Source organism: Camellia sinensis, chromosome 9, assembly GCF_055761805.1.
Source record: "Camellia sinensis isolate YWXY chromosome 9, ASM5576180v1, whole genome shotgun sequence".
Classification (NCBI taxonomy): domain Eukaryota; kingdom Viridiplantae; phylum Streptophyta; class Magnoliopsida; order Ericales; family Theaceae; genus Camellia; species Camellia sinensis.
Window position 1 is genome coordinate 153541564 of NC_138969.1, and position 72089 is coordinate 153613652.

General features: G+C 37.4%; 2 protein-coding genes across 3 annotated transcripts; both read left to right on the plus strand.

The window, feature by feature from the left end:
• Positions 1 to 32569: 32569 nt before the first annotated feature.
• FES1 (Zinc finger C-x8-C-x5-C-x3-H type family protein) lies at positions 32570 to 50055 on the plus strand. 2 transcript variants are annotated; one of them, XM_028218983.2, is made up of 6 exons: positions 32570 to 32984; positions 47169 to 47558; positions 47638 to 47692; positions 47827 to 48062; positions 48147 to 49696; positions 49798 to 50055. In XM_028218983.2, the coding sequence occupies exons 1-6, from the start codon at positions 32648 to 32650 to the stop codon at positions 49825 to 49827; spliced, it is 2598 nt and encodes an 865-aa protein (XP_028074784.2). In that variant the 5' UTR covers positions 32570 to 32647; the 3' UTR covers positions 49828 to 50055. The 2 variants fall into 2 exon arrangements, with proteins under 2 accessions (XP_028074784.2, XP_028074785.2); XM_028218984.2 differs by having other exon boundaries at positions 47836 to 48062.
• Positions 50056 to 61183: 11128 nt separating this feature from the next.
• On the plus strand, positions 61184 to 62878 carry LOC145799832 (protein FAR1-RELATED SEQUENCE 5-like). The gene is made up of 3 exons (XM_082889462.1): positions 61184 to 61246; positions 61788 to 62797; positions 62875 to 62878. Exons 1-3 carry the CDS (start codon positions 61184 to 61186, stop codon positions 62876 to 62878), a joined length of 1077 nt encoding a protein of 358 aa, XP_082745588.1.
• Positions 62879 to 72089: the final 9211 nt, after the last annotated feature.

The following is a 72089-nucleotide window of genomic DNA, read 5'->3' on the forward strand; positions in this document are numbered from 1 at the left end:
TTTCGGGACTGGTATGACCTAGACCGAGGTGTGACACATCTAGGCCGAGGTGTGGCACAGCTAGGCCAAGTGTTGTCCTTCCTAGCCGAGATCATTGAGACCCTACTTGCTGAAGCTTTGTCCTAGCCGAGATCATTACCTGCCGAAGTGCCCATGTCACCTTACTTGTTGCTTACATTTTGTCATGCTCTTGTCTTATCAATCTATCACCTTTTTGAAGAGATCCAATCAGTCGTTGCCACGTGTCCCAGCAGAGGGTTAAGTCAGCCGGAAGAGTTAGAAATATGTCATTTTGTGTCATACCTTTTGCGTTGTAGAGAGAGAGGCTCTAGGAAGAGGAGAGGAAGTTGGAGTGAGAGAGCTAGATCCGAAGCTTGATCTTTAGAGTTTGAGTCGTTTAATCCGTGTTTTGAGGTTAGAATCTTGATTTACTCTTGTTATTCTTTATGTTGATCTGATTGCATTGCATGATCTAGCATGATTCATGAGCCATGCATTGATTTAAAGTTGTTTTAGAAAGAGAAAATGGTGTTCTTGTGTTCTTGAAGAAAAAAACCATGTTTTGATCCGAAAGTTTGTATCAAGATCCATGTTTTTGTGTTTGTTTTCTTAAGATCTTCAAGTATGGGTACCAAGGTCCATGTTTTTGAACTCATAGCATGAAATCCCAGATTTTGTAATAACAAGTTATGATTTTAGCATTCATGTTCTTTATGTTCTTCATGTTCATGTTCTTCGTGTGCTTTAAGGAAAAAAACCCAGATTTCCAGACTTCACCTTTCCCTAGGTGTGGTCACCGAGACCACTCTTGCCTAGATCTCACACTTAGTCCAAGTATCGTATCTCACCTTGGCCTACCTTGCATGATCACCTGCACCATTAGTCTATCTTGCATGAACACCTCGGTAGACAACCATTTGCCGAAGCCTTGGTAATCACACCTCGGCTAAGAGGTGTGGGACCTCGGCAAAGACCTGGTTGGTACCCAGCATGTTTTTCCGAGATGAAAAACAGTGTTTTAACTTCCAGCATGCTTTGCTTTGACTTGACCTAGTCTTGAAGGAAATGCCGGGATCATTTGTATTCATGTGAGGCTTGTCTTGAGAGTGCATTTCATATCCATCTTTGGGCATTCTTTCTTGTCTCTTTGAAGTGCATTCAGTAGACTTTGCCATGTGTTTGTAAGACTTGGACCCTTGCTTTAACCCCGACGTCCGAAGAGCTATGTGAGTGGTATTTTTAATAAAGCTATGTTATAAAGTTTTGATAAAGCTTTGCTTTGTTTTAGAAAAGTATTTGATCAAGCATGAATGATTATCCCTAGTTTTTGTATTAAGTATTATATTTGTTTTGATGACATTCTGGGAAAGTCCTTAGTGCCAGGGGACTATAATGCAATTGCACCCTTGTTTTGAAAGTCCTTAGTGCCAAAGGACTATAATGCAACAACACCTTTGTTTTGAAAGTCCTTAGTGTCAGGGGACTATAATGCAACTGCACCCTTGTTTTGCCACTGACGGTTTTCCGCGTGGGTTTGTTTGTCCGGAATGTCATCCTTTGGTATTATGTAGATGTTATTAACATCCAAGAAGCTTTGAAAGATTTGATAGATGAACTTGATTCATCCCTTTGATTTGTAAAGTTATGATATGTATTGTTTTGGAGAAGATCTCGGATATCATTCATTTAAACCTTTATTACTTATACCATTCACTGAGTATCCAAGCTCACCATCTCCTTATATATATGTAGGTGTTGAGCAAGAAGGCGGTGACACCTAGATGTGTTTTGCATGATGTTCGGATTCATACTTTTGCTAGCATCTTGAAGATTATGCTTCTCAGCTTTGTATTTCACCTCTTTTGTTTATGTCGGCTTGAGAAGCCTTTTGATCAAGATGTATTATGTATTTATTTTATTTGTATTTAAGTTGTAAAACCATGTTAAGATGTATGTCATTTCATTTGATCTATGCACGGCTCTTATGGACTACTTAGATTTAAATTTATTGCTTCCGCACATGCAAGTCCCATATTATACTCTGATTGTGTGTGAATCTTTGTAAGTTGGCCTTTGGTAATCTCGGATTATTGGCCATCACGGTACCATTCTACTAGGGGCGGAATGGGGTCGTGACAGAAATCCTAGTTCGTTAAGACTTCTTACTGTGAATTGTAAATGAAGTGTTAGAATGTTATAACAAGGATGTTCTCTATCTATCGTATATGATTATTGTGTAACCTTTTATGTAAGCTTTGAGGCATGTATTGTGAACATCTATTATGCGAGAGAGAACCTTATTCATTCTATCTAACTTGTTTGATTCCTGTAATTATAATTTGGAAGTGGATGTTTATAAGAAATTTGGTAATGTATCCGAGTAATAAAATTCGAGGCATGACATATCCGTTACATTAGGGATTACAGGCTACATTATACCAAATACCCAGCGGTACTAGAAGAGTATAGTGATGCTAGTTGGATATCTGATATAAAAGATTCCAAATCCACTAGTGGTTATGTGTTTACCCTCGGAGGGGTAGCCGTGCCTTGGAAATCTTCCAAGCAAATGTGTATATCGAGATCAACGATGGAATCTGAGTTTATTGCTTTAGTTAAAACAACTGAAGAAGCTGAATGGCTTTACCAATTCGTTGAAGATATTCCACGTTGGTCGAAACTTGTGCGTGCTATCTGTATTCATTATGATAGCCAATCGGCAATTGGTTAGGCACAGAGTAATATATATAATGGAAATTCTAAACATATCCGTCATAGACATAATTTCATATGACAACTACTCTCTAATAGAGTTGTCTCTCTTGACTATGTAAAGTCTAAGGACAACATTGTAGATTCGTTAACGAAAGGGTTTACTCGAGAGTTAGTAGAAATGTCGTCAACAGGAATGAGGTTAAGGTCTTTAGTTAATGTTACCAGAATGAAAAACCCAACCTAGTTGACTGAAGATCCTAAGATCTAGGTTCAAAGAAGCAACCTAATTACGTGTAACGAGTGAGTCACTAAAGAGGTAAAATTCTCTAGCCTATTTCTTTATACAGTGATATTCTATAGGTATAACAACCCTGACCTGTGATTAGCCTATAATCTATGATTAAAGATGTTTAACAAGTAATAAGAAGAAACCCTAAGTTAATTTCATGTTCCTTATGTTATTTGTGTTTATATCTGTCTGCTGTAGGAATATCTGTTGGTAATTTTGTTTAAATTTGTGAATTAAAGGCATTATCGACATCTGAACACGAATTTAACTACGTCAATGTGTTAATTTGAATTTTTAGAATTTTATGGTAACTTTAATTAAAATGCGATTCCGATATCAAATGATTAGAATAAAATAATGTCAATTGATTAGTCATAAGAGAAGCTTAATTTAGCTCCACTAATCAAGTCTATATAAGGTCAATGTTGCATCAAGAACATTTTATATACACTCTAAACTTCATTCATTGAGCCAAAACGTGAAAGAGAGAGAGAGAGAGAGAGAGAGAGAGAGAGAGAGAGAGAGAGAAAGGAAGAATTGAATTCAAGCTTGAAGATTGTAGAAGGTTAGAAGAAATTGGAGGATTTGGCTTGGAAACTCAAACAATTAGCCAACTAAAACTCAGTTGAGAGAAGCTAAGGTAAGAATCCAACCCTTTAGTTATGTAATTGAGTTGACTAGTGTTAAAATTCAAGTGAATTGGGAGATGAATCACAAGAATTAAGTTAGGATTGAAGAATTAAAACTCAAGGCATACTTGCATGCATATTTCATGGCATTTTGAAGTTGTTTTCCAAAGAATCTCCTCAAGCATGCCAATGTTCTAACTTGGTTTTGGGAATTCATCACATTCTACATCATTTTATCTCAATTGATCATGTTTTGGAAAAAAAGAACTCATATCCATTCATGCATGTTGTCTATATTGAATTTCAAGCTTGGTTTTGGATAAATGACCATGCTTTTGGGCTTAATTTTGCGAAATGGTTTTCAAATCATGATATCTTATGAGTTTTTACATATTTTCTTGAGTTTTGGCCCAAATGATCAAGATTGAAGCTTTGAAAATTGGTTTTGAACTTGGAACTGAAATCTAGAAATTCCATAATTTGGTCGCATCGCTTGAGCGACCAGAGCTTTGCCCAAGCGTAAAATTTTAGCTCCTAGTATTTTTGCAGAGATTGATGGCTGGCTCGAGCGATTGAAAGACCACTCGAGCGTAAAATGAGAGCTCTCAGAAGTTTTGCATACCAAAGGATCCATTCGAGCGACAAAAATTACGTTCGAGCGAACTGCCCTATTTTTTGAAATTTTGCAAATATTTTCTAAGTAGAGTTTGGCATCTTCATTACATCCTAGGCATTCCTAAGCCTTAATTAAGATATAATAATGAGGACAAGGATTAGAAACACATCGAGATAGAAAGAAACGAGTTAAGTGTTTTTCGAGCATGTATTTCAATGTGTAGCCATTATATGTTTGTGTAGGTCATGTGGCATTATCTGTCCAATCTGTCTAAGCTATCTGTGCTGCGTCTGGAGCTATATGTAAGTAATAACTTTGTAAAGCTATGTTTAACTTTAATGATTTTTCGAATGATATGAAATGATTTGTTTTTGAAACGCTATTTTATGTATGGATGAATGATTGTTCAGACATCTGAAATGTATTCGTGGTATCTTTAGTATCATGTGATTTCTGTTATCTACTCTGTATAGTTCTCATGTAATCATGAGCCAACTGTACGTCCAATGTGATCATGGGTCAACTGCTTATGGATCCTTATGAACGTCTCTTTTGCACATGAATCAACTGTACGTCCTATATATTTATGGGTCAACTGTTTTGTTAGCACTAATGGATGTACCACGTATGATTATCTTTGAACTTTGAATACGAATATGATTATGAATCTATTTTTGACTTGAATATTGATTTCTGAATTTGTTATGGATATCATTCATTAAAACCTTTACTTTGTTATTATTCACTAGGCTCCAGCTCACTGTATTGTTTATGTATGTAGGTGATCAGGTGCATGACCAGGCTCAGTGATGATTACCTGGAGATCTGTTCTATCAGCCAACCACTGTGCCTCCCAAGGAGGTTCTTGTTTTGAGAAATGGTCAAGTTTTGTAAACCATGTTTAAGGCTTTTACCCCTTTTGTTAAAATCTAATCAAGTTTTTATACTCTCTGTATTTTGGGCTAAGACTTGTTTTGGCTTGTCTGTGACGGTGGTGACGTAAGACTGATGTATGTATATATGTCGTCACAAATATGTCTATAAAGTTTTAAATTATTTGTCTCATATATATCTGCATAGCTCTATGGATGTTATATATATTGTTATTTGCTTCCGCTAGCCCCTTGTGTTAATATGTTTCAGAGGCCTTTGGTAATCCTAGGATTACTGGCCAATTACGATGCTAAACCTATAGGGGTGGGTTTAGGTCATGACAGTGGAGGTGGAAGGTTAATGTAACAACCACCTCCTTAATTAACTGTTAATTCTGTGGTTTGCCTGGATTATGTGTTTATGTGTGTGTTAATTATGTGCCATATATTATTTGAATTGTATTATAGTGAACATATGTTTATGAAATGGAACTGAACTTGTGTGAATCAGTAAACCATAAGGTTAAACTTAAATAGTTGAATAGGAAATTGGAGCCTAATTCACATTAGTATGGTGTAGCTTAGTGTAATTACATGAGATTTGGGATGATGTACGTAAAAATATCATGTGATGTAAATTAAGTTGAGATGAATTAGTAGTCTAAATCTAATTTAGGGACAATAGGAAACTAGAGACATAAGTAAGAGAAGAGGGGCATATGTTGAGTCAAACACTTGAGAGAGAGAGAGAGAGAGAGAAAGAGAGAGAGAGAGGGTTCTAAAGAACTCAAGAAGAGGAAAAAGAATGAAGGAGATCTGCATAAGTCATCTATCTAAGGTAGGGTTTCTCTCATAATTTCTTAGATTTGAGTCATTTACACTCCTATCCTCTTGAATTTAAGCTTAATTAAGAAAGAAATCATGCATAAGTGTGAGTTTGGTGATATAAGGTTATGTTAAGAATTCATATGAACATAAAGAGAAGAATGGTAAGAATTAGCTCTAAACATCAACATATGTGGCATAATTTCACGAAATTGTTGTTCATACCCAAAACTTCTTGCATGATTCTTCAACTTTGGGGACTGTTAGGTAGGCCTTTGGTAATCTCGGATTACTAGCCAGTCACTTTTCTAATTCCTTTGGGGCAGGGGTTCGGTCGTGACAGATAAGTTAATGCTTTTAATGACCTGAGTGATGTGAATAATCAACTGTGGTATAGTGAAATATCTTATATAGGTCACCTATTTGAGTGCGAAGTGGGGCCGCTTTTTTAAGAATTAGGAAGGCCGAATTCTTTAAAAACACTCATTGAACCAGGCTAATGTTGCAAGGCCAAACCGAACACACCAGTGAGAACAAGAACAATGGTTAGACTAATTCTTGTGTGAGGTCTATTGATACAGTTTACACAAACGGTAGAACAATTCAAGACATCATGTTCACTGACCAGCCAATAAATTCGACAGGCTTTCACTACGAAAGGTTCAAGGCCAACAGTTACCTTTTCTGATGCAGGGTTAGTCTGTGTGCTCTCTCTCTGAGTCTTTATTGTTAAACGTTGTCATTTTTATTTATTTGGTCAATTTTTATTCATGTGGGGGATTGTTAGAAAAATGATTTTATGGTAACTTTAATGTAAAATTAAATTAGGTCACAACCACTGGTTGATGTGGAATTAAATGAGCTTAGATTCTTTGTAACAAGATCTTTACACCACATAAAGAATGACCAAAAACAATTGAGAATCGAATGAGAAATTGTCTCATAAAGTTAGGCTCATGAATGAGGTATTGGGAATGGTGTATTACCACATATCCCACATTGATGAGTATTAAATCTCAAATTTTTAATAAGGGCATGAGCCCTTTAAGGCATCCAAATTTTCGAAGAAAGGGAGTTATGGATGCTTCAATGATGGGCTTGGCCCAAAACTATGGTCCAAGTTGGTTATGCAAAAATTGCCACACGCATGCGCCTCTCGGCTTCCCAAATCGGGCCAGGTCTGGGTCCGTGATCCGTGAGTCGTGGATCTTAGATCTTAGGACTTGGGACTTGGGCTTGAGGCTTGCTGAAATGGGTTAGGTTTGGGTAGGGCCGGATTGGTGGCCCATCAACCTAATTGTTTTTGGACTAGATCTGTTTGGTGGCTGCAGATATACACACGTGTATATAGAGTGTGTAACTTACACGTTTATTTTCCATCAATTTTGCTGCATTAGTTAGGCGGTTTTGCTGAAATTGAATTTTGTATTTGTTACTGGAAGACTCCTCCTTTCTCTGCCTTTGTGTATAAAAAGAGACATTCCTCTTTGTTTGTCACATGGAATTTTTTGCTCTCAAATTATATAGTTAGTTTGCTTCTATAATATTCTTCTTTTGTGAGATAGTGCTGCCATTGTCAGTTCGTCGGAGATAAACAGAAGGTGCTTCTGACTTAACGGGTTTTAACCGTCGTATCTTAGGAGACAGATGCCGGCATAACTCCAACACCCACGATGAGGCGGGAAATCTGTTTTATTGAGAGTATGGTATCACACAGGCTTCGATTTACTTCATTTTCTTATTCAATATTTATTCTGTTATATATTTCCGATCATTAAGTTGTAATCTCTGGTATGATTTAGTCCCATGATATCTTGTTCTATAATTTGAATTTAATTAAATATGAATCTGTTTATTTTTATTGAAATACGCATTTTGTACAAAAAAAAATCACTCATTGGAAATCAAAATGACCTTGATTAGAAATTTGAGTCCATAACTTCTCTTATGATTAGGAGTTCATTGCATTGGGCACTGTAAGTGTTGGCAAAATGGTTTGAAAACCATTAATAAGTGAATGAGAAATTGACTCCAAAGTGCACCATTTGAGTATGGTTTTAAGACAAAATTTATTTAATTTTAAATTAAATTTATTGTTATTTATTTGGGTCAAAATTGAACCAGATTCAATTCAAAATTCAAATATGTTTGAAAGAATAGTCATTTCTATTCTTTGCACCTATTCCATGGAAGAGTTGTTTCTTTATAAAAAAAAGATGTGTCTTTTCATTGAAAAGTTACCATGACTTTTTGAAGAGCCACCATTTCACCTATATAAATAGACCCCCATTGCATTTATTAAAAAAAAAAAAATTCATCTTGTGTTTCTTTCCTTCAACACTCTGTCTTTTCTGTAAGAGAATTTTGCACAGTAAGATTCACCAAATTTTCCGTGGTAGTCTGCTTCTACAAGGTTCGATTGTTGTATCCTGGGAGACGAACATCCAATAAAAACTTGTGAGCACCGTAGCGAGGGACGAATTTGTCTTAAGGAAATTGTGTCCAACACAAGTCTTGATCAAATTATTTTTTGTTTCCAGATTTTTACAATCTGTTTTTCTACTTCTCTATAAGTAGTTTTGGTTCTTGGTATATGGTTTGGTTTGATTTAACCCAAATATATTTTTTTAATATAATTTGGTAATATATTTGGTGTAATTATTGCATGTTCCAGCTATACACATAACAATTATTCCAACAATCTTAAGACAAATTTGCTAAAATATATATCAATATATATATTTATTTGTTCCTATGGCAATTATGAGTAAGTTGCAAATCCATGTTGGAATGGTAATTTATTAGTTCTATTTGTACGGAAAAATTCTTCTAGTGTTCGATACAGAGTTTGGTACTGAATTACCTATTTTGTTTAGGAAAATGGATTCAGATTACTGTTTGTTATTAGATCTTTTCATATTAGTTCTCTGGGTGTTTTTTGTTTAATTGTGGATAAATTAATTAGAATAATATAACAAATTTTATATGCATGTTAGTTTGATTCTAATTTGAATCATTATTGTTTTTTCGAATATTTGAAATGATTAGTAATTTGTGATCATTGAATGCTATGAATACTGTGTTTAAATTTTATCATCATTCTCGTAAGACTGCAACAATGTTTTTAATTGCTTTATCATATCATTCACTGGTTTTCACACAATGACACTTGGTGTTTGTCATGATGATGATGATGTAGTATGAAGAACATCTATCCTAACGACAGTAACTGACTTTATTTTTGAAATGTTGCATTGTGACTTGCATGATGAGTAAGGACATTACTTTGTTGTTAATGGGTTTAAATTTGTACATTTTTAACATATTTTCTTTCAAGATTTTGACTTTGTCAAATCTTTTTATTTACTCAATATGTAAAATTGATGCGTATTTAGAGTTAATTTTGTACGAATAATAGTTAATTTTGTTTCCCCCATAACCATGACTCTAAAAGATTAGATATAACTTCCCATCCATATTGTGAATGTGTAAGAGTATGATTATGTCAATTTCATCGTGGGTTTGTTATCATCTTTCAAATTTTTAGATGATTATTTTTGCTTCTTTGCAATGGTTGTGATGATTTTGTATAAAATCAAATCCGTTATAAGAACATTTTTGCCTTTGCATGGTATAAAATATTTAGTTTTGTTTCCAGATTTTACAATTTGTTTTTTCAGTGCTATGTATGGGATTTAATTAGAGTTTATTTAAAAGTTTGTGAACTTTTAATTAAATTGTGGTGGTGTTTGTGACATCCATACTACTACCAATGGATCTCTTTTGAAGTTTTATATATGTAATTTGATTATGGTGGTAATACTCTTGCAGTATCAAAACAATCATTAACAGCAGAGAAATTTAAATATGATTATTGAAATAATGGTGCCATTCCATTTAATTGGAAGTAGATTGAATAATCTTTTGTGTTGATTATATTTTGTTAATAATCAAGTTAAAAGTTATTTTTAAAGTAATTTTGAGTATTGTGACATAAATTGTCATCAATTATTATAACACCTTTGAAGTGAAGTTGGTTTATATGTTTTAGTGAATATTCAATTATGTCAGGGTTACATAGATATTTGTTGCACTAAGCATTAATCATAAAAGAAAGAGTAAATATGTTACTCATGTGGGAGTTTATCTCTTGAATTTGAAGAGAAAATTTAATTTTCTTTTGTTACAAATATTTTTGAATAAATAATGTATGAATTTATCAAAAATGAGTTATTATTGTGACAGTGACACTTATTCGTAAATGAGTCATGTTGTTTGTGCTAATTTTTGTATTACCACAAATGTGAAGGAGAAAAGCATAGTTGTTTGCTAATCTTATTTTAAGTTACCTACAAAAACTCAAATGAGTTGCAAAAATTTATACAATCAAATGAAGTTTTTGAATTGTTTGATTCTTAGGTAAAATCTTTATGAGGATATGATTTTGTCAAAACATTAATTCTGACTTGTGTAATTATAATTATTCTAGATTTTTCTATTTCATAAATTTGATTTGGAATTTTATGATTCAAGCACACCATAGTCAATATATGATGGATGTTATATACTGATTTATATCAGAATTGTAGAGGTGTATTGATATTTTCGTATGGTAATATCTTAATAAGAAAATTAATTTTTCTTAGGGTATTTAAAATGTGAAGGTGTTTGGAGGATTTTACCAAAGTAACAAGTTCGATAATAAGTCCACAAAGAATCTCAATTCTCTCTTTAGGACAAAGTTGGAGTATAAGCAAATATGATTTCATTAACTCCAAAGGAACACCTTTATGTTTATTATTTAAATTTGAAAATGGGAGTGACATAGAGTAACGGTAAGGCTCGATGTAATCAAAGACTTAATACCGTGGAACATTTGCTTTTAGTTATGAATATTGTCTAAGGATAATATAGTGGATCTACTAACTACTCGATGATATATATCTGAGAAGGTCAAACGTAAAATAGTGACTGCTAAACTAAAGGTTTGACTAGAGAGCAAATGAGAGAAAGTTCATTGAGGGAAATATGATTAGAGCCTATTAAATTCGAGTCACCATAATGGCAACCCAACCTAGTTGAATGGAGATCCCAAGATATAGGTTCAAAGGGACAACCGAATTATGAATGACTCACAAGTGATATCTGCAACATGTGTCGTATGTAGGGGGCTTAGGGAAAGCTATGCTTTTAATAATAACTTATATCTTGAAAAACCTAGAGGGGTATCTTTCAAGACGAGTATTTAAGAGATTTGAAATAAGGATCACCTATATAAGTGTAAAAGGACCGCTTCTATGAGAATTAATAAGACTAAATTCTCTAAAGCACTCATGAAACACCAAGACATGCCCAAGGCCAAAACGGGCACAATCGTGAGAACTAAGCTATGTCTGGAGATATTCTGTATGAATTCTTTTGTCTTTACTTGTAAATCAAAACATAAAATATGCAGCGGATAAAATAATCAGATCATACCTTTCGATGATAGAACCTCGTGGATAAATCACGTGCTTCAGAAAACTGATAAACCAACCCAGCAGTGGAGTGATATCACAGATTGAATATCACCCACACAAATCACAGTGCAAAAGACTTGATCGTTGTTTTTTGTGGGAGAGAGTCAGTATATGGGTAGAAACAGACCATACGTTGTTTCTCACTTGATTACCTATAACCATATATCAGATATATAATATATTATTATATCTATCCATATCAGTTAAAACTGATAACATCTGTATCTTGAGTGGTTATCCTAAATAGTTTTGAATTCAAATTCAAAACCTATTTGGATAAGGATCAAATTCAAATTTAAATGGTCATGCCACATGGGCGCCCATTACTAACATCTCCCACTCGCACATGAGTTGGCATGACACTGCCACATCTCTATCTCAATCTCCCAAAAAATAAACAATCTCATACTAGCCAATGCACCGTGCGACCGCTGAGAACACCTGCAAGTGGGAGCTCTATGCTAGAAACTCAATATGAGTCAGCATAGAGACATCAACCCAAAAAGAACAGAAATAGTGTCTCATGTACCCAGACCCATCTAGCTACATCAGTCCAAAAACATCTCTAATCCCTCAAAGAGCATGTTTGACTCTTCTAGGTCCCGCATTATATTCACACCCAATCAGCATCCTATAAAGAGCGATGTGAGTTGTCGACAGTGAATATAGAGCAGAGATGTAGAACTAGATGATCTTCCCTTCACCCTCATATCATTCAATTTGAAATTGACCGCTTTCTCAGTAATGTCCCTTAAAGCCGAATCATACATGACCGCAGGCAGCATACCAAAGTAGCTGAACATCAACTCCTCATCTTATGACATAGTCAAAAGTCACAAAAGGCACAAAGTGAAGTCATTTAGGGGAAAATGACTTTTAGGACTCACACGGTGAAGAAGAAGGGATCCATTCTTTCACCTCGCTAACGGGTCGATTAGCACATGCAGTATGAATGCATGTTATAGTGGAGTTACTCTTCCAAAGAGTGATGTTAAACTCACACACCATACAGATCTTAGTCTAGTCGCTCTTAAGCGCACGAGTCGCTTCCTAGCGTCTAACTCGAATTCTCTATTTGCTCGCCTCTCAGGCATCAAATGAGATCTCGCATCTGGCTATCCATAACAGACATATCATGGAAAAGTGGGTACTCTCATATCCATGGTCGGTCTCTAACAAGACCTCATCTTGGCTTCAACCAAGGCGACATAGCTAGTGGATAACTTTAGCTTCTAGTCTCATCCTTACTCGCTACCTAGCGCTAAGGGCGATTGCTCGTGTGAGTGAGCCAATCTTGCCTGCTAACATCAATTTAATTATTTTGTGTATGCTAATTCACAAACCATTACTAAAAGTAGTAAACATAAATGTGTGATAGAAACAAGTATGAATACTAATGGCATAAATATCCCCAAAAATGAGTTCAACTGAATACACATAAAAAATATCACCACCTACGTAGTCCTAAAGCCCTAACATGAGTAAGATAAACATCTCTAGCAATGGGCTTAGTCAAAGGGTCCGCAACCATGCGACTCGTAGGGATGTGCTCTAGGATCACTTCTTTCTGCGCCAAAATATCTCTGATAAAGTTAAACCTTACATCAATGTGTTTGGTTCTGCCATGGTATTTAGGATCCTTAGCGTAAGCGAGTGCAGCCATGCTGTCACAATGGATAGTCACAGGGTCTGAAGTGTGTGTGACAACATCCAACTGCTGAAGGAATCTCCTCAACCACACGACTTCCTGAACGGCAGATGAACAAGCCACAAACTCAGCCTCCATAGTCGATAAGGCGATACAGGATTGCTTCTTACTGCTCCAAGAAATAGCACCATCGCTAAGCATGAAAGCATATGCTGAAGTAGACTTACGCTCATCTAGGTCTCCTCCCCAGTCAGCATCACAATAGCCAACTAGATGTAGATCTGAACTCTGGTAGCAAAGTGTGTAATCTGCAGTTCCTTTAAGATATCGTAATATCCTCTTAACTGCTTTCCAATGAGCTGGTCCTGGGTTGGATTGGTAACGACTCACCAATCCGACTGCATAACAAATGTCAGGACGTGTACACATCATAGCATACATCAAGCTTCCAACAGCATTTGCATAGGGAACACGGGCCATCTTTTCATTTTCTTCTTGAGTCTTAGGACCCATATCAAGGCTTAGGCTCTCGCCTTTTGCAACAGGAGTGTCAATGGGTTTGCAGCTTTGCATCTGGAACCGCTCTAGAATAGTCTTAATGTAAGTCTCTTGAGACAAACCAAGAAGTCTCCTAGAGCGATCCCTAAGGATCTTAACACCGAGCACATAGCTCGCTTCACCCATGTCCTTCATTTCAAATGTAGAGAACACCCACATTTTAGTGGCGACAATCATCTCCTTGTCATTTCCAGCCAATAATATGTCATCTACATATAATGACAATATCAGAAAAATGTCCTTCGACCGCGTAACGTACACACAGTGATCTTCATCAATCATCGTAAACCCATTTGAAACAATGGCTCGATGAAATCTCAGATTCCACTGTCTGGATGATTGCTTTAAGCCATAAATAGATCGTTGAAGCTTGCAAACTTTGCGCTCCTGACCTACTGCCACAAAGCCTTCTGGTTGATCCATATAGATCTCTTCATCCAATTCTCCATTGAGAAATGCAGTTTTAACGTCCATCTGATATAGCTCTAAGTCCAACTGAGCTACTATGGCCAAGATTAGGCGAATAGAGGCAAACCTTACAACTGGTGAAAAAGTTTCCTCATAGTCCACACCCTCTCGTTGGGTGTAACCTTTCGCCACTAGGCGAGCCTTATACCTTTCTATGGAACCATCCGCCTTGCGCTTGATTTTGAGAACCCATTTGTTCCCAATAGTCTTGCGCCCTAGCGGCAAATCAACCAAGTCCCAAACATGATTTTTCTTCATAGACTCTATTTCTTCTTCCATTGCAGTACTCCATTCTTTACTAGCAGGGGATGAGAGAGCCTCTTTGAGTTAGGCTCCATCTCATCACTCGGAGCAATCATGAATGCTTCCCCTTCAATCTCAAAACGACGACGGGGTATAACTTCACGTTTGCTTCTACGTAGTTGAGAATCCTCATCCATTGGATCTAATCCATGGGTAGGTAGATCGCTCCCACTGTCCCTAGGAGCTTGAGGAATTATTTCCTCATTCTCTACTAAGCTACTAGATGCGCCTTCAAGTAGATCCTCCATCTCGTAGAATTCTACTTCTCTAGTTACCTCACCTCTGCTAGGGAAATCCTCCTCTAGGAAATCCACATCTCGCGACTCAATTTCAGTCACACTTCCATCCGGATGCTCCCCAACAAACACATAGCCCTTAGAATGCTCACTATAGCGAATGAAGATACACTTCTTTCCTCTAGGGCCCAACTTCCCAAACTTATGAGAAGCGTTGTGTATGTCAGCTGCCGAACCCCAAGGCCGCAAATTGCCCAAATCAGGCTTTTTGCCAATCCACATCTCATATGGGGTGGAAGGAACTGATTTGGAGGGCACACGGTTAAGGACGTAGGCAGCAGTCAACAAAGCATCTCCCTAATAAGAAATTGGAAGATTAGCTTGCGCTATCATTGATCTAACCATGTCAAGCAATGTGCGATTCCTTCTCTCCGCTACACCATTTTGTTGCGGAGTCCTAGGAATTGTCAATTGCCTGATAACTCCTTTTTCCTCACAGAGCACTTTAAATTGCTCAGATAGATACTCACGTCCTCGGTCAGTCCTTAGAGCTTTAATGCTCTTGTCTAATTGATTCTCAACCTCATTAACATACCGTCTAAAGCAATCCAATGCTTCTGACTTGTGAGAAATCAGATAGACATGACCAAAACGTGTGCAATCATCTATAAATGTGATGAAATAAGGGGCTCCATGCCTTGCCCTCACATTCATTGGTCCACATATATCAGAATGAATAAGTTGCAATGGGATAGATGCTCTTATGGCTTTCCCAAATGGTTTTCTTGTTGCCTTTCCAGCAAGACAGTGCTCACAAGTAGGCAAAGTGACTCTAGCGAGTGGGCCTAAAAGACCTTTACTAGCCAATCTAGTGATCCTGTCTTGCCCTATGTGGCCTAATCTAGCATGCCATCTCATAGAATTATTATCACAAAAAGATGCAATATTAGAAATAGAGCCATTGGCATTTTTATTAATACTAGAATCATCCACATCCAAAACTAAAAAACCATCTGAAAGATAACCAAAACCATAAAAAATTGTTCCCAAATAAATGCTAACACCATTATTCTCAAAACAAAAACTAAAACCAAGGCTCATCATGCTAATAACTGAAACTAAGTTTCGCCGAATATCCGGAGCATAAAGAACATCATGAAGATACAAGGTGCGCCCTCGTCGCATTTCCAGCTTGAATGTGCCAATACCAAGCACCTCCACACTGGACTCGTTCCCCATGTAAACTTTTCTGCTCCCAGCAGGTACTCGGCGATACTCAACGAACCCTACTCTGTCCCTCGCGATGTGGTCTGTTGCTCCGGAGTCTACAACCCAAAAATGAGGAGAATGAGCAATTAATGCTTGACTAGACACAAAGCATTGAATGCGAGAAATTAAGTAAGGGAGTACCTTCTTCTGCTCAGGGCAATCCCGAGCGAAGTGTCCTTCTTTGTTACAGTTAAAGCATGTCATCTTAGCCTTTGCCTTCTTACCACCTCTCTTGCCCCTACGCTTGAAATTTCTAGCGCCATTGGGCTTAAGCGCAGCCGCTGCTTGCTTCTTAGGGGCACCTTTTGTTTTTCCACGTTTGAACTGAGAAGTCCTACGTGAGCTTGACTCAACCACCATAGCAGAACCATCAGACTTAGCCGCCTCAAGGCGCTCAGCCTCTAGCTCCAAATGACGCGATATGTCTTCGAATGTTTTCATACTCTCATTATGCATCATGTTCTGCTTCATCTGCTCCCAAGAATTTGGCAGAGAGCGTATCACAGCCTGTACTTGCTGCTCTTGAGTCAAATTATGCCCAGCAGCCGCAAGCTCACGTATCATGGCTGACATGACTCTCAAATGCTGCTTTATCGAGTGATGCACCCTTTTCTGATATGAGTCAAACTTCATAGTCAGCCCATGTAGCTTTGCCAAAGAGGTAATACCAAACTTTTGCTTGAGAGCTTCCCACATCTCAAATGCAGTCGGGCAATGCTCAAACTCACTAATCAAGTCGTTATGCATGCTGCTCAACATAGTAAAGCGCGCACACCGATCTTTGTTACGCCAAGTCTGAAAGGCTTCAAGATCATGACGATGTTGAGCTGTATTGCCCTGCTCTGGCTCAACCATCACTTGTTCAAGTGTGGTCAACACTTCTTGCTCATTGAGGAGGTATTGGATCTTACGGCGCCATATATCATAATTGTCGCCATCCAATTTCTCTCCCTTAGTTAAGTCTGCCACCACTGTCTTAGCAGCCATTTCTACATACATAGTAAATAAATGCGCAGGGGATATTAATGATAGCAACACAAAACAAAATATTTTGCAGCAAAAAAGAATCTAAATTAAATAATGATAATTTTACACATGTCTCAAGATCGAAAATTTGCTATGCTCGTAATCATCTCTTGCGCCTCTAGTGATAATTATCAAAATTTAATTTCATTCCATGCGCAAAAAACAATCAAACAATCTCCCACTATTTATGGCATATACAAAGCATGATAAATTCCATACAATAGCATCTCAATATAAATTTACAAACAACTCATGCTATATTTATTTAATGATGGAATTCAAATAAATAAATAAATAAATAATCATGCTTCTTTAATTGCAACATATTAAAAACCCAAAAAATATGTTGTATTCAATATTCAGATTATGCCATAATTAAAGTGTACATCATTTTTGAAATTTTCTGAAATTTTTTGAAATTTTCTGGAATTTTAAATAACTAATAAACACACATAAAATTAGAAATAAAAATCCAGAAACTGATAAACAGAAACAATATTCAGATTATGCCATAATAAAAATGTACATCATTCTGAAATATTCTGGAATTTTAAATGACTAATAAATACACATAAAATTAGAAATAAAAAATTCAAAAACTGATAAAATGAGACAATATTACCAGTAAATAATAAAACCTTTCAGAAGTCTACAATAAACATTTCAACCCCAGAAAATTATTTATGCAATACCAGAAGCAGTTTAAAGCATAAAACATGAATTATTAACACAGAAAAAATAATTTATATTTTCTGAAAATTTTCAAAATTTTACAGAATGTAAAAAAATTAATTCTGAGTCTAACAGTACAAGCCACGCATAAAACAAATATGTAATGAATTAATTATGACCATTTAACGCGATTCAGAATTAAAAACAAAACAAACAGTGCCTAATACACCAGCAGCCAAGCCAGTCGAGCCGGCGGAGGAAAACGGCGCGGCTCAGCACGCGGCTCGGCGGGCGGCCCAGATCGCGGCTCGGCTCGCGGCTCAGCCCGCGGCTCAGAGCACGGCGCGTGTGCGTGGCGCGAACGGCGCGTGCAGGCGCGTCGGTAGAGCAGCTGGCGCGTGGCAGCGCGTGGCTGCGCGTGGACACGGCTCACGGCGTCAGGTGGCGCGTGCAGACCACGCGCCGCCTTCCAGGGTGTTTTCTGGTCCGATTTTTGTACTGTCGGACTCCTTTTTTCAAAATAAAACTATTTATTGTATGAAAAAAGACATTAATGAACATAAAAAAAAATATTTATGCTCCTAAAAAAATTTTTTCCTTCCTCTACAAATATTCATGTGTATAATATATACATATACATATAAAAGTATACACATGATTAAAGGAAACACGAAAATATCCATTAACATGCTCTGATACCAATGTAAATCAAAACATAAAATATGCAGTGGATAAAATAATCAGATCATACCTTTCGATGATAGAACCTCGTGGATAAATCACGTGCTTCAGAAAACTGATAAACCAACCCAGCAGTGGAGTGATATCACAGATTGAATATCACCCACACAAATCACAGTGCAAAAGACTTGATCGTTGTTTTTGTGGGAGAGAGTCAGTATATGGGTAGAAACAGACCATACGTTGTTTCTCACTTGATTACCCATAACCATATATCAGATATATAATATATTATTATATCTATCCATATCAGTTAAAACTGATAACATCTGTATCTTGAGTGGTTATCCTAAATAGTTTTGAATTCAAATTCAAAACCTATTTGGATAAGGATCAAATTCAAATTTAAATGGTCATGCCACATGGGCGCCCATTACTAACATTACTTACATAAACGGTTGAACAGTTCAAGGATCACGTCTATTGATTAGTTAGTAAGTCCGATAGTCTTTCACTAAGGAAGGTTCAAAGCCAAAAGCTACCTATTCCCATTTAGAATATTTCTAATTGAATTGTCTTTTTTGCATTGAATCTTGCATACTTTTCCGTCATTTCATTCATGTAGGGGATTGTTCACAAAATGGTTTGAAAACCATTAATAAGTGAATGAGAAATTGATTCCAAAGTGCACCATTTGAGTATGGTTTTAAGACGAAATTTATTTAATTTTAAATTAAATTTATTTGTTATTTATTTGGGTCAAAATTGAACTGGATTCGATTCAAAATTCAAATATGTTTGAAAGAACAGTTATTTATGTTCTTTGCACCTATTCCATGGAAGAGATGTGTCTCTTCATAGAAAAGAGATGTGTTTTTTTATTGAAAAGTCACCATGACTTTTCGAAGAGCCACCATTTCACCTATATAAATAGACCCAATTACATTCACTAAAAAAAAATAAAAAATCATCTTGTGTTTTTTTCCTTCGACACTCTGTCTTTTCTATAAGAGAATTCTATGTAATAAGATTCGCCATACTTGCCATAGTAGTGCTGCTTCTACAAGGTTCAATCGTTATATCTTGGGAGACGAACGTCCAATAAAAACTCGTGAGCACTGTAGCGAGGGACAAATTTGTCTTAAGGAAATTGTGTTAAACACAAGTCTCGATCAAATTGTTTTTCGTTTTCAGATTTTTACAATCTGTTTGTAAGTTTTTCTACTTCTCTGTAAGTAGTTTTGGTTCTCGATATATGATTTGGTTTGGTTGAACCCAAATATATATATATTTTATATAATTTGATAATATATTTAGTGTAATTATTGTATGTTTCAACTGTACATGTAACAATTATTCCAACAATAAGGTTCACACCAAAATAGATAATAGATTTTACATGATGTGACTCTTATTATAATCCTTCAACGTATTCCAAATACGCCAACATATTAGCCCAAAGTCTTTTACGTCAATGGTTGAGATAAACCATCCTCTCATACATGGGTCAATCATGTTGCAGTCGTCCCAATAGAGTCCCTAAATCTATCAGCAACTGTGAAAATTTTAAATTATAAGACTTGTGATTTTTATCTCATGTAAGTGAAACTCCTTCACTTGCGTAAATCATATTTAATGTAACTAAATGATTAAACCATTTATCTCATGAATCATACCTATTATGTACGATAACATTTCAAAATAATATTTATTTCACATAATAAATAAAGGGATATTTACTGATAAATCTCAGCCCATAAACAGTTGTACCAATTGGTCCCATTGTTGTTTCTATTGTTCTTAATAGTCCTATTAGTTGGAGAATATATCCCATTTGATCCTGTTTTCTTTGTTTGTTAGTATTTAGTAGTCAATTATACCCTTCCATTTGTTGGCGGACGATTTTGGTGGGATTACATGTGCACTTTTTGATATTTAAATATTTCAGTATAGATATTACCATTGTGACGCTACTCTAATTAGTTTCAATTTTTTTTTATTGATCTGTTAAGTCCTAGTAGTGGATAGTTTATTTTTGTATGGCCCTATTTTTAATTTTGGTAGTGTTTTGGTAGACAATTATAAACTTTTATTAATGTGACATATATGATGTAATACTCTAATGTGACAAGTATTAATGTGACATTCCAAAAAATTAAAAACTTCTTAGTGTACTTTTCTTAAATGTGAGAACGTGGCGCGTATGATATGATACCCCAAAAAATTTTACTCTAAAAAATAAAATAAAAACTCTTTAGTATACTTTTTCCTAATGTGACAATATGATGGGTATGATGTGACACTTCAAGAAAAATAAAAACTCTTTAGTTTATTTTTTTCCTAATGTGACAACGTGGCGGATATGATATGACACTTCAGAAAAAATAAAAACTTCTTAGTGTACTTTTCTCGAATGTGACAACGTAGCGAGTATGATGTGACACTCTAAAAAAATTAAAAATTCCTTAGTGTACTTTTCTCAAACGTCACATGTGACACTCTAACGTAACGGATATAATGTAACACTAAAAAAATAAAAAACAAACATAACCCAAATTCAAATGTTGTATATCTTGGATATGGCAACCCAATCGTTTGTACGTGGTCGGATCGAGGTGTGTGGCATATGGAATCAAAACACCAAACCCAAAACCCATAAAAAGCTTTAGTGTGCTTTCCTTTTATGTGGCACCCAACACACTCACCAAACAAGGCACTTGTGAAGCATTTGCCCATTCAACAAACTTCAACTATGACACGTGACCCACACGCACACCAAGCAATCTTATTACACAAAAAAAACTATTAAATATTCCCATTAGTGGTATTTGTGTCTTTCCAAAATGGAAAATACCAAACGGCATAATAGAATTTTTATGAGACCAAATAAAATACAATTTCAACTTTTAAAATTTATAAGTAACTTTCTCATAAATAAATGCATGAATCCAAATGATTTTAGGGCACAAATTCCAACATCATCATCATCACAGCCACCGCTACATGCTTTTTTATTCTTTGTCTATACACTCTTCCTTACCCCATCTCTTAACTTATTTTATCACTATAAAACTACGACTTTTTTGCTAACCAATATGGCTTTAATGAACAGCCTTTATTGTTGACGGTTATTGCCATTTCTCACCATCACAATATCAAAACACTACCTACTCTATAATATGCCCAAATCAATGGTTAACAAAGTATACCTAATCGGAATAATTGCCACTTTTACCACACAGAACAAAACTGCCTTCCCCTTCATCTGATCAAACCCATCCTTATTAGGAACTTGAACTCAACAAACTGGACCAAACCAGCTGATTTGACTGGTCCAAGTTTCGATTCGAATACACTCTTAAACTCGTTTCAATTGACAAATCGGCTTCTTTCAATCAAACCAATGAAACTCACTATTAAATCAGGTTAATCGCTGAACTGGAGCCAGGTGGAGCAAACCAGACAAACTTCCAACGTGTTGAAAAAATTGCTATAAGGAGTCGAACACAGCACCCTGTAGACGCGCCCGTGGGCCTCATGCTACAGTTCGGACTCAATTTGAAAGTCACGGTTCTTAATCTGAACCAAAGAGTCCAAATCCAGCAAATCGTTTTGAGAAAACTGATTTTTGAAAGAAGTGCCAAACATGGACTGCTTTGCCAGATACAGAGTCGCCACCTAAATATTTTATTTTGGGAAATTTAGGAAACCCTGACTCGTTTGCCTAAGGCCACGTGTCCGTCATCACCAAAGTTACCTCGGCTCGGGAACTTGGGTACGATTGGGGAAGGTCACTTCGTGAGCACCCCCGCTCGCCCGGTTAGAGACCGGTCTCTACTAACCATGATATCTATTTTTGAAAACATTTGTATGTTCTTATTCCGGTTATTAGCCTAGGTTACTATGTGATGCGCACAGCATACAAGTATAGACTGGGTCGCCTGAATTGGAGCAAAACATTTCATGTTTGTTTTTTTGAAAGATGGCTTGCTACTCGCAAGTAGGCTTAAAATGCAGATTTTGCCATCCTCGGGTGGGCTTAGAAAAGATGGTTTTGCCACTATCTAGTGGGCTTAAAACAAACAGTTGGTGATTTATTCCAATCCAAGTAACCCAACCTTCACCCACAGGCATTCAGGCAGTTATATCACATAAGCAAATAGCCTCATGGTAAGCATGCTATTCATGGCAGTCACTCACACGCATGCAAGGATGCTAAAGCATAGAACTTACCGAGTACTCCAAGCCAAAATAGAAACTACATTAGAAATCATGCATGGTCCTAAGTATACAGGAATGCCTAATGCAACACATGCAAAAATGCAACTATAGCAGGCTCGACTATTCTAACCATGGCATATGGAATGCTACAGCTAACATGTATTCAACTTTGAAATTGAAATACAATGCAGTTAGTATGATGCGCTGAGCCTGGTGCATGCAAAACAGATGAATGAATGCAAACATGCTGTCATACTGTATGCTAATTGAAATATGCCCTAATCTAACCATCATAAGCGGGTAAATAAAAGGGAGAAAGACGTGGGGTTGGAAGACATACTACACACTCACGCACACTTATTACAGTTGTGCCCTCGCGCAGAGGGTCCAAATAAATATACAGTCCCGAATAAAAGAATATTACAGTCCAAATATTACAGTCCGAATAATATACAAATTCCTAATTAATCAAATTAACTAAGAAAACTGTAAAACTGGCGTGCAAGCCAGGGACTGCCTTGCTTCTGATGAATGATGTATGTTTAGGCTGCCTTGCGCGGAAATCCACTGGGATGCCCTAATTAGCCTCTGTTTACACCTGTTCTTGAAATGCGTGCCAAGCTCTGAAAAGTTGCTGATTCTTCATTTTGCTGCAACAGAGAGCAGGAAAGGGGCATAGCAATGTATTTTCACAAATATATACATGCCTCGATCCTCGTGCCACCAATCGCGCATACCGAGGCATGATGGCCGAGGAGTCGAATTGCACAACTCAATATAGAATGAATGCACATGAAAACACAACAAGACCTAACTCCATCATGGATAATCCGGAGTGTCGGTGACTGGGAAATTGAGACACATTCCGTCACTCGGAGTACGAAATGCGCCTCGTTTCCCGTGCCCGGGCTAACTCCTATCCCGAACACGATGCAATATGCAAGACATACATGAAATGCAACTAAGATACAATCCTAACATGCACAATGTCATGGAATGGCATACACGTTATACGAGGTAATATGTAAACGAGCATACACAATGCTATGGATGAAATGGCATACGCAATGCAATAATGGGCTTACACCAACATGAGAGAGCCTCAGCCACACTCACATAGGAGGCCAATGGAAGAAAATGAAGTGCCTCGAAATGCGTGCACACGGGCACGCAAACCGAGGCAATGGCATACGCGATGCAATATGGCTAAAATGGCATATAGAATGCAACATGGACTTATACTAACATGAGAGAGCCTCAGCCACACTCACATAAGAGGCCGATGGACGAAAATGAAGTGCCTCGAAATGCGTGCACACGGGCACGCAAACTGAGGCAATGGCATACGCGATGCAATATGGCTAAAATGGCATATAGAATGCAACATGGACTTATACTAACATGAGAGAGCCTCAGCCACACTCACATAAGAGGCCGATGGACGATAATGAAGTGCCTCGAAATGCGTGCACACGGGCACGCAAACCGAGGCAATGGCATACGCGATGCAATATGGCTAAAATGGCATATAGAATGCAACATGGACTTATACTAACATGAGAGAGCCTCAGCCACACTCACATAAGAGGCCGATGGACGAAAATGAAGTGCCTCGAAATGCGTGCACACGGGCACGCAAACCGAGGCAATGGCATACTCGATGCAATATGGCTAAAATGATATGCAAACATGCTAATGGAATTTCAGCACTGAAATGTGGGGGAAAACAGCCCCGAAATTAGGCGAAAGTACACCCGATGCATGGGATAGTCCCGAAACATGAATTTTGGCACCCGAAAATGGCCTATAACTATACCAAACATGCACAATATGGACATGCAATGAATAGACAGTAGCAAGGCAGCCCCAAAATTAGCATTTTACCAGTACAAAGCATGGCCAAACAGCTAACAGAAATAGGGCAAAACTAGCATACAAAAATGGCCCTAAATATGAGATTAAGAAACAACTCACAGCTTCTGGCCTCAAACAGGTTAGGGCCCTTCGACAAAGTTGAAGAGGGGCCCAAAACATGATCTTTTAAAGTTTATGGAAAGCCACAAAAACCAGCACAGATATGGCTAAACTCTCATGCAAGAGATGGGCCAAAAAGTGGACAAAGAAGCAAGTGGTAGATGAAAAGCCCAAACAAAAAAAGACTCTTCTACAATACTGATGAGGGACCAAAAATAAGGCATTTTACAGTTGATGGCCGGACCCAAAACAGTATGCTTACAAGCCAAAAATATCATGCAAGATATGGCCCAAAAGAGAAATATAACATGAAGTGTATAAAAGATGCCTCAAACCATGAAAGGCCCTTAATGAAACATGAAGAATGGGCCAAAATAAGACTGTTTCCAGTTCTGTAAAATGACTAAAAACAGAAGCACAAGGGGCTGCCAAGTCATGCAAAAATGGGGACCAAAAGAGAGATATAACATGAAGTGTATAAAATATGCCTCAAACCATGAAAGGCCCTTAATTAAATATGAAGAATGGGCCAAAATAAGACTGTTTCCAGTTCTATAAAATGACCAAAAACAGAAGCACAAGGGGTTGCCAAGTCATGCAAAAATGGGGACCAAATGAGAGATATAATGACAAGTGGCATATGGAGGTCCCAAACAGTGATGTGCCCTTCTTAAATGTTGAAGAGGGGCTCAAAATAAGCCTACTTACAGTTTACATCATGCTCCAAAACAGATCACACACAGGCCAAAAATACTATGCAAGATAATGGCATTTAAGAGAGGTAATGAAGCAAGTGCAAGATAGGGACCTCAAATGACAAAAGTCCCTTAATGAAACATGAAATAGAGCTCAAATAAAGGGTACTTTCAGTTTTTTCCGGGGCTCAAAACAGTAAGCATGTGTGGCTAAGAAATAACACAAAAATAAGCTCAAAAGAGGGGAAATAGAACTTACCCTTGAAGACAAGTCTTGGATGCTTCTTGGCTTGAGTTTGCAGCACCTCTAAGCTCTGGAGAACACCCTCAAACTTCTGGAGTGGAGGATGGAAGGGTAGGGCTTGGTGGTGATGAAGAAATGAGGTAGAACTTAGGAGTTTTCAAGGAAAAATGAGAGAGATGGATGGAGATATGTATGTATATGCTTGAAGCACTTTTTTTTTTTTTAAGACCAAAGCTAGCAGCTGGTTATATAGACCAAAGAGAGGGAGAAATTGAGGGAAAAAGGTGGGGGAAAAGGACCAAGTCCTTTCCCCAACAGCTGTCCCCCGGATTTAGATATTTTTGGGGGACAAAAAGTGCATAGCTGTAATGCACACACAGTGAGGAACAAGGCCGGCCAACTTTCAGAGCTGCAGGTGGCCGGCCGACCACCCCCCCTAGCCGGCCGGCCAAGGGTCAAAAGGGTCAAGTTGAATTAGTAGCCGACCATATGATATTGGTGGCCTCCTAGGTCCCCTCATCACAACCTTGTGGTTCAAAATTGCAAACTGTAAAACAGTAGAGAGAATAGGCCATTTTTAGGAGGGGTTCAAAAGGGTCAAGCAACATTAGTGGTCGGCCACCAACTTTTAGGGTCCTTCCATATGTGTACATCACAAATATGTGGTTAAAAGTTCAAGAAAATGGCCCAATGGTGTTCAACATTGGCTTGGAAGTGAGAAAAACGGGCGTTGGAGGCCGCCGGAGGATATATAACTGGTTGCTGAAATAATTGCTAGCCTCCCACCCTTCTACGGCCTTCCTAGTGATGAAACAGAGGTACCTGCCAAAAATGAACGAAAACCGATGCAAAAAGAAAGTTTGGGGGCCAAAATGCGCAGTTCGGGGCCCCGAAAACTGCCTGTTAAGCACCGAAAGCGGCATTCGACCACGAAGTGGGTCTCTCAGGCCCCAGTGTCCCTCAAAAGGGAGTAATTAAGATGCATGCCAAAATTTAGAGCAAACGGAGATGGTTAAGCGGTCCCGAACCGAGGCACACGGCCAACGGTCCTGAAAACCGGAAACCGGGCTCCGAAATGGGCAAAATGGCCTATAGCCACAAAATGTAGCCCACGGCCACTGAGAGATGGTCTACGGGACCTCTCCCTCCCCCCAGGAAAAGAAACAGAGAAAACCGAGTCTGGTTCGCAAACCAAGGCAAGGCACAGAAGAGGGTTCGGAAATCCGGAGGCGGGGCTCACGGCCGCGACTCTGAGACTTTTGAACGAGCACGATATGCAACATCACCAAGTGCTCAATTGGTGACGTCTGAGTCTTAAGGTCGGTCAAAAATGGGATGTCTACACACCCCTACGTAAAGAGGCTATGTATTTCCGATAAACCAACATACCACATTTCATATTGACAGTGGATGTATATTATTTATTTGTATTCAACATATTTTCTCTCAAATACTATTATAATTAATATTTTTACAAATATATAAACATAAGTATATTTGTATAAATATATATTTGGTAAACATATTTATATACCTACCAACCAACCAACCAAATCAAACCTTGAGTCCCATTAAACATATTTATATAAATTACATATATCTTAACATAAATTTTTTTACGAATGAATGTATCTTAATTCTTATTTTTTATTTTAAAATAATTATTAAAATATTTGTTAAGTAATTATGATGTCATGGTTCAATTACGGTTCACCCGACGGTTGAACTAGTGACTTGTGACCCAGTCACTTTTTCCGATTTGATCAACGGCCTAAGTGTCAAAACATTGGTTTCAAGTTTCATGATGAGTGCCGATTGTTGTTGGGTTTCGACAATCAATGAGGATGATTTAGTTTTAGTAGTGGAGAAAGAATACCAATGGTGGATTCACGAGGCCTCGTTTGGGAACAGGCTATTTTAGTAACTTTTTGACTTTTTACGAAAAGATGTGCAGAAAAGTAGAGAGGTGATGTGACAACTTTTAGTAACTTTTTGACTTTTTGGCTAAAATAGCCACTCCCCAAAATAGCCACTCCCCAAAGATGAGAGATAGAGAAATATGAGTGAAGTGAATGTTAATTGTGGGTGGAATTCAGTCGCCAATGGTTGTTTACATTGTTGTTGGGTTGGTACTGTTTACGTTAGGGGTGTGCACGATGCGGTTTGAAGCTAAAAGGGAAATCGCTTAGCCGGTAGTGGATTGGCAAATTTGCCCATTGAAACCACCATTTTTCCATCACAAATTGGCAGAGTGGTTGACAAATAATGACGGTTTCGACTTGGCGGATTGGCTTATCAGAAAAAACCTAATTCAAATTATGAAATATGAATCAAAGATTTGGAAAAAAAAAAAAAAAACTAGCAAAACAATACCTAATTTATGAACAATGCATAAATTTGCCTTGTTCATTATTTTTTTTGGATAAATAATTCATTGAACAAACGAAACTAACCCAACAAAAAAAAAATTTTGAAATAACAAATGAACAACGAGAGACTAAATTAGAAAAGAAAAAAAAATAATGAAGAAACAAAAACTAGCAAAACAAAACTAGCAATAACTATTTGTTTATTTCATTGAACAAACAAAACTAGCAAAATAAACAGTCAAAATAAATAAATAAACCCTAGAAAAAATAGAAATATGACATAAAAAAAGATTGAAAAATACCCATAAAATGATTGAATCAAATCAAGGTAGAGATGTTTAAAATCTATACAGAATCCCATAAAAATCTATAAGGTACCCAAAGATTTAAGAGAGAGAGAGAAAACCAACTACGATTGGCGGCGAGGCGAGCAACAACGATCAATGATGTGAATAGCGACTCAACGAGAGGAGAGAAGGGAGGCAAGAGGCGCTATCTCCATCTCTAGTGTGATATGGGAAAGAGTAAGTGCATTAGGTTTAATTGAGAAGTGATTGGTTTGTGTGAGTGTACATTTATTGAATAGGTTTGGTTTGAAAACTTTACATAAATGGGGTGGTTGGTCAGTTTGAGTGTGGGTTGGCTTTTTGAAACAGCCACCCGCATCGCCTTCTCTACGGGGACCTCCAACCCGCCCAACCTGCATTGCTAGACTTTAAAAAATTTGTGTTTCATCATAATTCAGACAATTTTGGTGGTATTTGCACAGTCATAGTTTTATGTTGTTGCTGGATTGAAAGAGAACTGTAATCACAAAAGAGAGAAGGCAAAAAGTTAGGGGAGGGGAATTTTTTTCCAACAAAATACAAGAATCCATACGTGTGATATTAATTTATCCCATTTCATGTGTGAAGATATTTTCAAAAAGTTTTAATTGATTTACAATTAGGATTGGTCTGGGATGTTCTAAAAAAGTGCACTTTTTGATTTATTGATTTATATGGGTTGGGTTTAGGTTGGGTTTGATGTGATGTATTAGAGAGGTAATGTGATTTAAATAAGATGATGTGACTTAAATAGGATAGTGACTTTTTGACTTTTTGTATTATTTAATAGATGTCAAACTTGGCCTTAGTTACTCATTTCATATTTATTTGACATTTGCTCTATAATTTCTTAACGTTTCAAAAGAGACAAACAAAATTTATATAATAACGTTAACAGGTAAACTACCCATTACACAAAGAACCTTATTGTGCAAATATTTAGAGTTAAATATTAGGTATAACGCTAATATTACATTGTGATACCACAAACTAATCATATATTTTTTGTTGCGTTAGTGGGCGACAATGAATATCCACCTAATCTAATTTGTAATTTCTATTAGCTATTCACATCACATTGCAATCAATATTTAAAAGTTTATTTATTATCTTATCTGCTGTATTGATTTGTTAAATCCTGCCACTCAATTTTCTTTTATCAAGCTACGACTCATATTTATTTATCAATGTATATAACCAATCACATAATAAATGAGAGGAAAATTTTAACTTACACCTCTTTAAAAAAGATTATCATATGCATTGTTAATTATTTTATTTTTTTTAGTTATAATTAATTTTTTTTAGTTATGACATTATTTTAATTAAGGTGATGCACCAATAAATCTCAAATTAACAACTTATACACTGTTTAGTCCTAAAAGTTTTCTTATAGACTGAAATATCCCATTATAGGAAAATTGACCATAGAGAATATATACATCAAACATCATCATCATCAAAACAACATCAAACATCACAACATCATTATCAAAACAATATCAAACATTATCATCAAAACAACATCAAACATCACAAATATCATCATCAAAACAACATCATCATCAACATCAAACGTCATCACATCATCAACAACACAAAGGATTCAATTGGCAAAAAAAAACTCTAGTTTTTGAAACTCTCTCTTTCTCTTTCTAAAAACCTCCTTCCCAGGCCTCAGTTTGGGCCGGCCGGCCGCCGCCTTCGGCTATGGAGGTCGGCTGGCCCAGTTCTGTTTTTGTGTTTGCTTGTTAGTCTTCCTTTTAATAAACTTGATTCCCCCATTATTTTCCCACTGGGTTGCTGTAGATTTTGCTTGGTTTGTTGGGGTGTTTTGGTGAACGTTATGGATGTTCACTGGGTCGGAAAAGATGATGAACCAGATCTGGTTAGGATGTTCATTCGGGCGCTTCTTTGCGAGTGGAAGTTTGAGGGGTGTTCTCCGTTCAGATCTTTGGAGGTGTTTCGGTGTGTTTCGGGGGGAAGCACTAGTGTTGAAGATGATCCAGATCTGTGTAGGATTTCATTCGAGCGCTACTGTGAGTATGGGAGTTTGAGGGGTGAACGGCGTCCAGATGTGTGGTTGTGTCTCAGCGGTTTAGTGGGTGTGTCTAGCTTTGGGTTGTTAGAGCTGTATCAGCAGTGGAGAAGTATCAGCGGTGCGAGTAGTTTAAGCAGTGGGTGTGTCCGGCTTTGGAGTAGAATCAGCAGTGGAGTAGTATCAGTAGTGGGTGTGTTTCTGCGGTGGAGTAGGATCAGCAGGAGGTCGGCGTTGGGTTGTTCCGACCATAGGAGTGGAGGTGTCATGGTTGTTTAAAAAATATGGATCAGCAGGAGGTCGGCGTTGGCTTTGGCCAAGGTAGCTTCCGCCATGGTTGTTTAAAAAATATGGATGCGTTCAGGCACAACTACCAGCAGGTTGGTGTTGGACCGGCCTACACAGAGGTTGTTCAAATTTCTTGCCATGGAGCGTGGAGAGTGTGGGGGAGAAGCAAGGTAGACCGTAGCTGTGAGATGTGGCAGGTATGGGAAATTGTAACGAGGGTGTGGTTGAGCATGCTACTAACGTGGCAGAGGTGATGGCTATGGAGTATAGCTGTGTATAAAATATGGATGCGAGTGTGTGGTTTGGAGCAGTGTGTGGTTTGTTATAGGGAGTATAGCAGCAGGGGTGACTTTTTGGGCAGCATAGGTGTTGGCTATGGAGCAGTGTGTGGTTTGTTTCGGGGAGTACAGCAGTAGGGGTGACTTTTTGGGCAGCATAGGTGATGGCTATAATTGGGAGTACAGCAGCAGCGGTGTATAAAATATTTAATAGTAGTGTGTGGTTTGTTGACTTAGTGTGGGGTTTTGGTTTTGGGTTGCGTGGGTTAATTTTGCGGGGATTCATGTATTTTATTTTTTTAGTTAAGTCCTTCTTAACTCTTGTTTAAAAAAAAAAAAAATATAGTGAGGCCAAGGGGTTGGTTGTATGAATGCGAGTAGCAGTAGTAGGGGTAATTTGTACTTTCCGAATCTCTCTCGATGCATGTCATCTTCCTGTACCTTAATTTCATGCTGTTAATGAAATTTTTCTTTGCTGATAAAAAAAAAATCAACAACACAACATCACGACATCAAACATCACAACAACATGTCACTTTCTCTAGATCCAACTATAATTACCCCATAAATGCTTCACTTTTTGATCCAAAGCTTGCCAACAACAGGCCTCATAATCAAAGAAACCTACACTGCCCATATCTTCCTTTCAACAAATCCACCTCTGGCTTTGTTGAATCTGGGTTCAAAATCTCCAACCATGTCCACTTACTTGGTTCTTCTTCAAAACTCACTTCTCAGATCTCTCATCGAACCACACATTTCAATCGAATCTATAGACACCCATTTGAGTTTTCTTTCAAACCTACCTCACAAATCCTCAGAGTAGCCTCTGGGACCCCACAAGAAGCCAACCCAGATGGAGAAATTGAGGTTTCAAATCCAAACAAAACCCTCAAACTAGCTGTTGTTTTTAGTCTCTGGTACTTCCAAAACATTGTGTTCAACATCTATAACAAAAAGGTTTTGAACATCTTTTCATTTCCATGGCTTCTTGCCTCATTTCAGCTCTTTGTTGGGTCTGTTTGATCGTGCTCTGCGAAGAAAACAGAATGAATGGAACAAATAGAGAGAAAGAGGAAGAAGTAACCGTCTTCTTCAAGGTCGCTGCCGGAATCGACGGGATCGAATTCTGAGACGGTAGAATCGGCGGCGGGAGGAGGAACTTGAAGAGACTCGCTTTCGATGATGTGAGAAGTGCGAGATCGGACGCCGAGAAAGTTAGGGTTAGAAACAACGCCGAAAGCTTTGTAGTTGTCGAGAACACTGCCTTGGTCGTCCCATTTGGGATCGGAGGAATCGATCACGGAATGAAGCTTTGGAGGGAGAGAGAATGAAGGTTTGAATATGCGAGGGTTCTTCTTTGGTAGTCCCAGATGTTTTGATGATGATGTTGTGATGTTTGATGTTGTTTTGATGATGATGTTTGATGTTATTTTGATGATGATATTGTGATGTAAAAAAAAGACTAAATGGTTTACAAGAAAACATTTAGGACTAGATGTAGTAACATTTTTCGATATGAGATTTATGAGTAATTTTTCTTTTTAATTATACCTCATGTTAAATTTAATTTTGACATTTTTTTAATCATGATTTAAAAATTAAAATTAAAACATTTTTCTTTTCGCTTATAAGATAATAATTAATTAGAAAATATGGCCACATCATTAAAAAAATCAATAATGTTAGATTTAGCTATTTTTTTACGAATTATTTTACACACACTCAGATAGTTTGTGTATAAAAATAAAATAATTATGTGTATAAAAATAAAATAATATATATATTTTTTCTCTCTATAAATAATTTTCTCTCTAAATTTTTTTAACCCATTTATTGTCTCAAACACACTGTGCGGGACACCGGTACGCAAGGGTTTCAAACCAAAATGCCATCCGCCGCCGCCGCTGCCGCTGCCGCTACCCCTGACGGCCACCGCCCCCACCACCACCACTCCCCGGCGTCCGGCGATCAATCTCACGAGGGATCGGATATCGGAATGGATAACGACGATGACGACGTAGAGTACGAGGAAATTGAGGAGGAAGTGGAAGTGGAAGAGGAGGTGGAGGAGGAGGTAGAAGTAGAAGAAGAGATCGAAGAAGAGGAAGTAGAAGAAGAAGAAGAAGAGGTCGAAGAAGAAGAGGAGATGGAAGAAGAGGTTGAAGAAGGAGAAGAAATCGGCGAAGATTTGTCCGATTCACCAATTGATGAAGATCAAAACGGTCAGTAAATCAAATGCATATTCTTTTGATTTTGATTACAAACCGCAATTTATTATATGCGATTATTGTGTTTTTTATTATGTTACACAAAAATGTTGTTCCTGGAATCTTTTTTTTAGCTATCTTTTTGTTATTTTTTCTTAATTTTGATTTTAGGTTTATCTTGTTTTTTCCACGTTATTGATTTCTAAATTTTCTTTAGAGAACATAAATGCCATTAAAATGTTGTTGATTGGCGTGGGAGTCAGAGCTTGTTTGTTCATATAACCTTCATTTGGAAGAAATTTGGTTCCAAATTATACTGTTCCTAATTTGATATGTTGGAGATTGACCATGATTTTTTTCTATAAACATGCAATATCCTATTTTAATTTGATATATACTGTAGATTGGTTATGATTTTTCCTTACGCTAGATATCTGCTTTGTAATGTAGTTAGTTTCCGAGTATTTTGGATGTTGCACGTTGAATTTTTTTTTAATTGGACTCATTAAATGATTCGTGCTGATATAAATGAAAGTCATTTTACGTACATCATCCATGTTAAGAACAAGTTTAGTATTTTTTGTTTTTTTATATTTAGTAAGTGAATATCATAGGAAGATAGAAACCGTAAATCCAAACAATGGGCATCCCCCAAGCCAATACAATCTGGGCGGAAACCATCTAGACAGATGGAGGCCATCCAAGTCAATAGCTTAACGCTGATACAGTATATACAGCATAATCAGCATATAAACCCAACTGCCTCACCCATCAACAAAGCAAGACTTGCAGCAACATACGAAGACTTTAAGACCCAACGGTAACCATTTTGCTGACTATTCACAATACCTTTGAGCAAGCACAATCAGCCCTGATATTTATAACAACCATTTCAAGATGCTACCCAACCATAACCAACCCCCCCACCCCCCAAAGTCAATAGCTTAACGCTGCTACAGTATATACAGCATAATCAGCATATAAACCCAACTGCCTCACCCATCAACAAAGCAAGACTTGCAGTATCATACGAAGACTTTAAGACCCAAGGGTAACCATTTTGCTGACTATTCACAATACCTTTGAGCAAGCACAATCAGCCCTGATATTTATAACAACCATTTCAAGATGCTACCCAACCATAACCAACACACACGCACGAAAAAAAAAGAAAAAAAGAAAAAAAAGCTGAGATGTTACCCAACCATATATCTCAATTTCAAAGATGGTTGGCAAAAAATTGTCTCCAAAATACCTCTAGTGAAGGAGCATTCAAAGAAGAGGTGCTCATGTTCTTCACAATTGGGAATCTGCGAAAGACAACTATAGTGATATTTTTACAATAAGTAAGCAACTTGTCTTGGGTACAAAGTCTCTCCAAAATTGCCAGCCAAAGTACGAAAGCATGTTGCAATTGTGTTTTGGGAACCATAACAATTTGTGCTATGGGACAAGTTGACGAACTGATCGTAGCAAATCCATGCATCGTTGATATCGATTCTACCATGACTATCATGTGTCCATAGAACACTATTCCCTCTTGAAGTATGAGGGGCAAGATCAGGTGGCATCTCATGCTTGAGTGCCATCAACTATATCGAATTAGGACATGGTCAATGACAACTGCCCTCATGAATGATCAACAGCCTTGGCCTTTTTTACACCTTTTTGCTCAACAACAGGGCCACTAGGTAACCACCAATCAAATCACAATGAAGTCTTAATTCCATTACCAATAGTGTTTGATATGAAGTCTAACAAAATCTCTGTGTTTCACCATCTTCCTCTAAGCCCATGAGTAGTCTCTAAGGACTTTGGTATTCCATATGGAACATCAAAGTCATTATAACCCATAGAGTGTCTTCCTCACCATTCACTATGAACCAAAGTTTTCAAAGGCGTTTGTGGGGCGCGCATCAAGGGCCACATTAGGGTGAAGTGTTCCAAAATGCATCGAGGCTTATTTTTTGTGCACAACACCAACAATGCGTAAGCCTCATTGGTTTAGGCGTTTGCCTGACATGCACATCATGCGCTTTTCACGCATAATCTGTCGAGGCTTGCACATTTTGTAATGTGGTAAAAAAAAGAACGGAATTAATTTGAATCTTATTTGAGAGACGATCAATGTCCAGCTTGAATATGAAACTGAGAGCTTCTTACTCACTCTATGCTGAAATTACTTTGCTATATTCTTACTCGCTTCAACTGAAACTGAGAGCTTCTTCTTCTCTCCAAACAACATGGGCCCTAACTTTGACTTCCACTGAAAGATGATCAACATCAGGTTCATGCCCTTTGTCTCTCTCGATTTTCTTTCTCTATCATTGGGTTTTTCTCTCTTTCTTTATTGTTGGGACTGTATTTTAGGTCTTTCTGACTCTTTGTTGGCCAAGAAGCATTTATTAAAAGATAATATTGCTTGGCCCTTATTATTATTTTCATTTGAAGTTATCTCTGTTTTGTTGGGTCTCTTTAACTCCCACTTTGTTGACTGAGAAACCTTCATTTATTAAAAATGAATTGCCTTTATTAATTTTTTATTTGAAGTTATTGACCTTCTTTATTATGTATGGATCTACGTGTTTAAAATTTTCAATGTATTGTTTTTAAGGTTTTTTCTTTATATTTTTTTATGTTATATTTAATTAATTTTATAATTTATAAAAATAAAAAACTCAAAACTCAAAAGGCTTATGTCTCAACATTGTGAGGCTTACGCTTCACCTCATTAGGGGTGAAATGCCTTGACTTGCACTTTCGCCTTTAAAAACCTTGCTATAAAGCATACGTGTTTGATGATATTAGCTTTATTTCAATTTTAGATGTTTTTGAAACCCAATCCAACCTCTTTATGAGGGCAACATATAGAAGTCCACGCTACTTTGGCTCTGATTGGCTCAAGGTCAACACCCTTCCAAAGGAAAATATCATATCAATATTGTTTAGAACCTTATTGGGCAAGATAAACATACTTGACCAATAATATGGATGTAGAACGAAACAGATTTGATGAGTTGTGCTCCCCCTGTATATGAGAGGAATATGGTTGTCCATGATTTTACCCTTCTTGTGATTCTCCACAACAGATTGACAATGTTCAGTCTTCAACTTAGTTGAAATCAGTGGGAGCCCGAAGTACCTCACGGGCAACTTGCCTTTGCTAAACCCCAACATTTGTAGAATAACAACCTTTTCTTGATCAGTAACTTCTAAAACAAACACATTACTCTTCTCATGATTTGGAGCTAACCCTGAGAATTGTTGAAATTCAATTAATTCATCCTTCCAACTTCCAACTCACTATACATCAGCTTTGAAAATTAGCATTAGGTCATCAACAAAACTCAAATGTGTAATCTTCTCTTTTTTTAGCATTATGTTTTGTTCTTTCTAATATTTAACAATACATCTATGGCAATAACATATTAGGCGACATGGGATCCCCTTGGCGTAGTCCCCTAGTACTAGGAAAATAACAAGAAGAATAACAAGAAGAAACGGCACTCACTCTGGGGTTTTCTCAAAGAAAATATATAATCTCTTAAATTCAATAATTATTCATTCAAAGGTAAAAATATTCCTATTCCACAATCTCTCTCTACATAAAAAACTACATAGCTAATAATGAAAATTAAAGAAACAACAAATTAACTTATTTGGGAAATACAATCTCCTAAAAATTCTAGGGTTCCACTTGATGTCTCTTGCGCCTATAATAGGTGTTCAGTGCCTTCTTTTTTTGATCCCCATCACTTGGTGTCCACCATTTACATTAATTGAGAAACTAGGGGACGATATATGGACCTTTATCAAGTTTACAAACTTTGTTTGGAAGCCATATGCTTCAAGTGTTTGCACTATGAAAGACCAATTAATTGAATGATAGGCTCTGCGGAGCTCAACTTTAAATGCAAACATTTTTTTTTCATTTACATCCTGATGGTAATTTCTCATCAACTCTTGGGATAACAAGATATTATCAACAATTCTTCAACCAAAAATAAATGCCGACTCTGCAGACTTGATAATTGAGGTAAGGATGACTTCATTCTATTTGCCAATATTTTAATTGTACACTTATAGATGGCATTACAACAAGATTTTGGCCAATAGTCATTCAACCTTGTTGGATTAGGAATTTTTTTATACCGATGTGACAATCATTGAATTGAGCTCCTTTAAAATGGAACTAGAGTTAAAAAAAGAAATGATAGGCATAATGACATCATTTCCAACCACATGCTAAGCTCTATTGAGAAAAATGGGCACTGTACTTATAGGGGCCAGGGGCTTTCCCATCTGTGAGAGGTAACATAGTTTCCCTAATCTCCTCTATAGATACCTCAACTTCAAGAATGCCACTGAGCTTCATTTAGATGGTTTGCGTAATACCAACTGAGTCCATCACTGCAAAGATCATTTTGATCCCCCGCAGGTTGTAACAAATTTTGAAAATAAGAAACAATCTCAACATTTAGTTCTTTTGGAACAGTTATAGATACCCCATCATCTTTAGTAGTTCCAACAATTCTGATTTTACGCTTCCTTTGGATCATAGTTTGAAAAAAAATGCACTATTTTGGCCATCCAGACTGAGCTGTTGGGTTATGGCCTTTTGCTTCATTATGCCACTTTCCTCTTTGCATAACTAATTGAGTTTGAGAGTAGCCTTTTTCTCCTCCCTAATCAAGTTCACATCTCTGGGGTTGCTATCAATACTTTTTTTGAATATTCTCCAGTTGAAGGCTAGCTTCCTCCACCCTTTTCATGATATCAAACAACTAAAGTTTTGGTACAAACAGAACATGCGGGGTATCCCTAATATATTTATTCCAAACGACACAATGTTTAGAAAATCTGGGTGGTCTGCCCAACAATCAAAAAATTTAAAAGGCCTTATTTTAGTTGGAGGAGCCATCACTTTAATCAAATGGGGTTATAATCAGAAATACCTACAGGAAGGAACTCTGCTTCAGCTAGTGAAAGATTCATAGTTCAAGCCTTGTTGACAATAGCTTTATCTAATTTTCAAACTATTTTCTTCTATAATTTGGATCATCAAGATCAGCTCTAACAGAAATTATTACATTCATCCATATATGTCAGCCATTTGACAAATCCACCATTCCTTTCATGCATATACCTGATTCCATCATAGTCCCTACACACTAACCATGAAGATGGTGGAAGTGCCTAACAAATGATTCAATATCTTGCCACAATCTCAATCTATTCTTAGGAGTGTTTTCACCATAAATCATAGATGCATAGCAATCCAACTTACCTTCTTTGTCCACATGACAATGGGTGCCTTGATCATTCATGTTAATATAGTGGGTGTTTGGGAAGTGGGTTTTTATGTAGGTTTTTTTAGTTGTATGATATTATTGGATAAAAATTTTTGGTGTTTGGGAAGATAGTTAGGTTTTTTTGTGGTTGGATGTGATGTTTGTGAGAGAAAAAGTGAAATGATTATGGGGTTGGATGTGATATTTTGTTTGGATTAGTTTTTTTTTTGGTTTTGCAAAAAGTTTGTCTTTTAGTGGAAAAAATCAAAAAAAAACCCAACACACAAACTTCCCAAACACCACCACAATTGACATTCAAAGCATCCTGGTCCCACAGGACCCAAATCCTTTGCAAGGTAGACCAATTGTTATTAGAGAGCATGCCCCAACTTTTGTTAATAGATGCAAAGACTTTATCCTTATTTACACTCCCAACTCTGGTTTCTAGCAAACCAAAAAAATTGAGTGTTTAAGCTTATCATTTTGTGTTAGGGCTGTGGCCCTCTTCTTCTCTCTTCTCTTTCCTATTGTGTACTAAATCATTCATCCTTCAGAGCAAAGGTGATGATATAATTTCATATTGCTTCTCTTAAATTTTCCTTCATTTTTCTTTCATCATACTAACTAGTCAAAATTCAAAGATTTGTAACGAAGTAATTTCGTTTCTAGTTATTTTGCATATGTTAGATTTTGGGGGCCCCTTTTGTAAAGATTTGAGACAAATCTAGTCTTTGTGATTTTGATGGTTATTTTGATCAATGATCATTAAATTGTTGCCACTAAAGAGTGATGGTTATTGGAGAGAAGACTTGGTTAGGTTGCTGCCATTATCCCTTGATTGCTGCTCTTAGTTTTAGTTAGACAACTGCAAGGCTGTGTTACATGGACTCAACAGTTTGGGGAAAGTGTGACACGACACGACGCGACATGGATGTTGCATTGGTTATCACTAGAACAGCTGACCAACATACAAAACATGGAAGCACAAAGACAACGAATCAAAGTAGAAAAATTACTTATAGTCTCCGGTGTTTAGGTTTTTTGACTTCGTCCCCTCTCTCATCGTTGTCACGCAATCAAGTTGAAGCTTAGATCGAGCCCCTTTGCCATGGAAATAGATTGGAGCCCATCAAAGCCCTAGGGCTTGGTATGCTCTCTGTTCGTCTCTCCTCCTCCTTGTCTGATCCACATCAAGCGCCCATCAGACCATCGCCTTCAATCTTCTCTCTCTCTCTCTCTCTCTCTCTCTCTCTCTCTCACTCAATTAATTTGATAGATACTAGTGTGTTGTCAACTCTCCCTTTACACGTTTCAATACCCCGAGAAAACTCACTTTGCACGTGCCTACTTTTTTAAAGCCATAAATCTAGTTTTAATGTAGTGTGCAGATGCATAATCATGCCCACTTTCAGCCTGTTATGATGTGTCATTTATTGTAATTAAATTTGACCTTCAAAATATATAATAAAATTTTTGGGGGCTGCCACACTGAGCAAAACTCAGTTATTATAATTAAATACGACTTTTGAAAGTTAGATATAGAATATGGATCTTCAGGTTTTTAATATCAATGTAGAATTCAAGCTTTATAGTTTCCCTTCTAAATCATGCCATATATGGTGCAATTAAAATTTTTCTTTATTAAATAGGAATTAACATATGTGGGTTGATGTTATGGTGTTGTGGGGCTGCTGTTATGGGGTTTGTTTGGGTCTGTCCTGTTTTTGCTGTTTTCTTTTTTGTTGGTTCCTCATCAACTTTCTTGGCTTGAGCTTGTATATGTTTGTGCTCTTACCTCCTTTTTATTGATGTAATTCATATGTTATGTATACCCTTTAATTAGGGAGCTTCTATTTGCAAACCACAAATTCTCTCAATTCAGACCACTATCCCAGTTTGTTTAATTACCATTATATCTTTCAATGAAATTACTTACACACCCCTCCCTCTCTCTCAACTCACCACCGCTGATTGCCACCTCCTCCAACCCCACCAGTACTGTTGCCACCTCTTACCTCCAACAACCCCATTTCCACCCACCCTAACCCCACCACCGCTAGTTGCCACTCACCCCGCTTACTTCCATTGCCTCCCTCGCTGCCCTTCACCTCCGGTGCCATCTCTCCTCTGTTAGGGGTGAGCAGCAGATATATCGATCCACCCAAATCGATTGAACTGAATCGATCCACCACATTTTGGACGGAAGCGTGATGACGAGCAGACGGTTATGGATTGATTTTTTCCAATCTGCCTAGTTTTGGGCGAATGACGGATTTGAGGTTCCTTTAGCCGCAATCGAACCATCAAACTGCGAACACCCCAAGTAATTTGTAAAATTTTGTGTTTTCAATTTGTTTAGATATTCTGTTTGTGTTTTCAATTGAAAAAGAGTTTAAATATTCTGTTGAATATATTCTGTTGAAAAAGAGCTTTCAACTTGAATATATTTTTTAAATTGAAAAAAATAAATGTATTATTTATCTATGTTTTTTTTTTGTTTTTAAATATAACTCTAAAAGTAATAAATAAAAAAGATAATATATACTGGTTGGTTTTTATTTTCAAAAACAGATATAGATGTAACAATACAGAGACATATAGTCTCTACTATTGCTCTGTTCTTGATTTTGGTGGTTTGAATTGTTTTTATATTTTAAGAATCATAGATTGTAATACTTTATGTGGATGAGGCATGATGTGATTATAATATTTTAAAGTTTCAAACTTTCTTTCTTTGGATGAGGCATGCAGTGATTGTAATACTTTTTAAGTCATTAACCGTAATATTTTTTTTTTTTTTTTTTTTTGGTGAGAAAGTGCACAAATTGAATTATGTTGAAAATTTATAAAATTTTAAATCGCCAAATCAATTCGCAACCATCCGCTAATCTGCTCATTCCACATCCGCCGGATTGGTGGACGGATGGCGGATTGCAGGTTCTGTAGCCGTAACCGACCCGTGCCCACCCCCCTCTCTGTAACAACTCTCTAGCGACCCCTTTTCTTCGTGACCTCCTTATTCTTTTCTTTTCTGTGCTCGCTCTCTCTCTCTCTCTCAGTCGATTGCGAGAGTTGGGGGTGGCGGTCGCTAGGGTTGCAATGATGAGGTAGAGTGGTTGTGGAGGTGTCAGAGTGGTTGTTTGCAACGACGAAGAGATCGTGAATGAGAGAGACGGAGATCGCAGATCGCAAGAGAGAGAGAGAGAGACGGTGGCAATAGGTGGTGGTGACCGCAGCGGTGGTGATGGGTGGTGGCTAGGGCTAAGGTTAGCGTTAGTTTTGGGAAAGCTGGAAAAGGAGGTTGGGAAGATGGGTGACAGCCGTCAGATCTGGTGGTGGTTGGGTTAGGGTTAGGGTTAACTAAGAAATGGTGTGTGTTGAGGTAAACTATGGTGTGTAAGTAGAAGCTCCCCTTTAATTAGGGTTACTTTACTTTTCACCTCTATAGTTTGACTTAAATTTCACTTTAGTCCCTATAGTTCCAGTTTCAACAATTTGGTCCTTACACTTTAAGTCTAATTTCAATTTGGTCCTTTCATCTAAATTAGAGATTAAAATTAACAATTTTGAAACACTGGTTAATTTTTTAAGGTTTCAATCTGGTTCTTCCATCTAAATCAGAGGTTAAAGTTAAAAATTTTGGAACACTTCTCAATTTTCTAAGGTATACATAGACAAAATTAACAAAAATTTAGACAAAAGGACCAAATTGAAACTAGACTTAAAAGTGTAAGGACTAAATTGTCCAAATTGGAAAAAGAAAGGGACTATAGTGAAATTTGGTTCAAATTACAAGGGTAAAAAGTGTAATTAACCCTTTTAATTAAGATAAATTGAAGACAATTTTATTTTATATTTTAGATTAGTTTTTTATTATTGCAACATTGGATGTGTTTGTGATGGAAAATAATGTTGTCCAATGTTTTATGCCATGTCCCCATATCTGTATCCCTTTTTTGGATACTTTTTAGCTGAATCCTTGTATCCTACAATTAAAATAATATGCAAATCTGACTTTTGGAAACATACCCAAGTCCGGGTAACATAGCTAGAAGGCGATCTATATTGGAATTAGTGGATGGGGCAAATGACCGCGGCAGGTTTCATGTTATGTTGTGGAACTCCTCCATGGTGGGATTGGGTGGTTCCCATCCCATTCAAACCTTGAACTGTCATATGAATTTGAGGTGATGGCGATATCAAGAGCATGATAGCATCGAAGTCTTGAATTTTTCAAGAGCATGGCTCCTTGAGAACATAATAGATATCTACATAAATTTTGTCTTATACACATGTAATTGAACGAGTGATTCATACTAGATTTAGTTAGGTAAAGTTTGCAATACATGTTGCATAGATGTTTCTATACGAAGTTGATGATCCTTTGGTAAAATGTGCTATAGAAGGTGTGAATAATTTATAGTTATACCAAATTGAAAAGTGACCAAATCAAGGATTTTTGAGTTTTCTTGGCTTCTTTGTGGAAGAGTGGGATTTGAAGCGGCAACAAAATGGAGATCCAGATCATCTCTCTCTCTCTCTCTCTCCCCTGACTCTTTTTCTGGAAATTAATAGCAAAAGTACAACACCACTATTGCTTTGGAGTAGATACACTATGAGCTTGATATTTTGATGCAAGGATCTTTTTGAGGAAGTTGTTCTTGACTTTTAGCATTGCCTGTAATCAAGGAAAACACATTATGGACCATGTTTGGTTCTTGGAATGGCATACGGTGTTGGAGTTCCTTCATTAGGGCTTTGCAAGGTTAGGAATTTGAGGCTATCCATGTGTTCTTTGAGATGTTTTTTATTGCCTCTCCTTGGCGGAGGGAAAGTTTTCGTGATGTGGATGCCAATTAGCATTAATTGGCAATGCACCATGCCAGCGTGTGTGAAGTATATATGGAATTTCAATTGTAGAGCAAGCATGCTATAAGAAATAAATAGTAGAATAGGCATATGGAAAGAATGTGATTATATCATACGTGCATAAAATATATAGAATTGTCATTGTAGTTTTATAAAAAGGCCCAATTAATACACATTAATGTGTGTTTGGGAGGGGAAAGATTGAGTACACACCTAACCTTTGGCATAATGCACAAAGTGGTGGCTCCAAGACTTGAACCCATAACCTCAAGGTTATTAAGCCAAGTCTTAACCTTTGCCATTATAGTTTTATCATGTATAAAATTTCATAGCATACATTGGACTCCTCTAAGGATATGTCCTAGTGGGAAGTGTTACAGGATTAGTGTCTTGGCAAATTTAGTAGTCAGAACGTGTTAGGTGTCTAGGTAAGTGTACAGGTAAGTGTCTAAGTGATAATGATCAAAGATGCTAGCGACAATGCAAAGCGTGTCTTGATTTAATGTCTGGTATGATTGCATGAGCATATGGCATTAATTTAGTACACATGTTTAGTTCTTAAATTGACATTAAATTGACCTTATATTGCCTGCCTTTCAATTACCTATGTGCTTTGGGCACTTGTTGACTTAAAACTAGACTGTTTTGGTAAGTCTTGATGGCACAACTCATAGTCGGCTAAAAGGTGACACTGAGTTTGCAATATGAAAATCCTAAGAGGTGCAATCAAAGTTGGCTTGAAGTGAGTTTGTGCCGGGTGGCATTGGTTTTACAAAATGAAAATCTTGCAAGTTACGCTTAGAAATTCACTTAAGTGGATAAGTGGATTCTTGAATCCCTACAAAACATTTTGGAAAACTATAAATACGAAATTTGTTTTTTAGTATAAAAAACATAGTGCAACCCTAGCCTCTATAGTCCTTAAGAGCTTAAAACATAGGTGGTGATTGGTAATATTGTCAAGTTTTCATTTTGGTTTCTGTTTTCGTTTTTAAAAAGTTGTAAACAATTAATTTTGTAAACACAAAAAAGTTGGTTTATCTTTTTTTGTTAAATTTTCGTTTTCTTCTTCTTTTTCCCACTTTTTGTGACTACCACCCGTTGCTTATCGCTACCGACTGCCATCGCCAATGACCTCCACCTACCACCTTTAGGCACCACTTCCCTCAACTACTAACCACTTGCCATTGCCACCAACCACCTCCCACCGGCAGTGACCACCTCCGGTCACAACCTTTTCTTCAAAATCATTTTCAACTACCACCTTAAATGGTCGACTGGCCACCATCTCTAACCATTGACAATCACTTTCGGCCATCACTTCCCGTGGCTAGCAACCACTTGCAGCCATTGCCAACTATCTCTCACAGTTGGCAACCATCTCTCGCGGCCGACAACCACCTCCAACTCCAACCACCATCTCAATCCTTCGACAACCACCTCCTGTAGCCCCCATTTTTACTTGTCTTCAAAACAAAATTTTAAAATACTTGTGTACTAAACAAGTTTTTTGTTTTCGTTTTTACTCAAAATAAACATAAACATGTTTGATTTTTTTTTTTTTTTTTAATAAAAAAACTATAAACGTTGCCAACGGTACCTAAGTTTTCAAATTTTTTGAAAACAAAACAAAAAAAGCAGTACGTAACAAACAACCTCTTAGTCTTATACAAAAAATAAATATTGAGTTGATTATGGAAAACAACTAATTTGTAAAACTCATGTCGTTTTTTTACTAAACCCACATCCACTTCACTCTACTTAGATCACCCTTGGACAATCTATCTTGATTTATCTCATCATCATGAATTTCCAAATTCACTTATAAAAAATAACATCAATTTCACAAGCCTTGAGGGCAAATGTTGAAAAATGAGTTTTTAGAAGTCTGCAAATAATCTCAATTTTCTTTAGTTAAAAGAATAGAACATTAATCTTGTAAACCAATAGATTTAATCCCATATTATTTGAAGTTATTTAAGCGAGATAAATATGAAGAATATAAAAAAAAGAAAAAAAAAAAAAAGGATCATGAAGAGACAAGGACTTCACACGGAAAATCCAAATTGAGATTAACCACAAACATAACCAAATTTAGATTAACTATGGACACAAATGAACCTACTTGTAACTAAAGATCAAGTACAAACTTATAAGATTTAGACGCGGACCTTATCCACTAACCCTAACAGCAATTCCGTAGCCGATCTTCAAGATATTTAACACCAAGCAATCGATTGTGTGCATGAACTAAATCTCTATGATTGCAGAGTCTAACCCATTGCCACTCAATAGATTTAAACCTCCAAGATAAAAAAAAAACTCAACACTCTCAAGAATAAGAAAGATATAATGGACTATAGGAAGTTCTCTGGAGTCTCCTATTGTATCTATATGTTATGTAACCCTATCATGTTAGTCAAGTCTTCTATTTATAGAAGAAAACAAAGAATTTTATTTAAAGCAATAGAAACCCTCACGGAACAAGGAAACCAAAAAAAATCACGAAATATGATTTAGATACGTCAATACGTTTAGAATGTAATTGCGTAATTGATATCTTGATGTTTAATTTATGAAATTAACAACTTTTTAATGCAAAAAGTGTATTGTGTTACGTTTTTTTTATTGTCTTTGAATAAATTATTTATATATATGACATATAATAAATTTATAAAATTATAAAAATTTAACATGTCCCAGCGTGTCGTGTCCTGCATTTTGTAAAAATCAATGTGTCCCGTGTCTGTGTTTGTGTCTGTGCTACTTAGGTTTTAACTTCTATTTAGAGTCTTTCTATGTTGTCTTTATGCTCATAGTTTTTCAACTTCAATATTCAACTTCCAACTACGGGATTGCTCAAGAGACTCAACCAAGCTAATATAAAATTGCAGACTTAATCTTTTGAATGAAATTGCCAACACAAAGACCAAGGGTACAAGACTCATTTTTCCTGTCAATTCTGTTGCTTCTACCCCTGGCATTACAAAAGTTGTATTCCATCTATTCTGTTAGGGTTGTAGGTTTTTCTTTATTCCATCATAAACTGTTTTTTAGTTTTATCAACAGAAACTATTGTCCCCAAACAACATGCGCCACATGAGCTCCTCTTGATTATTCCTAGCAAGTTCATCCATGACTAAAGCAATTAGGCATGGGCTAAATGATGGTCTCTGGATATCAGTTTAGTTTAGTTGGAAATTCTCTTACTTTCCCTCTATTTGTTCTCCTGCTACTTACTGCTCCATGGGGCATGTATTCCGTTGCAGTAATAATATGTAACCAATGCACTATTTTTTTTTAAATACAAACACATTAATTCTCTAGGGAATCTATATTTATGTTTTCCCCCAATAATGAATACCATTTGAAAATGTCTTTCATCTTTTATTTGAATCTTTCCATCAATTGCTCGAATAAGAAAAATGCTTTTATGATTGATCCTTCCAGTAAATCAAACAAGCATTCTAATGTCCTTATGTGTCACTATTTGGGAAAAGTACTTCCTCCCGAACTATGATTTCACTCTCAAGTTTAATCACAATAGTTTTGCCACTCTTTTAATCACACAGTTAATACCTGGATTCAGCAGGCATTAATGTAGCTGAACAATGCTTATCCACAAAATCTTTTGGTGGGTTCATGGAGAAGCTTGATCAATTCGAAATATTAACCTTTCCCAAGTACAATGCCAACTATGTCTATACTTTTCTTAAGAAAAATGCAGTTTGTTGCTAAATCGGCAGTCATTTACATCATTACCTAGAGTTCTGGCTCATTCTCATTTCCTGTAATGAAGTTGAGATCAACGTGGAATTTGATGTCTACCTCGTTGTTCATAGTAGTAATCGTTTCGGTTCATATTTTCTTTTAATTTTCCATTTTTTATTGGAATAAAAAAAGAAGACATTTGATTTGAGTTTTGTTTAAATAGACACTTAGAATCATCTCTTAGAAACCAACCTTTGTTATGTTTGGCTGCAAGCATTTGTTTATAGGAAATGTTTGCCTTGTGATTTTTGATGTTTCTTCCATGTAGATGTTAGCCAAGGTATGGAGTCCAAGGGGCATGAAGAGCACTTGAGATCAAGTTCTTCTGATCCAGAAAAATCTGTAGTAAATCTACCAGCAGATAGCCTTGCAGTAGAAGGTGGTATTGACAATTCCAAATTTTCTGGTGCGGGAGAGACAAGGCAAAAAGGGGAATCAACCGTCAATGTCGAGGATCCTAAGAGTCCGAACATGGGGATACATCAGGTTGCTTCAAAGGATGATGGACTCCTTGAATTTGTTGGTGACAAGAAAGATTCTGGGGACTTTCCAAAAATGATAACCCCTAAGGATGATGATGTGTGTAATGATGGGAAGGCTTCTCAGCGTGACAGTGGGATTATGACTGCTGAGACCACCAAACCTTTCAATGTTTCTGGTAAAGAAGTGGCCCCTGCAATTTTCAGTTAGAGATGGGTTTAGTGAGGAAGCTAATGGTGTTGTGTGTTGTGGTGCAGAAATTAAGCAAATTGGCACGCAGTCTCAGGAGGATATAAATCAGGGGCCAACAAGGTGTGGTGATAGTGATTCAGTATACTCCTAACTTTACTTATAGAACTTAAGTGTTAGCTTGTGCTGATTTTAATCTATTTGTGATGGTAGCTAAATATACCTTTTCCGCACAACCATTTCTTAATGATTGCTAGATTTTCCAGATTGGCTGTTCCCCAGGTAAGACCTAGAAGTTTGTCCCCATTGGCCGGGTATAACGACGGAAGCAAACGACCTGCAGTCATTTGTGACTTTTTTGCTAAAGGCTGGTGCATCAAAGGGAATTCATGTAGGTTCCTTCACATAAAGGATGATATAAATAACATTTGCCAAAAGCCCGAGGGAGATGTAGCAACTTTGAATGAGAAAAGTGAATTGCAGGCTGATGGAGGTAATTCATTTTTCTTTGTGGAGTAATAATGTCCAAGAATCTTTTTGCCGCGATGATTCTAACAAGTACCTTCTCCTGTATCAGGTTTGAGAGATGGTACTGAGAGATCAGAGTCAGCTGATTTTCCAAATGCAGCAGCTTCTTCAGCTGCACGTAGTTCTTCATTTTCTTTGGAAAGGACATCATCATGGGAGCATGGAAAAAGCCCAAGGTGGCATGGCGTCAGTGAAAAGCATAAGATTTTGTCTCTTCAAAGAGAGGACTTATCTCGTGGTGTTTCTCCTGATTCCCTGCAGTCACCTGTATATAAAGATAAAGCTCGGTCAACTTCCTCTTTTAAGGATGTTGGAAGAGAGAATCTGACACATAATTGGTCCTCGGATGATTATCCAATCTCTAGGAATAGCTGTTTTCCTGAGCAGAGATCTCTCGCAAATAATTCAGTTATATCTTCAGATACTTACCGAAGCACCGTGATTCCCTCTCATGCAACCAGTTTCGAAGATATGGCTGCTAGGAGAAGCCAGTTTATGCTGCACGATCGTAGTTCCCCTGGTTTAAGTCGTTCACCGAATTTAAGTTTGAGCCCTTCTATTCAAACTGCTGGCATATTGCCATCACAGCATATCCCAGCATGGACAAGGTCGTCCTTCTCTTTTAGTTCTTTGGGTACAGATTCCCTTGGTGCCCCAAAGCATTCAGACAGTGATAGAGAATATCATGCTTCTAGATCTTCATCTTGGCTGCAAAGCTCTTTGCGATTTTCTGGCTCTGAATCAGAAAATCTTTCTGTGACCAACGTTTCTGGGGGTCCTCTGCCTATTAGTGGACATAGAACAAAAATTTCTTCTAATGATTGGGAGCCATCTGTTCGTTTTCGATCATCATTTTTTATTCCTCAAAGCCCATCATCTCCAGGAAGCCTGTATGACCCCATTCGTGACAGCATCGAGCAACCTAACTTGGGAGATGGTTTCTCAAAACTTTCTTCCACACATGAGAAATCCGTCACAAATACGCATCTGATTATGGATGGTGATCCTGCTTTGACAAGGTCCCTTGGCCCTGAATGTGGTTCATATAAGCATTCAATATCTGGTCATCATGAAGTCCATGACAATATGTTGGACAAGAACTTTCATGGAAAGAATTTGTTTAGGACTGAAGGAGAAGCCATGAGAATTTCTCATGATGAACAGAAAAATAAAAATACCTTGCCCAAAGAAGAGAAGCTCTTGACTCCTGCATATGCCAAAGATATTACAGAGGCAAACAAAATAAATCTTGAATCTGATCTTAGACTTCGAAAGGATGGCCTGAGACACAAGAATGAATTAAAAGTAGATAATGGCAGACAAAGCAATGAAATGGATGTTGATCTTAAGACAGATTGGGAGCAGAAGGAATCAAAAGCACTGAAACATTTTCGTGCTGCTCTTATAGATTTTGTGAAAGAATTGGTGAAACCAGCCTGGCGTGAGGGTCACCTGAGCAAGGATGCTCACAAAGTGATTGTTAAAAAGGCAGTTGATAAGGTCCTTAGCACAACGCAACCTCACCAAGCACCTAATACCGCAGAATCAATTCAACAGTATCTTGATGCATCCCAACAAAAAATTTCAAAGCTTGTTGAGGTGAGTGTCTTGATGTTAGTGATTACAAGTACTTCGAAAAACCTAGATTTGGAATAACGAGTGTTATCATGACATTTGACATTTAGTTCTTTTATTTGCAGGGATATGTTGTTAAGTACGGAAAATCTTGAGCTGCCTGGCTGCTAGGTTTTCTTTTGTACAGTCTTCTTTTTATTCTACCAACCCGATGTCGTGGACATTTTCTGAGGCTATCTTCATAACTATCAATAGCTAGGACTGAGTTTTGTAGGATTGTTATGAATTTTATTATGAGATGTTCTGCTTTGTGGATGATATTTGGTTGTTCTCCTTGATGGATTAAGAGTAGTTGGAGGAAAGGAAATATTTCTTTTGAATCATATTTTGAGTTCTGTGGCACAAATAAATGCATTTGAGTATCCTGTTAGATGAATAGAAATTTCCTAAGAAACTCAAAATGGTTTCTTTCTGAGAATTCTCTTTTGCCATAATTCTATTAAGATTAGGATAGGGGAGTGTGGTTTAACTGTACAAGCATTGCAAAACTTCTCTATTTTCCATGGTTGACCTCAATTTTAATATATTCTCTGAAAGAGATGTTATTTATTATAGAGTTTTCCAACAATTTAAGCGTAACTGGTGTATAGAGTTTTCCAACACCATAGGTGTAACTGGTGTTTACTCCTTTACAAGACCATGTAGTTATCCTGCCTTATATCCTGCAACAATAACCTCTCAGGTTTTGGACAAAACTACCCCATTTTCATGATCACTTACCGAAAGGACCTTCTTTGTGGTACAGTATATGAAAATTTATACTATGCATTCCTTTTCAATTTGCTTACCCAATCTTTGATCCCCATCACGAGTGGAATGCATTTTTTTTTTTGTTGGTAATTTGCCTTAGAGAAGTTAGGAAATGAAAAGAATTTCTGAAGTTTAGGTTAGTGAGAACTCAAGCATCGAATTAGAAGAAATGTTCCATTGAACCAACCCAGTCAAACCAGCCTGAGTTGCACCCCATCTTGAACCAACCAATAATTATATATTTTAAGATGTATATATATATACACAAATATACATACAAAGGCTTTGTGTTTCTGAATGAACTTGATCTCATGGTTTCAAACAGAAAATTGATGGAGTTCAATGAGGTGAAGATCAAATTTGGGATGCGACGTTGGTAGAGATTTAATGTTTCATCGATGGTGTAAGAGAGAGAGGTGATGACGAGAGAAGGAATTGAGGAGTAGGAAGGCAAACAGAGATCTAGGAGAGCAATTGATTGGGGTTGAAAAACCTTTTTTTTGTTTTGTTTTGTTGGATTTAATAGAACAATTCGAATATTTTTTAGCAATCTTTCCCCTCCCAAACACATTAATGTGTACTAATTGGACGTCGTTTTTTTTAACTACTAATCCAATGGTTAGAATATTCTAAATAAACATCATATATGTTGTAAGATTTAGTGTGTTGACAATATCAATAAATAAAGCGTGTGCTAGGTGTCTAGGTTAGGTGTATAGATTTGAGGGTCCAAGTGCAGAATATTGAAGACGTCCAGAGGCAATGCGATGCATATGCTCCAATTCAATCTAAAGTAAAATTACATGAACGTATAACATTAATCCAAGACATTAGATCAGGACACATTTTTCCGTTGAGTATTTAGCGTGCTATGTGGGAATCGAGTTAGATAGAAAAAATTAATTCCGACAATTAGTTTTTCGGAACAGATGTGAATAATTAAAATATTGAAACTTCTAGAATTGAAGTTCCCTGTGAAGTGTTGTATTTTTACCTATAAGGTTATTTCATATTTAGTATAAGCGTATTTTTGTATTTTCAGTTCTTACAGTTTCTCTCTGTTTAATTAGTGTAAACCATTGTGTTAATACAATAATACAACATTAACCCCTCTTTTCCTACCCAGTATAAGAGTTTTTGTTCTTGGAGGTCTTGTGTTAAAATTTTTTTCATTTGCATTTGGTCCCCTGTTTTATATGTTGTTTAAACTTACTTTGGTTGTCTATTTATCTCTCCACGTGCAAGACAAGGGAGGGCGTTGGATAGCTAACTCGATATACAATGTTGGGCCCATTGTCAAACAGCTTAAGTTTTGGAATTAGTGGTGTTATAACATGGTAACAGAGAACGAAACAATCTGCCATTGTTCCTTCTACAGCTGAGCCAAATATTTTGTTATGGCTCATGTTATAGTTGAGGTTGTTTGGCTCTATTTGCTCTTTGATTTGGGTGTCTCTCTTTCTCGTCTCCTACCCCTTCGATTGTGACAATAAGAGCATCATCCAGATATCTCACAACTTTGTATTCTATGAGCACACAAAGCACAGAGATTGATTATTATTTTAATTATCAATACTTCACAAAAACTCGCACATGCTCAGGGGGGTAGGGGTATGAAATATTGTATTTTTTAGTTATTGGACTGTTTCATATTTAGTATAATGGTATTTTTGTATTTGAAGTTTTTATGATTTCTCTCTATTTGATGTGTGAACCATCTTTTTAAATTGATTGAGCTGTTAATACAATAATTTGATATTATTCTTTTGCTTCTCATAGTTCCTACGACCAATCTTTTCACATAGTTGTCATTAGGAAAAAAAAAAAAGAACCTATAACATTTTAGGTTATGATAAATTCCTTATTTTGGAGAAATTGCAATTTTTAGTCAATACTAAGAATCTTGAATTTTGTTTTTGGTTGAGAGAGTTGACTATATATTTATAGGAATTACATTATTTTGATATTTTTATGGAATTCAAATGGGAGTTATTTCATTAGTTACATGTAATATCATAAGTAAATGTTCTCTAGTCTTGAGAAGTGCCCTATGGAGCCCCTCTTCCACTGCCTAAAATATGCTTGAAGCACGTTGTAACATACAAAACTCTTGTGAGTTGTGCCTGAAGTGTGCGCGTGGATTTTGCCCAAAATTAGATTTTTGTTTTAGAAAAGCTATATAAATTGATTTTAGGATTTTTGATTTAATAAGCAACACAAACTTCCAGCTTTTGAGAGAGAGATATCATACAATCACAAGTTTTTAAAAGCTTTTTAAAACCCATGTTTCTCATTTTTTGGAAACTGAGTTTAATGCAGTATAATAACATATTGACACATGCACTTCAATGACATTACAATAATTGGTCTTTGTTGATGTATACTCATTATAGGGAGGGATCAAGTTCGTAGATGATACTATTTTCTTTTATTTTGGGGAGGAAGATAAGGTCGTCAGGCTATGTTTGGCATGAAGGTTTGGTTTGGTTTGGGTTGGGTTGGGTTGGGGCTATTTTAGCCACAAAAGGATAAAATAGGTGTTTTAGCCCAATAAGACAAAATGTCACATCCAAACTATAATCATTTTATTTTCTCTCAAAAAAGTCAAAAAGACTATCCCAAATGAGGCTTTTTAGTCTCAGGCTAAAATAGTCAAAAAGCCAACTCACATCCTAAACAAAGGCTCAATATGCTTTTGGTCTTGAGAGTTTTTGAGATGATCTCGGGTATATAGTTATTTATTTATTTATTTATTTTTTAGAGATAGGACCTTATACTTAATTTGAATAGAACAATATTGTGGGTATTAATTATCAAGTGGATAGGTTATAGAGGCTAGCCGGTCTATTGGGTGTCCCATTGACCATCTTCCTTGTAAGTGTTTGGAGCTACCATTGAGGGGTTAATCCGGAGAAGTCATTTTGGGCCCCAATGTTAAAGAAAATTGCTAAGAGACTCGAGTGTTGGAATATGACATTGTTTTTTAGAGGAGGTAGGTATACCCTAGTGTAGTAAGTTTTGAACAATATTCCAATATATTATTATCGTTTAAGGTTCCAGTTGAGGTCGTAAATAAATTTGAGAAAATGATTGAGTGATTTCTAGTGGGAAGGAAAAGGTGAAGGGAGAGGGATTATCTGGTGAATTGGGAAACAATCTCTTTCCCTAAAGCTATGAAGCTGAAGCACGAGCCTGGACACGGACACGGACATCGACACGATACACGGCAATTTCCAAAAAATGGGAACATAGCAAATTTTTATTATTATTTATTATTATATATTAATATGTGTTATGTAGATTCATATTACATTCATCCTAAATCAAAATTAATAAACACTAACATAGTAACATTAATTCAATAAATATAAACACTACATTTAAACAAATTAATAGATCATCCATCCACAAAAAAGTCATAATAAACGTTAACAAGAATTAAGATAAGAAGGGGAAAACATTCAACATTCAACATTCAACAATATTCTTCACAGAAGCACTAAATAAGAGGGGGGAAAAAAAAAAAAGTGAGCCCCGCCGTGTCCCATGCCATGTCCCAATATGGACACACGTGTCCCCTACAAAAAAATCATTAAATTAAAGGGGCACGCCAGCTGGCTTGTCCATGTGTCGGACACCGCCACGGCACTGATTTTGGAGTGTCCATGCTTCATAGCCATAAAGAAAGAAGGGATCTTGTTATTGGTAATATTGTAGTCAGAAATATTGCTTTGCTTAGAAAGTGGCTATGGAGATTTTCCAACGAGTGCAACGCTCTTTGGCATTCCATTTTTTTAAGAGTAAATGTGAGCTTTATGCTAATAGGAGGGGATTCTATTGTGGTTAACAGGGTAAATGGTTGGTTTCCGTGGAAATCTCTCTCTCATATCCTTCCTCTTTTGTCCTGCTTCTTTTCTTTTGAGGGTAGAAATTGGTGGGAGTGTTCCTTTTTGAGAAGACACTTGGGTTGGGGATTCTTCATCTGATGTTTTGTTCCCACACTTGTACTGTTTGGTCCACTTTCATAATATTTCCATTGCATCTTCGGTGTTCTTCCCAATCAGCACTGATATCTTGGAATTTAATTATTTGTTTATAAATCTTAATGATCATGAATAGTTGAGTTGGCATCATTTTGAGCATTCTTGAAGGTTTCTCCTTGAGGCCCATTATCAATGATAAGCGGGTTTGCTCAATTCATTTGCTGACGATCTTCTCAGACAAATCGTTTTTCAACAAGATAATTGATAATCATAATGCTCTTTTTCTCCATCATTCTAGGTTTTTGTGTGGACTTCGGCTCATAAGAGTCTTATAACTAATGACATCTTTCAAAAAAGGAAGACCCACTTCTTATCTTTCCCTTCAATAGTGTATTATGTGCAGGAATGAGAAATAATTAGATAACTTATTTTTGCATTATCCTTTGGCCTTGCCTTTATGGCACCGGTTATTCCAGTAGGTGAATATGTGTTGGGTGGCTCAAGCTTCTTGCTCTCATTGCTTTTGATTAACTTTAGAGTTTTTGGCATGAACAACAAAATCCAAGGCATTGTGAAATGGAGCCTTCTTTTCACTTCTATGGGTTATTTGGTTGGAGCGTACTGCTAGGATCTTTTGAGGACACTGATTCTCTATGGGAAGTGTGTTTTTTATCCTCTCTTTGGGCGTCGTTTCCTTTTCCATTTTAGGTGATTCCATTATTTTTTATTTCTGGGGATTGGAGGGCGGTGTGTGATTAGTAGTTTGTATCCTTGATGAGTTTTGCTCTTTTGGTCACTTCTCTTCTCTTTGGTGGACTCATTTTCTACCACTTTCTTGTAATTCTTTTTATTTTTAATTACTAATATAAATACTTTTGCCGTCGACAAAAAAAAAAAAAAAAAAAATCATGTAGACAGTTTCTTCATAGTGCTCAGATCTCTAGTGCATTGGTAATCCTTGGCAATTGATCAATTGCGATAAGTCGCAAGAAGTGGGAGATCTATACAAGGGGGGGCTGACAAAGGTGTTAGGTGTCACAGCCTCTTATACCAAATGCTTTACCCAAACTCAATTTGGTTTGTAGAAATTTAGCCCAAGCTCGGACCAAATATAAATATAAATATACACCGTCCAAATCCAAAAAAAAAAAAAAAAAAATGAAAAACCAGGTTGGGGTCGGGTTAGGACCATCTGAGTTGCACCCATAATTCAGGAATCGAGTGTCGTCTGATAGGGATTTCTACCCTACCGTGAAAGCTGGAATTTTGTGAATCCATGATATAAAGGTTGCTTAATAGTGTAAGGGAACCAAAAACATTCAGTTATAGGCAATCATTCGAATAATAGAATAATAAGGTGGAGTTATTTTGAAAAACAAGTGAATGCTAAATATATAAAATGATATAATTGTGCTTTTAACATAGAAATGATTTAATGACACAAGCAAGATAACCACCAATTCATAGACGAGGCATGTAATGAATTAAGCCTCACTGTTAAACTCCTTACATTTATGGCAAGTATAGTCATTCAACCAAACTTCCTTTCCCAAGGACTGTTATTGATTCCCCTTGTTGTGGGAGATTAAAGCCATGTTTGTTTGGGTGTATTAAGTTAGATGAGATTAGCATTCATAGGATTGTTAGTCTTAGAATTATCAATACATTGGTTTAGGATTATGAACAGGCGTTGACAAAATCCTATCGATTTTGTAATTTAGCCAATTTTTCCAAACCTCTCCTTAACCCCCCTATTTTGTTTGGACCCTAATTTTCTTAGCCAAACGTGGCATTACATATTTTGTTAGATTATTAATCCAATCTTGAGGTCAGGTCCGCCCCAAACAAACATGGCACAATGAAAAAAAATAACAATTATCTTACTGCCAAGAATGGCACAGTGACAGCAATCTGGTAGAGATGAATGTGGAAGAAGAAAGAGAGAACCAGGAACTGAATACCTATGTAGTTTCAAAATTACGAAAAAAAAAAAGAAAAAAAAAAAGAAGGCTAAAACAGAAATCTTAGGGTTTAATTTAATTGCTGTCAACGAAAACTACAGCTAGGCGAAATAAAAAAATAGGCAGGTTGCAATATCAATGAACTAAAAATTAAGGAATAAAGTAAAATTGAGGCTGGAGTTATTGTAATTTGGCGTTTTCTTGTCGCGATGCTTGTACTTTCATGGACGAAGACGGACCAGCTGTTTCAACAGCATGACAGCTTTTGCACGGGGCGACAACTGCCTTGAAAATCTTCAGACCAAGAGACTCATTTCCCTTACTCTGATCCTTTTTTCCTTGGTTGTTTCTCACTACATTGTTTGTTTTTTTGGCAGCTTTGTCGAAGCCCAACCCACTGTTGCTAGATCTCCTACTCTGGACATTGCTACTTCCATGCGTCAGGGGCAACAAGTCCTTGGAACTGACATGAACGACAACTTGATTCGAATGGGATTGAATCGCTTGTGGTAAGAGCTGACCATTGGAGAACAGCAGATCAGCCAGGGAGCCTTTGGAATGACCAATTTCAAATTCTGGGTCGTGTTTGGTGGGAGGCAGTGGCAATACGTGGCCATTCTCAGGGTTCAGTGACTGGTCTTGGATACATATGAAGCCTGCAAAGGAGAGCGTGTCGGCCAAACTGGTATCAGCAGCTACGTCAGATGATATCTTTCTGTGGATAATGGTTGCCATGGATTTTGGTGACAAAAAACAAGGTGCCAGAAACCAAAGGCTTTATATATGCGGAGTTTGAATAGGGTTTTGGAGTACGTAGTTGTTTTGTTTTGTTTTGTTTGTTTTTTGTGTATACATTTCCTTCTTTGGGGAACTAATGATCTTTATTGCTCTTTTATTTATTTATTTATTTTTTGGCCGAGGAGAGTGTGTGTTAATTTGAGATGTATTATTGTTTGGTTTATGGTTGAATTTTTCATCAAACACGTAAGAAAATCTATTGTAATGTGTTTGAAAAATTTAGGGTTAATCCTCTCTTTAGTTGGGGGGAGAATTAGACTCCTGCAGTTTGGTTAAGTGAGTCTGAACCGTTTATCTTTTGAAACATTGTGTCATTAAAAAAAAAATTAATATGATAATTTTAACTATATATTTTTATTATATTTATTTTTTAAGAGATAGTTTATTTTAAAAATATATTTGTCGTCTATTTTTTATTTATTTAAAAATTCAAATATGATTATTTTCAAAAATGAATTACTCACAGAAGATAAACGGTTCAAATTATCAACTTGCACAATCTAGTCTTCTTCCCAAATTGAAGAGAAGTTGGACCGAAAAATTAATAACACAATGTTTATTAGGAAATAAATTAATGCTGTTGAAAATACTTTAGTCTATTTCTTTATTTCTTTTTCAGGATTTGGAATATCCGTGAATAATAAGACTCCGTTTGGCAAGGGTTTTTGTGGCTATTTTAGCCACAAAAGACAAAACATGCTATTTTAGCCATAACAAACAAAACATCACATTAAATCCATAATTATTACAATTTTCTCTCACAAAAAAAATTAAAAAGTCAAAAAGTCTTTCCCAAACTAAACTTTTTAATCCAGGTTAAAATAGTTAAAAAAATTAAAAAATTAAAAAATCAATCCACTTTTCAAACGGAAGCTAATAAATATTTAGTTACAATCAATGTATAAAGTGGCTCGTAGAGATATAAGAGGATGGACACGTGGTAACTTTAACAAGCAGCAAGAAGTGAAAAGTTGAGTTAATTTGGTTGATCATGGTTGTAATTACTTTGCCTAGTCATAGTCACTGTGAGCAAACTTTGGGAGATTGTTGATTTTTGTTTGAGAGAATGTTCCGAAGAGGGAATGCATTAGAATTGATGATGAACATTGTCACCTGGACTCCCAACTTTTGTTTCAACGTTCTATTTGTCGTCCCAAATCTCAAATTTAACAACCTATGAGAGGATATTTGCATGGCAACTGTTAGAGTCAAGTATTAGATTGTTCATATTTAGTTTAAAAAATTAACGAGTTTTGAAATTATTTAAGTTTGGTTTATTTACGTAACAAATTGATTCTGAACGAGTTTTTAACGAATTAAGCACGAGTCGAACTTGAGTAACTTGATGAAATGATCTTTAAATTAACTTTTAACGAGTTAAGTAATTTGGTTTGTTTAGCAGTTCTAAGGGAGATCTTTATTTTACATCGTCCTACCTGTCTTTAGTGAACATGGTGCTTGCACTTATCCCTACTGCATTCATTTTTGCTCTCGTTTGTTTGGACAAAAAAAATATTTTTTGTATTTTCGGATGTTTGTTATAATAGAAAATAAAAGTTAATCGAAAATAAATTTATCTGGACAAAAAAAAAATTTAATTTTAAAAGGTGAAAAATATTGGGAAAATAACAACACTGGGTAAGTTTAGAAAAAAAATTAGAGATCAATGACAAAGTTTACAAATTTTAATAATTAAATTGTTAAAACTTTTTTATGAAATTGTAATTTTTTTTAGAAGTCAACACTGAATTTTAATTTCCTCAAAAATATTTTAGAACTGAGCATAAAAAAAAAAATCTTTTGTTGAAAATATTTTTTGAATTTTTTTTTTCTTAAAAATTATTTTTAGTTGAAATAATTGGAAAATGGGTGATTTATATTATACAAACTTGAATGTTGATTGTTGATTGATAAAGAAATTGCAAAGTAAAGACTAAAGAAAAGAGGTACGATGTACAAAGAATGTAAAATAAAGGGGAAGAAAAAACTTAAAAGACTATGATCAGACATTAATGAAAAAATATATAACAAATAGGGTTATTTTTAATAATTTGTATTCAGTTCGAATCATGTTATCTTTCCTCCACCCTCGCTTCCAATAGCATAACATACATCTAAAAAATTATGTGGAATGTTCCATGTCAAGCGTCGCAGGTAAGAATCAAGTAACTATGACATTTTAGAGGTCTTTAACAAGATTCAAATTGTATAGAATTATTATAAGAAATGATATGATTTATCGTAATCTCTTCGTTTAAAACACAATGCCTATATTATTATCATAATTTGCAAATCTAAACAAATTATATATAAAATTCAGGTGGTGTAGCCTTTTCAACTTTACAATTGTATATCCATTTATAAAATCTGCTTAAAACTTCAATATCACACACACTGGACTGATGCAACTATGACGGAGATTTTTTTTTATTCTTTTTTTCTGTTTTGGGTCACGATTATGATGGAAATTTGATGTTCAAACTTCAAACTAGAGGGATTCATGGGATTGATTTGTTGGATGAGACATTCCCTTACTAAATGTGGTGATTGGATCCTAGTCTTATTGTTGGGAGTACAATTTCATTTTCTCTATTCTTTTTGAATCAATTGTAAAAATAAAATAAATAACTAGGCTTTTGACCCATCATCAAGATAAGGGTCTTGGCCCCTCAAGCATTCATTTATTTGATAAGGGTCATGGCTTGTGTAGTCTTTTTCTTTTTCTTTTTATTTTTTGATAATCTAGTGTTAAGGCGAAACCGACTAATCTCGAGACTCAAGCGAAACGTTCCTTCTACACGAGTCAAGAAAATCTCAAGCAATGCCCGCAAACGTGGCCCTTAAGGAATTAATTGCAACTCCTTGCTCGTTTGGAATTATAGTTTGTATAGTGCCATCCCACTCGAGGCTGAGTTTAGTCACTAATTTTTTTTCTACACTCACGTAAGAATAATTTTGCAATACATGTGAGAGGGAGATGGGTGTGCAAAGAAATTTTGCGAGTGTTATTAGAAGCATCCCCAAATCTAGCCTCATCTGCCTTATCTTGTGGTTCTTGTACAGTTTCTTGATTCGAGTTTGTTATAATTCCAATGTGCTGTTCACTGAGAAAAAATATGAAAACATGCTGGTGTGTGAACTTGTGTTTGGACTTCTTTCATTGCCATATAGAGTTGTATTTATGCTTTGTCAAGTGGGTCTATGCTCATGCCACTTCAATTGGAAAAACCATTATTGTGAATATATTTAGGACATTGAGTGAAAATTAAAATTAAAGCTAATTGTATTAATTGATTTTGTATGCTTAAGGTGGTAGGAATATGTATTTATACTTGGTGAATTTATAGACTAGTTTTGAGGAAAGATATTGACCAGTTTTGAATTTTTCTTGAATACTGATACTAATTTGAGGGAAAAAAATCTTGGATTTCAACTGTTGTTTGAGATAGGAAGGAGGAAGAAGGGTAATACGGTCATTTTAGCAGAGCTATGTGAATGGTGTTAGGGGAGCTTCTATATACACACACCTAATCCCCTCAATACACACACTTAATGATATTTAATTTTATTACAATTTTATCCCTAACTGAAATTACTATTTTAGACACCATTGTTAATTGAAAACATCTCAATGTACACCTCAGAGTTCTTGGGCAGTGTTTGCATCTGTTGCATCGTGTGTGTAGCTAGTGACACCATTGGTTTCACTTCTTCTATCAATTTGTGAATGACGAAGGTTGTCCAAATTGGTTTCACTCCTTCTATCAATTTCTGTATATGATGACACCATTGGTTTCACTTCTTCTATCAATTTGTGAATGACGAAGGTTGTCCAAATTGGTTTCACTCCTTCTATCAATTTCTGTATATGATGTTCATTGAGCTAGAAGTGAAACCAAAGGGCTTTGGCATTTCCAAGTTCATCAACCTTCGTCATTCGTAGGGAAAATATCATTGTTATGGAGGATTTGCCTTCTGAAAATCAGCAAATAAGTGTTCATGTGAAGCAGAGCGAAGGAAATGTGAGTTAAAATTTTTTTTTTTCCCGGCGTCGTTCGGATAACCAGAGCCGAATTGTGTTATTTGGTTCGGAAATATACTACCGAAATAATTATGTATTTTCGGAAGTTGATATCCGAACAAAGGAATAAATTTCGGAAGTTGTTGTTCGAACAATGTATTTAAATTCGGAAGTTGTTGTCCGAACAAAGTTAACTTTTACAACATTCAACTTCCGAAATTTTAAAAAAAATTCGGACAACTACTTCCGAATGAAGTAAATTTTTTTTTTTTCCTTTTTATATTCCAAATTTGCAAACTACATACCAAATTTACAATTTCAAATTTCAAATTAATCTTTATAATGCCATTAAAAATTTGTAATGTTATACAAAACATGTAGGAATATGTGTCAACTCAAGGAAGTCAGGTTTGCGCGGATTTTGTGTTAGATTACACCACTCAATTCACAACTGAACATGTTCAGTCTACGAAATTATAACGATCATGTTTCGAATTGCTCACCAAATGTAAATGTTTGATAACATTTATTTAACTTTGTAGGTATTCAAAAGTAAGGATGAATTGCTCAACTGGGTACGTGAAGTTGGAAAGAGAAATGGTTTGGTCATTGTAATCAAAACATCAGACTATGGTGGAGGGAAAAAAAGACCCAGGATGTATCTTGCTTGTGAGAGGAGTGGCCAATATAGAGCAACAAAGAAGTTAAAACATGTTGGCAACAATACATCAAGAATAACCGGTACGAAGAAGTGTGGTTGTCCTTTTGATATGAGGGCTCACAGGTTTACCACATATGATGAATGGACATTGACCGTAGTATGCGGATTGCATAATCATCCACCTGCAGAGCACCTCGAGGGACATTCATACGCGGGGAGGCTATCAAAGGATGAGAAAGCATTGTTAATGGATATGTCAAAGAGCATGGTTCGGCCAAAAGAAATCCTAGTAACCTTGAAACAGCGAGATGCCCTCAATGTAAGCACACTTAAAACCATTTACAATGTACGCCATCGAAACAGGGTGGTACAGAGAGCTGGAAGATCACAGATGCAACACTTATTGGGTGAATTGGCTAAGTATAATTACATTGGGCGCCATCGGTCTGAAGAGTCCGCGATGACTGTGACAGACTTGTTTTGGGCACATCCTACCAGTTTGGACTTATTTCGGTCTTTCCCACGTATATTAATTATGGATTGCACATATAAAACCAACAGATATCGGCTTCCTCTTCTTGAAATTGTGGGAGTGACATCAACTGAAATGACATTCTCTGTAGCTTTTGCATACTTACAGTATGAGAGGGTCGATAACTATGCCTTGGTGTTAGCTACATTACGTGATGTCATGGATGGGCTTATTGTGCCAACAGTTATTGTTACTGACAGAGAGCTAGCCTTGATGAATGCCATACAGAAGATATTCCCGAGTGCCAGACATTTATTATGTCGTTGGCATATCAGTAAGAATGTGTTGACAAAATGCAAGAAAATGTTTGAGACACAGCAAAAATGGGAGAAGTTCAACCATGAGTGGAACTCTGTAGTGTATTCATCTTCTGAAATTCAATACGAGGAGCGTCTTAAATCATTACTTAAGGAATTCAGTAGTTATCCTGATGCAGTTAAATATGTCATGGATACTTGGTTGGTTCCTTACAAGGACAAATTTGTGGCGGCATGGACAGACACGTGTATGCATTGTGGCAATGTTACAACGAACCGGTAAGATTACTTTTCTTCAATATGTCATTAATAAGTGCCATGTACTTGATTTTAACTTGACTTACATTGAATTGAACAGGGCTGAGAGTGCACATGCAAAACTTAAAAGACAATTGGGTTCATGTCAAGTCTCATTTCAGGCATCATTTGAGAAAATACACAGTCTGCTTGAGTTGCAACACACTGATATCAAGGCTTCATTTGAGAAAAGTCTAACTGCTGTGCTACATCAATTTAAACCTTCTCAATTCAGGGAGCTACAGGGGAATGTGTCTATCTCTGTATTGGAGTATTTGCTTGTCGAGAGTAAGAGAGCCAATTCCATTGGTATTGATGTTGAAGCTTGTGGATGCGTCCTTCGCCACACTCATGGTTTACCTTGCGCCCATGAGATTGCTGACTACATCAGACAAGATCGTCCTATACCACTTGCTACCATACACTCACAGTGGAGGCAACTTCATATCTCCATATGCAAGAAAGAAGAGGAAACAGAGGCGACTTGTCATGCAGAAGTAGAGTTGTTTGTGAACAAGTTTAATGAAAGTGATAGAACCATGCGATTGGAGCTTTTAAAGAAGTTGAAAGAGATTGTATATCCGGGAAGCACTTTTGTTGATATTTAGTGCAGGTTTTGTTGCAGGTTTTGTTGCAACCAGGCTATCCAGTTCCTCCTATTGCCACTAAATGGAGAAAATACCGTCACCCTTGCGCTGTGGACTAGGATGATGCATATGTGCATCGCATTCAACATTTCAAGGACATTATTCATGATAATGTAGCTACTCGAGAGACTTTTGATGTTGTTGATGTCGCATGACACATGTATGCATTTGACAATGTTACAATTATGGAAGAAATTAATGGATGTGTTTTTGATGTTGATGTGTTATGTTTTGCAATGTGGATTGAATGTTATCGACCATTGTTACCATTCCATTGTAATAAGAAAATATCATTTACAAAATCAACGACCATTGTTACCATTCCATTCTAATAATAAAATGTCATTACAATGTCATTACAATACCATTGTTGCCATTCCATTCTAATAAGAAAATATTAACTACTGTTACCATTACAACAATGTCATCTTACAAAAAACACCAAAAAATATTCATCAACTAACAAAATAACATGTAACAACATAACATGTCACGAATCAGCTGTATGCCTAGGCCTAGGCCTACGACTGTATGTCAATGTCGAAGATGGAAAGCGACCTCCAGCAGAACTAGGTCCAGCTTCGTCAATGTGCTGACCTTCAAGAACATGTGTCATACTCTCGATAGCCTGGTAAAGTCGATAAGGATGGCAAATCCCCTCCTGATAACCAGCGTCAATAATAGGATGTGAAATCTGCAGTGCATGTGCAATACGCTGCATTTGAAAAGAATATCACATTTTAGGGAACATATCAGGGTAAAAAAAAAAGTTAAGTTACATATGCATCAGAGAGGATAATAGATTACATCCGCATGTTCGCTGAAATCCTGATGGTCATGGACACGCGGTTCATCAGTGTGCTCGACATATAGGTGTATGATATTCTTATACCAATCCATGTAACCCGGTACACATTGCCAAGGCTGACGAACTGGTGTGCTCCTCCGTTGCTCAGACAACACGTGGTTATCCCAAGCCTCCCAGATCCTATCCAAGTATCTGTACATGACGGTATATCGTGAAGATATGTTGCCTCATGCACCACGACTGGGAGCTAGCGGTGCATCTGGGATGGTTTGGACCCTGCCAAACTGCCTCAAAACTCTATCTGGATGATAGGGTTCGACAATGTCTAAGCACTTTAAGCATCCATGGTAGAATGTAACCAGGTTACATGGATGCCGGTCTCTGCAGCTGTGGTATGGATTCCAAATAACCTGTAAACGTAAAGTGTTTTTGCATTAAAGTACATAAAGGGTAAGATAAATGAAAGTGTTAAAATTATCGCAGGATGAGTAAACTTACATCAGTAGCTACTAAACTGTCAAGCTCGGCTCGAAAAGATTTCAAATGGTCAATGGAGGAACCCGCCTCTCTCCTAGATGCCCAATGGTACACGTGTGGCATGTCTTCATTGTAGCCATGTTCTGATGAGGTCGGAATGCTCGGAAGTGCTTATAAATCTACGCCTCCAAAAGAGTCATATAACCACCCATCTGCTTAACCCCAGACCGGCTAGCAAACCCCAACTGTCGATATAAAAATGCTAATGCAGCAGCACCCCGGGCATAAGTATGTATGGATCCCAAATCCATCAACAAGCCGAGGTAAACAACGGGAACCCTGCCGCCACTCTTGTCACTGAAGAGTGTATATCCCAACAGAAACAATAAATAAGCTCTTGCAGCGCACTGTATAGCCTCCTCGGGGTCTGAATCTGTGACACCAGCAAACTGACTTCGCAACCATTCAAGCCTGACTGAATTGCCACCAGCAGAAGAAACCTCTTCATGTGCTGCAAGTTCAGTAATCCCCAAGCCATAAACGAGTAATGTAACTCCATGATGATCTGTCACATCTGGTATGCTGACTGATTTGCCTACAATGGGAAGGCCAAGAATAGTGCCAACATCATCTAGGGTCAAGGTCATCTCACCAACTGTCATGTGAAATGTGTTCGTCTCAGGTTGCCATCTCTCAACAAAACATGAGATTAGAAGCTTGTTGACGAACCGATAAGTGTAACGAGCTAACTGTGACAGTCCAGACTGCTCAATAATGGCTTTGAATCTGGTGTTGTTCTCTACTAACCACCATGGCCATGCAAGGATCTTGGAAGAGTGATTATGACACTTTCGGGGCTTTCGTTCCTACAACACAAATGATATCTCATTACAAACTACCATACAACACAAAAAAAAAAAAAAAAAAAACTCATATACAAATGAATTTTAGTTTTACTGAGGAATGTTTACCTCCCCGTGCCAAATAGCTTCAGCCACATGACTATTGAAACTCCGCAGTATTGACGGATCAGTCAGTCCACCTGGAAAAGCATGAGTAAGGTACTCTTCCTGGACAAGAGGAGAATCAGGTAAAGAGGTATCCTCCACAGCAATGTCAGGCATATCATAACCTTCAACTCGTCTTTGGCTTCGGCCCCCACTTTGACTGGCATTGAGAATATCATATTCTACCGAAACTGGGTCACGACCTTGACCACGACCTTGACCTCGTCCTCGCCCACGCCCTCGTCCCCGTTCATGGTCTACATCCAATTCACGACGTCATCTATTTGAAGCAGTAGGTGGGACACATTGTTGATATTCAGAATCCATATTATCTGCAAAAAATACTAAGTGTGTGTAATGAGTGTGTGTGTAAATAAACAGAGTGTGTGTAAAATTAATGAGAGTGTTTTAAATTTTAAGTGTGTGTGTAATGAGTGTGTGTGTAAAATTAATGAGAGTGTGTGTAATGAGTGTGTGTGTAAATAATAAGTGTTTTAAATTATAATGAGAGAGTGTGTGTAAAATTAATGAGAGTGTGTGTAGTGAGTGTTATAATTAAGTGTTAGAAGGGAAAAAAAAAAAAAATTGTGTTCGGAAGTTGTTGTTTGAAAATACCTATTTTGTTCGGAAGTTGTTGTCCGAAAATACCTATTATGTTCGGAAGTTGTTGTCCGAAATTATAGCTACTATTCGGAAGTTGAAAACCGAAAAAAAAAAATATTTTCAGCACTTGAAAGCCGAACCAAGTAAATATTTTCGGAACTATAGTGCCGAATAGAAACAGAAATTTCGGAACTCTAATGCCGAACAAAAACAAAAAATTCGAATAACCAGTTCCGAATGAAACACGGCAATCACTTACATTGGGGTGGACTGAAAATTTCGAAAATGGTAAAAATTAACCCTACATTACAAATAAAATAGGAATGAGAAGATTCTAATCTGTGTAAACTAACCTAAAATGTGAAAATTTCAATGCTCTTCAATGCCCTTCAATGCCAATACTTCAATGACACAAATGGATGGATGAAGCTTTTGGGAAGGAACGGTGGAGAGTGTGAGAGATGGGTGTGTGTGTGAGAGGGGTCTATCACGGGTGTGTATGTGTAAGAGGGGGTGTGTGTGTGTATGATTTACATTTGGGGGTATATGTGGAATGATAGGTGTGTGTAGTGAGTCAAATATATTAGGATTTATTTTTTTAGTGTGTGTATTGAGAAGGATTTCTATAGAGAGGAAAGGGTGTGTGTATATAGAAGCTCTCATGGTGTTAGCCATTCATTTTAGTCCAAAACTACATGTGGGTTTTGTGGTTATTTTGGAAAATTGGAACATGATGAGGACAAGGGATAAAGTGCAATGAGAAAAAACCACAATTGGGTCAATATACATGTGTATATATATAAATGTTACATGGTAAAAAGAGGGGTGCTCTTCACCCCAATATTGCCATAGCCACTGGTTGATGGCAGTAGGCTGAGAAGAGAGATGGTGGAGATGGAAAGAGGGGGAAAAATGGTGAAAGATTTTTATTTATTTTTATTTTTTATATCCATGGTTTGACAGGGGAGGTAAGTGGTATGTTGAAAAATAAGGGAGTGGCAGTGGGATATTAGATAAATCTAAGGGGTGTCAGTGTAATTTATCCTTATTTTAATTAACTTGGTTCATTTACCTTGTTTTATTGTATCACCAATATGTAGTTACATTAGAAACAATTGTGATTGTGATTGTGTTATGAATATTTAAAAATTATGAACCACTGATAAAAACATATATATATATATATAAATAATTGTGGCTTTATTATGAATCCTTTTGGTAAAAATATTACAAAGTAATTGTAGCCAATGAGTTCTTACATTTTAATTTGGTTCATTTACTTTCTATTACTGTACGAGAAAGAAATAAACCTTCTCGTGTAATCCTATTGATCAAGGTAATTGTAGCCAATGAGTTCCTACTAGGATTATGCCATATGGAACTTATAAAAGCTCACAAATATCACCTATGGAGAGGTAACACATAACTTTGATTCTCGAATACACAGAGCTTTTTGTCTATTTGTCTATTTTGCTGACTTAGGCATCGGAGAGGTATCCGACACACACCCGCCGGCTAGCTCACGTTTATGTTTTCAGGGAGTAAAGCGACGACGTACGGAGGAGCGTAGACTTGATCAATAGGATTACATGAGAAGGTTTATTTCTTTCCCGTACAATTGGCGCCGTCTGTGGGAAGATCAGACTAGAACAAAACCTCTTGATCAAGCTTTTCCTTTTTAAAAGCAATGGCGCACAACGAAGATTTGCCGCAGTCCGCCATCGACAGACAAACACCAGAGGGGGGTGCAAGGCGCGAAGGCCTACCTTCTATCCCTTCCATGGCGGACTTGGAGCCACAGTGACAAAATCCCAGGAGGGATGCAAGGGGGAGGAGGCGGACTAACAGCCCCCGTCACTCTCGTTCACAAAGTCTTGACAGACAAAGGCGGAGGATTGATCCTCAAGTTCTGGAGGACCGCGTGAAGGAGCAAGATGAATTAATAAGGAAGATGGCGGCGGACATGGAGGCCATGAAGCGCCAAATCAAGGGAAAAGGGGTGGCGATAGGAGAGGGGCGCAAAGGCAATGCGCCTCCCCGCCACTCAGAAGATCGTAGTAGGTATACCACGACATCGCAAGCAGAGAATAGAAGCCTCAGGACGAGTGACACTCAATCAAGGACTTCCAGAACCCGTTACTCCAGGTCTAAGAGAACGAGATCATTAAGGTCTTACACTGAGGGAAGTACCTATCGACCCTCACACACGCACCATACATCATCCAGGCAAACGGAGTTGCCTAGATCGTCCGACTTACGGACTGTGCTTGAAGAAAGGGCGCGACAGAAGGAGGATGCTAGGGCACGCGACCCGCACAGAGTTTCAGCCCTTCGGCGGTTGGCTCCTCGGACGCATGGAAGCGTCGAGGTTGAAATGCCAGTACCACACCTTGCCTACGAACCAACAGATAAAGCGTTGGCAAGACTACATAGCTCGCAAAGCGTTGGCAAGACTACATAGCTCGCCGTTCGTTCCGGCGATTGAGAACGCATCATTACCCACAGGCTTCATCCAGCCTAAATTTACCACGTACGAAGGGAAGACAGACCATTACATACACCTAAGCCACTTCCGACAGGTTATGGCGGTATATCGACGAAACGAGGCTTTGATGTGCATCCTCTTCCTATCAAGCCTTGGTGACCTAGGCTTGACTTGGTTCGAAAAACTTCCTGAAGGTAGCATAGCCTCCTGGGCGCAATTGGCGGAGGCATTCGTAACAAGGTTCAGAACAAACACCAAAACCTCGATGGAAATTGATTAACTGCTCTCCATCGACATGGGCGAAAAAGAGTCATTAAAATCCTACAATAGCTGCTACTAGGAGACCTTCAACCAGATTGGGGACTGCCCCACCAATCTCGCTATCGCACAATGTAAAAGAGGCCTTCCAGTCGAGAACAGACTAAGGGAATCAATCACTACGACACCGCCTCTCACGATGGAGGCCTTAATGGAGAGAGTGCACCAACACATTTGGGTAGAAGAAGATAGCGCCTGTGCTAAGGCAAAGTGTAGCACGACCGCAGTACCAGATGAAAAGACCGCGACAAAGGTCAACGCGGTAGAACGTCCGAACAAAAACGGATGCGGCAGGCGAGACAACGGAGAGGACCAGGATAAAAGATGGTTAAGAATCCGCACTGCCATAACCACGGTATTCAAGAAACTGATCTATCGGATTCTGAGCGAAATACGCGATGAGCCTTTCGTCAGATGGCCAGCTAAGTTAGGAGAAGCACAGAAAGACTACGACGAAAGATCGCGATGCACCTTCCACAAAGAAAAGGGGCACCGCACTGAAAATTGTATGCCATTGAGACAGCATCTGGAGGAGTTGGTGGCAGCCGGTCACCTGGATAAATACATTGAAGGAGGGACGCAACCAGCCCCCCAGGACCACAATAACCCCAATGGAATGCCAATTGACGCCCCACCTTAAGGTGTGATCAATGTGATACATGGAATATTCGAACCTGAGTGTGTATGCGAGCTCAGAGGATCGATCAAGAAGGCTGAGCACTTAAGAGAAGTACTAAGCGCTCAACCTACCATAAAAAGGGGAGAACAGACCATACGAATGTCATTTCCTTTTCAGACAAAGAATTGGAAAGAATATATTGCCCTCACAACGATACACTGGTCGTCACCCTCCGTATCAAGGATTACGACGTCAAGCAAATTGTGATAGACCAAGGTAGCTCGTGTGAGATAATGTACTACGACACCTTCAAACAATTGAAATTGGAGGACAAAGACTTGGCACTAGCTGTGTCCCCCCTGATTGATTCAACTCAATGCCAGAGTGGCCAGGCGGCAAGATCATCCTTCCAGTCAGGGCAGGAAGCGTGACAAAACAAGTGGAGTTTTGGGTATTGAAGGTCCCTTCCACTTACAACATAATCTTGGGAAGAACATGGCTGCATGCCATGCGAGCGGTAGCTTCATCCTACCATCAAGTAATGCGATTCCCCAATGAAGCCGGGATAATTGAAGAGGTCTTTGGAGACCAAATTATGTCCAAGCAGTGCTTCGTCACGGTTAATGGCAACCGCGCTGCCAAGGGATATGTTCATTCGGTGGAAGAACCTGAGAGCAATGAGCTGTTCGCAGATGTCGGCAAAGCAACTGATCAAAAAGCGGTGAAAGACTTGGTAGAGGTAAGAATAGATAAAAAGAACCCGGATAAGTTCTTTTTGCTCGATTCGTCGTTGTCCAGCACTAAGAGATTAGAGGTCTTGGAATTCTTGACCTGTAACATCGAGGTGTTCGCCTGGACACCCTACGACATGCCAGGCATTGATCCAAACTTCATCTGTCACCAACTCAATGTCCACCCATCCGCCAGACCAATCATTCAGCGCACTTGCAGATCGGCACTCCACCACGCCGAAATAGTGGCGGAAGAAGTGGGAAATCTGCTAGAGGCAGGAGCTATCAGAGAGGTGCACTACCCTAGATGGATTTCCAACACAGTCGTGGTACCAAAGAAGAATGGCAAATGGCGTGTCTGCGTCGACTATAAGACAGTCAACAAAGCATGCCCAAAGGACAGCTTCCTCCTACCACGGATAGATCAATTGGTAGACCTAACGGCAGGGCACAACCGGCTTAGCTTTCTGGATGCGTACAGAGGCTACCATCAAATCACCATGTACGAACCAGACCAGGAGGTCACGTCCTTTACAACTCCAAGAGGACTGTATTGCTACAAGGTCATGCCCTTTGGCCTAAAGAATGCAGGGGCAACATTCCAACGGATGGTCACCAAGATGTTTGAACCATTGTTAGGCAAAACAATGGAAGCTTACATCGACGACATGGTGGTCAAGAGCAAGGATAAGAATGAGCATCTAAGGGACCTAGGTGAGATGTTCCAGATTCTGAAGAAACACAAGTTGCGCCTTAATGTATCTAAGTGCGCGTTCGATGTAGGATCTGGCAAATTCCTGGGCTTCCTGGTGACCAATCGGGGTATAGAGGCAGACCCCTTCCATATCAAAGCTATTCAGGATCTGAAGAGGTCTAACTCAATAAAAGAAGTACAGCATCTCACCGGCATGGCTGCTGCACTCAACCGATTCATTAGCCGGTCGTCAGACAGACTACGACCATTTTTTCAAGCATTAAAAGCCAAGTTCGAGTGGGACGAAGAATGCGACCGCACTCTGGAAAGCTTGAAAGAATACATGTCTTCTCCACCACTACTGGTGACCCCAATACCTGGAGAAGAACTCTTCTTGTACCTGGCAGTCTCTCAGCACGCAATTAGCGCAGTGTTGGTCCGTACGGAAGGAATCCAACATCTGGCCATCTATTATGTCAGCAAGACATTGCTGGGTGCCGAAACAAGGTACTTGCCATTGAAAAAACTGGCCTTGGCCTTGATGATGGCCTCAAGAAAGTTATCGCACTACTTTCACACCCACACCATAGTCGTCCTCACAGTTTTTCCATTAAAAGTTTTGTTTGAGAGGGCGAACTTTTCTGGGCGAATCTTGAAGTGGGCAGTAGAGTTGGGACAATTCGACATCAGGTTCCAATCCAGAACCGC

Excerpts from the sequence above, each read along its gene's own strand:
- LOC145799832 (XM_082889462.1), top strand. The coding sequence starts at position 61,184 with ATGGAGGATTTGCCTTCTGAAAATCAGCAAATAAGTGTTCATGTGAAG. Across the intron at positions 61,247-61,787 it reads TGAAGCAGAGCGAAGGAAAT|GTATTCAAAAGTAAGGATGA; the intron begins GTGAGTTAAAAT and ends TTAACTTTGTAG.
- FES1 (XM_028218983.2), top strand. The coding sequence starts at position 32,648 with ATGCCATCCGCCGCCGCCGCTGCCGCTGCCGCTACCCCTGACGGCCAC. Across the intron at positions 47,693-47,826 it reads ATAAATCAGGGGCCAACAAG|ATTTTCCAGATTGGCTGTTC; the intron begins GTGTGGTGATAG and ends AATGATTGCTAG. Across the intron at positions 48,063-48,146 it reads TGAATTGCAGGCTGATGGAG|GTTTGAGAGATGGTACTGAG; the intron begins GTAATTCATTTT and ends CTCCTGTATCAG.